The sequence below is a fragment of the Vicugna pacos genome, chromosome 7 (genome assembly GCF_048564905.1).
Source record: "Vicugna pacos chromosome 7, VicPac4, whole genome shotgun sequence".
NCBI lineage: Eukaryota > Metazoa > Chordata > Mammalia > Artiodactyla > Camelidae > Vicugna > Vicugna pacos.
In genome coordinates this window covers 21,319,390-21,378,359 of record NC_132993.1, presented here as the reverse complement: position 1 = coordinate 21,378,359, position 58,970 = coordinate 21,319,390, and the positions used below count along the sequence as shown (strand labels likewise).

Genomic DNA, 58,970 nt, shown 5'->3' with positions numbered 1-58,970 from the left:
CTGGCACCGTGTCTAGTTCACGGTAGATTTAAGTGAATCTCCTTCTCCTCACATCACAATTAGCAGCAGGCTTGAAATGTGAGTGATCCAGGACCAGGGAGCACATAAGTGCAAACTCCCCTCCAGTAGAAATGACAGTTGTCCATCCTTTCCTGCAAGCTAGCTTAGGTGGGAGAGGGGAGGGGGCAGCGAGCTCCTGAAGGAGGCGGGCCACAGAAGGGGGCCCTTCAGACGCGGCTGGAGCAGCCTAAGTGGGTCACTTGGCACCGCGGGGAAGCGTCTGGCCTCTGTACCAGTCAAGACTCCTTTAGCAAGTGACAGAAACCCCAGGCAAATCAACTTAAATGAAAAAGAGAAATTTTTGGCCCATGTTGCTGAGAAGTCCAGGCCACGGTCCATCTCTTACAACACTTTTCTCTCAGTCTTCCCCAGGGACCTGGAAGGTGCTGGTGCCATGACTCGCCCCAGTCCCTGCCCGCCTACACGCCTACCCGCCTACCCGCCTACCCGCCTGAGGTGGGGAATAGGAGCTGGGACTGGCTGAGCTTTCTTGTTTCTGAGCAGATGCAGCCTGAGAAGACCCCGTCCACCTCCACCCAGTGGCTCGGGAAGCCAGCCCACAGGAGGAGGGGTCTCGGGGCTGAGACCTGAAGACGACATTCCCTCCTCTGTGATGTGACCCCCAGGGTCAGAGTGCAAGGAAGGGCCTGTTCTTCAAGCTGTCTTTCCAGATCTCTTTCATCTGCGGGCATTCTGCCTCACTCCCCTGAGGCAGCCGCTCACAGCTGCTAGGCAGCTGGCAGAGTCTGGGGGCCGCATCTGGCCGCGTTCAACCTACAAAGGCAAGATGTTGGCTGAGTCTAGTGAGAAAAACCTCAGGTCAATCCAGGAAGACCTTTCAGAAGACCCTACCCCAGGAGCTTTCTGCATAACAGCGCACAGCCCAAAATACTACCCCTTGTTTTTTCCAAAAGGAACTTAGAGCAATTTAGTCCAGGCTTTTAGCTGCAGGATCTGACTCCAGTGATGCCTGACCACACACCTGGGTTAAGTTCATCCGTGGGGTGCTTAACCCATACGCAATTTACTTAACCTCTCTTGGCCTCAGTTAATTGTCCGTACAATGGGAGTATAATAGCACCGTCCTCATAGGTCTTTAGAAGATTAAAAGATAAAATGCTTGGGAAGCTATTAGCCCAATGACTGATATACAAAAAGCACTCAATAAGTCATGTTGTCATTATTAGTATTAATAAATCAGGGAAGCAAAAGGAAAGAGAATTGCTGTAGCAGACGTGTTTGATGCCTGTGGCCCACCTCTGAGATCAGTGCGGATGTGCTGTGCTGTGTAGCTGTGCCTTGTACTCCCCGCATCATTCCACTTTGACACCCTGGGGAGCCCTTTCAGCCCACACAGGTCAGCTTGAAAGTGAGGGAGAGTGAAGGCCCCAGAGAAGCAAGTCCCAACCAGTGGGGATTGGGGGCAGCCTCCCACCCTCCACAGGGGCGATTCTGAAGTGCATTCTACCAGGATTGAGCCCCGGGTGCCCACATCAGTCACTACATCAATAAGGCATTCTGGATGGCTGTTCCTCCTTCCCTGCCTCCCTCTCCCTGCTCCTCACTCTTTCCTCCTCAGGTCCTCCCAAATATACCTCCTGCATCAGCACCCTTGTCTCAGGTGCTGCCCTTAGAGGAACTGAAAGTAAGACAACCGCAGAGCAAGTGGAGATGAATTTGGACGCTGGGAGGACTGTGAAGCAAGGTTCCAGAACCTGCAGGAACCACACATCCGAACTCAGAGAATCCCAGGCTGTCCCCAGGAACGAGGCTAAGAGAGGGGTCCTCTTAGGAAGAAGGGAATCCCCTTCAGGAAAGCTTGACTCAAGAAAGACAGCAAGGACAGGAAGGGGAATCTATTAAAATGGAAGAATTACAGGATTAAGAATTACAGGATTAATTACAGAGTTAAGCATCACCTGTCAGTGCATTCAGGATGCTGTAACTGGGTGGCTTTTAAATAACAGAAATGTGTTTCTCACAGTTCTGGAGGCTGGAGGTCCAAGATCAAGGTGCCAGCGGATTTCGTGTCTAGTGAGATCCCACTTCCTGATTCATGGACCACACCTTTCACTGGATCCTCACAAGGTGGACGGACCTGGAGGGTCTCTGAAGTCTCTTTTATTTTACTTTATAAATTAAAAATTTTTTAATTAAATTAAATTGAATTAATTTATTTAAATTAATCGAATTAATTAAATAAATTTAATTAAAATTTTTTTCTGGGGTCTCTTATAAGGCACTAAGCTCATTGATGAGACCCCCCCCATGACCTAATCACCTGCAAAGACCCCTGCTGTTAACACCATCACATTGGACGTTAGGATTTAACATATGACTTTGGGTGGAACACAAACATTTGCTTTACTGCATTACTTTATGATAACTGATTAGAGGAACAATCAAGCCAAATCAAAGGAGTCTCAATGATTAAATATTTTCTGCATAAAATGTCTTTTTACAAAAATGGGACCTGATGTTGGTATTTCTTCCTTCCACAGAGCACCCACAGCCCCCGTATGTGCCTGTGCACTACCTCACAGGGAGTCATTTCTGGACGATTTTCACCACCACATCCCTTCCACCCTGGGCTGGGAGCCTCTGCTGGCAGGGTCACCTCGCCCGGTGCCTGACTGTAGTGTCTGGCACAAAGCAGGCCCTCTGTTCTTACTTGGTGACCAAAGGAACTGAGACTCCTGTGTAACAAGCCCTTTATTTCCATGTAAGCAGATTCTGCAAAAAGCCTGAAAACAGTCATGACTGTTAAAGGTTAAACTTTTTATTTGGATTCTGCTTACTCTTAATTTGCTCAGCAAACTTCTTTTTGCATTCAAAGATACAGATCCAAACCAACCGTAAAAGACAGCTTTGAGACAATGACAGAAATTTGACTATGGAGTCTGTTTCAGATCATGACAAGAAATTACTGTTCATTTTCTTAGCTGTGATGACGGCATGGTAATTATTTTTAAATACTTCTGTATCCATTAGATATTCAAACTGAAGTAGTTTATGGTGAAATACAATGATATCTGGGATTTATTTTAAAACACTTCAGGAAGAAATATGTTTTTATATAATATATATTATGTGTATATATAGACGAAGTTAGATAAACAGGATCAGCAAAATGTTGATAATTGTTAAAGCTGGGTGGTAGGTACACAAGCGTTCATCATACAAGGTTCTCTATTTTTGGGTAAAATTTCCAGAACAGATAATTTGAGGGTAAGGTTCACTCAGCCCAGCCCCTCCACTGCCTGGGCATTCTGCGTTCTTGGAAGGAAGGAGGTGGTGGAGGGGTGAGGGAGAGCGAGGATGCGATATGGAGCCAAGTTGCATTTAACCTCACATTTGATGTCACTGCCTGGCAGATGTCCCAGGGCCTGGGGAGGACGGCAGACTGTCAGTGTGGGTGTGAAACATTGAACTGAAACAGACATTTAGCAAATCAAACAAGGAGAAAGCAGTAAGAGTCAGCTGAAGATGCTGTGAAGGCAAGTCTTGATGCTCATAAGAAAAAGCCAAAAGAGGAGAGAAATCAGGGCCCCGAGCTCTGCCTCATCCCTGCAGGGCCCCGGGGTGCCCCACAGACGCCATGGACTCTCCTTTTCCCTCCCCAAGGGAAATCGTGCTGCTCCTCTGTGTATTTATCCCTCCTTATGAAATACTATACAGGAGAGAGGCCCTCAGCCCCTTTGTGAAGGAAAATACGATTTTTTTTTAGTCTTTGTTGTATGTGTGGTTTTTATTTGGGGAGGGGATTTTTTATTTTGGAGGGTATTTTTATTTAATTAATTAATTAATTTAATGGAGGTAGTGGGGATGGAACCCAGGACCTTGTGCGTGCTAAGTGCGCGCTCTGCCACTGAGCTATACCCACCTCCCAAAGACTGCACTTTTTCCCACTTTAAGTTATCGTTTACAAAGAGGGCTACTTCATCCCTACCTTCAAAATTTTGTCCTCAGGGCTCTGGATCTGGCCACAGCCAGGGGCAGCCTCATCCCTTTGCCTTCAGGCCCTTCCCAGCACAGGGGCACAATTCACCCCACACACCCCATCCTCTACGTGAGCTTGGAGGGTCAGAGAGGGCAGAATGGGACAGGCTGAGCGGCCTGTTGCTGCTGAAGCTCGGACAGGGCCTTTCTCTGGAAAATGAGCGTCTCATCTCAGGCAGATGTCTCCTAGAAAGACCACAGATCAGAAAACCGACCCTCAAGTTGTCTTGAATGATGACCCCTTTTTGGCTATAATTCTGGAGAAAACACCCACCCTCACAGCTTCACTTTTCTGTTTACAAGATGCGTATGTTTATCTGAGGGACAACTAGCAGGTGCAGCATGAGTTGTAGGAAGCAGAGCCTCCCCCATCCCAGTGGTGCGACAGTCACAGACTGGGAGGCCCCCGTCCCTTCCTCACATGGGCTCGGACCTTATGTCCAACTCAGAATCTGGAACTGGTCTTCACAACCCAGTAATTATTTGGAGATCATGGAAACAGTCCAAAAACCCCCCTCCATACTTCAAGAAAGTGGGACTAGAGACCTTCCTGCCCTCAGGGGAACATGGCAGGATGCTCACTATTTACCCCGAGTACTGAGTGATGCCACTGAGGCTTAGCGGTCTCACAAGACTTGCCTACAGGCTTCCCTCTGAGGATGGCAACCTGAACCCTCAGACGTACAATACCCAGGCTGGGGGTATAGAGAGTAGATCCCTTTTATCCTCCATTTTCCAAGTTTTCCGTTACTTTCAGTCAACTGCAGTCCAAAAATACGACATGGAAAATTCCAGAAATAAACAATTCATGAGTTTTAAGCTTTGCGCCATTCTGAGTAGTGGGATGAAATACCTTGCCATCCCACTCCATCCTGCCCGGAACGTGAATCATCTCTTTGTCCAGTATATCCCACCTGTTAGACAGTTAGTAGCTGCCTAAGTTATCAGACCACCTATCTCAGGATCTCAGTTCTTGTGCTCAAGTAACCCTTATTTTACTTACTAATGGCTCCAATTCGCAAGAGTAGGGATGCTGGCAACTGGGATATGCCAAAGAGGAGCAGTAAGGGGCTTCCTTTAGGTGAAAAGGTGAGAGTTCTTGACTTAATAAGAAAAGGGGAAAAAATTGTACACTGAGGTTGCCAAGATCTAAGAGCAAATCTTCTCCCTGTGAAATTGTGAAGAAGGAAAAAGAAATGTGTGCTAGTTTTGCTGTCATACCTCAAACTGTAAGAGTTATGGCCACAGAGAGTAGTAAGTGCTTAGATAAGATGGAAAAGGCATCAGATTTGTACAGTAAGACGTTTTGAGAGGGGGAGGAGAGACCACATTCACATAACTTTTATTGCAGGCTATTGTTAAAACTATTCTGTTTTATTATTAGTTATTGTTCTTAACCTCATACTATGTCTAATTTATAAACTAAACTTTGCCATAGATATGTACGTATAGGAAAAAACACAGGACATACAGGGTTCAGGACCTTTTGTGGTTTCAGGCATCCACTGTAGGCCTTGGAATGTATCCCCCGCAGATGAAAGGGGACTGTTATATTTGTCTCTACTCACTCCATCCCTGCCCCAAACACACACATACAGATTTCCAACTATCTTCTGTTTGCTGTCTCAGCCCGACCTTTCCCCATCGGAAGAACAGCTTTCAGGAAAGACACCGGCTGTCCATGTCACTGTCCTCATGTTGAGGAGCTTGTAGTCAGGATAGCATGCACACACGCGCACACACACACACACACACACACACACGGTGTAAGTAGATGCCTGCACAGATGTCTCCAGGTTCACCCGTGGGTCTGCTTACCCTCCCCATCAGCACTGCCTGAAGTGTATTCCATCAGCCACCTGTCCTGCTACTTTTCTTGGGTGAAAACTCTTTAAATCATAGTCATCTGTAATTAACTATGACTTCCCTCTCCTCACCCACTCACACTCCCTCACTCCCATATATTTTATTTATACATTTGTTTATTAATATTCTCCCTTACCCTCCCCAACACACACACACACACACACACACACACACACACACACAAATTTAAACTCTCAGCATACAGGGGTGGTCTTTTGGGTCAGTTTTGGTTAATACTATATCTCTAGCCTCTTGGCCAGATCCTGGCACAGAGAAGGGACAAAAAGAATATTTGTTGGCTAAATGGGTGTCTGACTTCAAAAGCTGAGCCCCCATATACACTTTGCATGTGTGACATTAAGTTTAGGAGCAAAAGAAGACCCATGAAGGGAAGTGGGATTCTGGGCAGTCTGGCCACTTAGATGACTCCGAGCCTGAGATGATTGCTAAAGCCTTATTATGGTGTGGGCAGCACTGGAGGAAGATTGGAGAACAACAGGTAGAATTTAGCAGAAGGCAAACTTCGGCTTAATCTCAGCTGGAGCTGCCCTATGGTAGGAGGGCTGTGGGTGGACCCTTGCAGGGATGGCTGCCATCAGTCATGCCTGCTGGCCTCCGCCCCCTTCGTAATCTCTTCCCCCTACTGACTCTGGGCTTAGCCATGTGGCCTGCTTGGCCCAACAGTGGCAAACAATACACAAGCAGAGGCTGGAAAGTTGTTTGCACTAAGGCTTATCCTTTCTCGCTGCTGTGAAAACTTCAACCATCATAGAGCCTCCAAGAGGATGAGTGATCATGTAGCGAGAGGTCCCAGTCATCCCATGCATTAAGCATGTTTTTAATTTTCTGTATTTTCTGATGCTCTGGCATCTTAGGACGTGATTGACACTGGAGGGACCTCTCTCCCAGGGTTAGGATGCAACGCTCTTAGAGAACATGCCTTTCAAATGCAAACCAATCAACCCAGAGCCCACACCACCAACCACCGCCTCTACTGGGCTCTCACATTCAGGGCCACTATCCGCCTTCCCTAATCACCCCAGGGCCAGGTAGCAGACAACTTGACAGCTCCTGTGGTCCAGAGCTGAAATTATTCTAACTAGACAAACCGACGCCTGCTTACCCTGTCTTGCCTTGCCTTTCCCATGCAGTTAACCAGTGCTTAAACCATGTCAACTGGAATCATTCTCTGTCTCTCGGCTCAGCTTCCTTCAACATTGGTGTCATTCTTAGGTGACAGCAAAGGTGACCACCAAAAACTGGGTTTCTATCTTCCAGCTTGGCAACTCCCCAGGAAAGAGAACTTCTCCTTCTTAATTGTCCTACAAACGTCTCAGGGCTGACACTCATTGGCCTGGCTTGGATCACATGCCTCTTGCTGAATTAATTATTATGGCCATGAGGATGTAGTATTCTGATAGGTCGGGTTTGAGTCAGCCCAGAAATTAGGGAATGGATCAATCCCACTTGGAATGAGAATGGGGAAGGGATAATTTCCCAAATGAAAAGAGGATTCTATTACCGAAAAGAGAGAGAAAGGACTCTGGGAAGGCAGAAACAACAGGTGACCCCGCCCAGGAATGCTCTGCACATCTCTTCCCTGGCCTCTCTGATTCCTGACAGCCTTCCAGAGCCTTACTCCAAGTAGAATTTCTTTCTGAGAAAAGTAAGAGAGGAGACTTCCTTTGAACTCTTACTTTTTTGTACAAAGATCTAAAACCAGCTCTGAATGGCTCTTAACTTCAACCACACGGCATCAAATAAAAAATAGCCTTTGACCCCAGGCTTAGGAGAGGGTGGAGCGATTATCCTTGGCTCTGAGAACTTCACCGAATGAGAATGGGGAACATTTTTGTTATTGGTTACTCCGGACTGGGCCTTGATAAGAAGTCATCCAAGTTGTCATTGCTCTTGTTGGGGCTATGTTATTGGTCTCTCTGCTTTGTCTGGGGTCACTCTTCTCCACTGGGAAAACTGGTTCCTTTTTTCCTCCCTTATAATGGAACTCCTGCTGCTGACACTCTATAGTGTAAGGCATAGCTGTTCTGGGCACATCTCAATAAGCATGATGACCTCAATGATCCCTTACGGTGGAATAACACCTTGACATTGAGAAAAGACTTTCACACACATTATTATATTTGATCCCCACAATAACCAGGGGGAAGGAGTACAGTATTATACTCACTTTCTTTAGATCCAGAAATAGATTCAGAGAGGTTAAGTGACTGGCTGAAGGTCACAGAGCCATGTTGACTTAGGTAGCATGTTGGCAAGGAATAAGCAGGCATTTATTCAAGGCTTCCTTTATTTAACAAGATTTGAGTTTATTGCTGCAGAATTCAGTGCTAACTCCGCAGTGGAGTTAGTTTGCAGTCTGCAAACTATAGCAGCTCAGAAGGACCAAAGCACAAACACAAGGCCACGGTGCCCCCAACAGCCATGATGGGAGTCCAGCCCAGCACATCAGCACTTGGGGGTCACTCAAAAGCGGGTCAGAGAGAGGCAGTCCCAGCTCGGCCCCCTGCAGAGCAGTTCTTGGCTCAGGACGAGCACCCTGGAGCCCAAGCCCGTGGTCGGCCCTGCTGTGAAACTCCTTGCTCCCTACCCAGCTCCTTCCTTCCTCCAAGGGGCTGGTAGCCGGGCCAAGGATGGGACTGGGGCTTTGGTCACAGAGAGGGAGGGGACAAGTCTAGCAGGGCCTGGAGTGCTGGAGACGTCTTAAGGCTTAGTGGAGTGACCCAGCCCCAACACGTGCTCTGTGCTGGCCCCAGACCCCCACACTGGGGTTGAGTTGGTCAGTTAACTTTCCCAGCGATGTCTGTGGTGAACGGGACGGGGCTTTTCAAAGCCCGCATGGGCCAGAAGAGAAAGGCCCCAGTCAGTTCACCCTGCCCTCCCCAGCTTCAGGTGAAGGCTTCCCTGGACCATCAGGCTGTGTGCTGCTGGGAGCCTTCTATTCTAGAAGGTTCCGCCAGGCGGCAGAGAAAAATAGCAGATGCCAGAAACTCATCCATCTGAAAGGATTCATTTTTCCCCCATAGGAGAAAAACCAATCACACCTTCTCCCAGTTGGAGTATCTGCAATTACCTCCCCTCCATAAGTGGAAAAAGAATGTCAGGACTAATCAGATGACATCACTCTGGGAACCCAGTGCATCCCAGCACCAATCTTTCTGAAAAGCCCCATATGGGAAGACAAATTCAATTTGTCTTGTCTAGGGGAAAAATGAGTTTTAAATACATTGAATCAAAAGTGATATCTTACGTACCAGACGTCAGTGATCCAGAACAAATGCCTGGGGAGAAAAATTACCCTGAAAATTGTAAGTAGTCAGGTTGCCAAAGAACTGGAAATTTATGCTGCAATCAAAGCACAGGAAGTCCAAAATACTGGACACCGCCATGCCCCAGGCTGGGCCCCAGAGGACTGGGTGCCCCAGACAGAGCCCTGGTTCCTGGTTCCTGAGGGTCAGGCTGGGCAGCTTCCCTCAGGGACACCTCCTGCCCGCCTCCTGGAGACCTGCAGCCTCCATGGCTTTCAGCTGGGCTGGGTTTACTCAGATCGGCCCTAGGGAGCCAGCCTGGCCAGAGCAAAGTTGGGGGAGGGCTGGGGAGGGAGAGACGAGGTCCAGGTCCCACTGTTTTCCCAAGCCTGGTGGACACTGATGCTATCAAAAAGCCAGTTTACAAACCCTGGAGGCCCCTGGTTGTTCTCTTCCGAGACAAGCTGGTGGAGTAGAAAATTCCAGGACCAGAAGTCAGGAGATCTGGATTCTAATCCTGGCTCTGCCAATAGCTGGTTAGTGCAAGTCTCTTTGCCTTCCTCATCCTTCACTGATAAAACAAAGAGCTTGATTTAAATGACATCCAGGATCTCTTTCAATTCTGTGACTAAGAGATTTTTCTTTCTTTCTGCTCTTTTTCTTTCAAGAGTGTCCAACAGGGTGAGTAAGGCCAGTCTTTCAAATCAGTCTGCGTGGCTCTGAATCCTCGCTCCGCTGCTTTCTGAGTGAGCTTGATCACGTAAATAGACTTCTCTGTGTTTCCATTTTCTCTTCTGTAAAATGAAGACAACAGTATCTATCTCATAACCTTGTGAAAGGATAAAATGAGATTACATGTGCAAAGGGCTCTGCTTAGCTCTTAGCACATAGCTGTCTTTTATTGAACAATGACTGAATGCCAGGCTCTGTACTAGGCACTGTAGATACAGAGATGAGCCAGAGAGCCATGGTCCCTGCCCTCCAGGATGTTACTGTCTCCTAGCAAAATGCTGCCCAGGAAGCCCCTCTCTCATGGTCACCAGTGTGTTCCTTGTGTCCCTAAGGGTGGGGTGACTCCAGGCATTCTGCCTTTGGCAGTGGGGTTGGGCATGGAGTAAGCCCCCCCGCTGGTCCCTGAAGTGCACACCAGCTGCCTGACATCTCAATTTTTCCCTTCCCTGCTTCTTTATTGCTTTTCCACTCCTGATTCCACTTGAAGTCTAACTTCAAAGACAACAGAAATAAATAAAATCTGCAAAAGAGACTTTCCTCCTCCCCTCCTCCCCTTATCTCTCTCAAATTTTCGTCCCAGTCTCCTCTCGTTCTCGTTGCATCACTTGGTCACACAGCTTTTCTCCGCTTGCCCCATTTGGGGAGCTTCAAGATCCCTTGGTGACTTTCTGCCCTCCCAAGAACACACTCTGGCCTTGCTCTTCCTAGAACTCGACACAGCCATGAGCTCCTTGGTTACTGAGGACATTGGCTGTGGGAACATCCAGCTTCGTTTTCCCAGGGGATGGGGGTGGGGGCCGGAGAAAATGCTCTGCTCCTGCACAGTCAGCAGGGACAGGAATGGGGATCAATCTGGGCACTGCCAAATGCAGATGTGTCCCCAGCCCAGGAGGAGGGACGAGCAGCTGCTGTCTCAGGGGCCAGCTGTGGCCTGCAGGTGGGCCCGGGGAGAAGAAGGAGGCGCTGGCCCAGAACAGGCAGCCCCAAGGGATGCCAGGCAGCATCCTGGAGGTCTAGAGCTGCCCTGCCCAGCCCTGCCTGGCCAGGAGGGCTGCTTGATGGATGACTTTAATAGATGTTTTAGGGAGCTGGCAGGCCAAGCGTTTATGCCCAAGTGCACACTGGCTGTTTAAGGAATTCCCAAATCCCTTGCTGGAGTCTAGCTTATGAAAAACATTTCTAGAGGAATCCTGTGGTCACTCTTGCCACTGTGCTCATCCTTGGGCTGCCGGGGGGTGGGAGGGTGGGGGAGAAGTGTGATGCTCTTTGGTCAATCCTGGCAGGTTCCGGGTCAGGCCAATTAAATGATGGCATGTAAAGAGCTGGGGTAAAGACAGTTGTTTCGCAAACATTTCTTGAGTGCTTACTATGTGCCTGGCATGGGGCCAGGCTCCGGAGAAACAAGAGCAAATAGTATCAAATAGAGGAGTTCATACTTTTGTTGGACAGAGAGATGCACATGGTGGGTTGGGGGGGTGGCTCCCGGAGCTGTGGGAAACCCACAAAGGTGACCTTGGGGTCCTTGTGTCTCCCTGCCATACCTCCTCCACTCCCTCACATCTGCAGGTGCCAGAATTCTTGTACAAGTAACAGGGTTGTAGGACCCTCCCCCTTCAGCAGTAAACGGTGCTGAGGGCCTATAATGGCAAAGTTTTAAAAATCCCAACAGATCTGGGGAGGGGGAGCTGAAGTGTGTGTGGAGGGTGATGTCTTTGTGACTGCCACATTTTGTAATCCTGTGTCAAGCATCTGAAAAGGCAGGTTCACAGCCATCTAACATTGACAAGAAGGGAATCAGGACCTGGGCAGGGGAGGCCGTGTGTCCCCGATGCCTGGTTGCCAGTCCTTTAAGCTGATTTAACTCTGATTTACACCCAGCGCCTGGTGGCTGCCCAGCAAACAAACGCTGGCCCACCCTCCTCTCCCAAACGTAGCCATGATGCTGTACCGGGGCGAGGCCTCGCTCCCTCACCAGCTCCCACCGCCAGGCGGCGCTCGTGCAAGAAGCCCCAGCCTCGTCCTCCACGCCCCGTGCTCTACACCTCTTCTGCTGCCCGCCTCTGCTCTTCCTAGAAACCGCGCCAACGAGGAGCCGGGGCTGTTGAGTTCCTGCGGTGCCCCTGGACTCCCAAGCCCGGCTGAAAGGGGCAGGCTGGAGGCCAGGTTTGGAGCTCAGGGTCACTGTATGGGCTCCCAGAGAGCAGCGCAGCCATGGGGGAAGGTTAACAATGCCTCTCTCCGCCCCCACTGGGATGCCAGATCCCAGATTCTAATCCAGATGCTAGGTGGCCCTGGGCAAGCATCTTCACTTCCCTGGGCCTGCTTATCTGAAAAATCCACACGATGGATTACATTTTTAGGTCTATTCTAGATTTACTATTCTAGGACTCCAAAAATAAATGTATTATGTGGAAGGACGCCCAGCTAAATCATCCAGCGGCCACAATAATTTGCGTCTGAGCGAACATACCAATATAACAACGCTTTGGAAAACAGTTTTATTTCTTGTGCCAACTCAGATCTGTGGGGAGTAACTATGAAGAGTGCTGTGTTGAGAAGGAATCTGAAGCCTTAACTAGGTCCAGCAGGAGACTGGACGGTTTAGGGTTAAAAGCTAAACTCAAAGGCAGACGCCTTTACCAGCTGTGTGATTTGGGCAAGTTACTCGCTAATCTCTCCCAGCTCAGGGAATGGTAACGTACCTGCCTCCTGAGGTTGGGTGTGATGATGAATGAGACAATGTAGGTAAAACTGCTCGTACCAGCTTAGGTGCGTAATCAATGCTCCGCTAGGAAGAGCCCCGGCTGCCTAAAGTGGGCGTGGGAGGGGGGGGGGTAGCATCGCAGCACAAGGGGGCTTTACTGGCCACATTATCTTGTCCCTCTCCTCCCAGGGATCCTTCTGGCTGTTCACCCTGTTTCTCTCAGAGGGAGATTAGGAATCTCACAGTAACGGAGTGGAGTCGGAGGAGACAGCCCACCCCCAAATCTTCGTGAAAACTCTGAGGTGCTCCTTTCCTTTTCCTTTTGTCCCGGACGGGATTTATTTCCAGAAATACCCTTGCGACTCCTTCTTCAGGGAGCCCACCCTGCACGCCTTTCTCGGGCGGAAGGGCAGGAGCCAGTCGCCGTCGCCCCTCCCGAGACCCAGTCCCAGGGGGGTGTCAGGCCGCTCTCCGGTAGGGGTCTACCTCCCGCATTCCTGACCCCGGCCTGGGGTGGGGGGCAGGGGGCAGGGAGGGCGGGGTTTATCACGCCCCGCGACCAGGGCGGAAAATGCGCAGTTGCCGGGCCCCGCTGGTGCAACTTGCACTCGGGAGGGAATTTCAACCGCTCAGTAAATTTACTTTTATTGTTGGTTTTGTCTGTTGGCTTTTTCCCACTTTCTTTTTTTCCTTCATGCCTTGAGTCAGCAAAGCCAAACTCAGAGATGCCGATGGAGCAAAGAAGAAGAGACCGGCCGGAGGCGCCCCCAGGTCCCTTTGCCTCATTCCCTCCACCAACTCTCCCCTGCCAGCCCCGCGCTGCGGAGACCCGCACTTCTGGCTCCTTTTCCAACCAGGCAACTGAATGTCTGCCCCACCCCACCCAGCCTTGGCCCAGGGCTGGTGGAAGGGCACTGGCCGGGAAGGGCAGGTGCCAGTCACCTGTGGTCTTGTGGGCACCACATCAGAAAAAAAAGCTGGGGGCCATGTTTTCAGAAGATTCAATTTTCTGGCCCATTTACACCTTGATCATTGTCCTTTAAGGCTCAGCGAGCCATCAAGAACCTCTACCTGGAGAGCCCCTGCTCAGCCCTCAGGTCTCGGCTCACCTCTTCTTTGGGGAGCCCTTTTCTGACTCAGATCCCTGACCCCTAGCTTTGGCTGGGACCCTTGGCTTTATGCTACAAAGTTTCACTTCTCTTAGCATAATGCTCATCACATTGTTATTACTTATTTAAATTAATGACTTTTTATTATTATCAAATTTGTTATTGGATTGCTATTATTTATCTAATTTGCTTTCCTTCTATAAGCACCATAGGACAGGAACGCATTGTTCTGTTCACTCCTGTATCCCGAGGACCTGGCACATAAAGGCCCTCAATAAATACATGCTATGTGTGAAAAATCAGTCCAGGTCTTTGGATCTTTGACAGAGTCTGCCTCACTGTGCAGCCATTTATTCTTTTCCTGTCTTTCTCCTCTCTGACATCTGGATGGAATTAGGGGTGTATAGGGATTGGCTTTGGACAAGACCCTGTATCCCAGAGAATCTGAAACAGTGGGAGGGGAAGCTGCCAGCCCAGAGCCTTGGCAGGGGTTTTGTGGAGAGATGTTCAGGAGAGAAAAAGCATGAGAGACCAGGCTCTCAGCTCCTGCGTTTGTCTTTGCTTCCCCATCCGCAGTGCTGGGGGAGAAGGAGGTGCCCAACATGTGTCCAGTGAATGAATGAATGAATGGAGACAGGCCTTGGCTTTGGGATTTATGGCTCAGAGCACCCTGATTCCCCCTGTGTTTCTGCAGTACCAAGACAAGGTTCCACCCAGAGCCTGGCACACTGCCCAGTTTCTGCTTTGGCACCACAGCACCGCCGTGTCTCATAGCTGTTCCTCAGGAGGGAGCTGTGCCCCAGGAGCTGTGCTGGGGCCCAAGGAGGAGAGGATGGAATCCTAGAGGCTGGGCTGAGGACTCTCCAGGTCCTCTGCCAAAAAGGCAGCTGCCACCTTGGGGAGGCTTGCAGGATGTAGTGCACCCCAAGAGCTCCCCTCCGAGTCAGGGTCTTGATGGGTCACTGGGGGACAGAGTAACAGTGCTTTTGAAGTTCCCAGGGCAGGAGAAAGGCTCTCTGGAGCCTTGGAAACATTATGCTTCTGTGATTCCATCATATAAAATGTTTAAAATTGATAAATACATAGAGAAAGAAGGTATATTAATAGTTGGCGGTGGTGGTGGTGGGTTAGTAGAGAGTGATTGCCAGCAGGTTCAGGTTTACTTTTAGGGCAATAAAAATGTTGCAGAATTAAATACTGAAGATGATTGCACAGCCTTGTGAATTCAGGTATCCCCCGCTACCCGAAAGTAGAGTGAAAATTTTGTTAGCCAAGATGGCGTAAGTTGAAGAAGCAATTACCTGAGGACATATCCTGCTAACAGATGCACAGAATAAATCAAGATAAAGCACAGATGCTTACAGACATAATGTGAAGCTATGGCGGCCTGATACTGAGATGCTGAGTTGCGGGGGTGGGGGGAGACTTGGCGGGGGCCAGTCTCACTGCTCAGGTTGTGCACTGCAAAACCAATGCTGAACCCTATTTTTGTTTTTCACCTCTTTTCATCTGCTTTGGATTTCTTTCCATTAGTGAAAACAGGTACAAATGTAGATCTTTCATAAAAGTAAAGTGACCTAAAGCAAACTTTAGAAAAGCAGGAGATACTTGTATATTAAAAGTCACTTCTTTCTCTATGGATTTACCAATCACTTCAAACTGGTGAATTGCATGGTAGGTAAATTATATCTCAATTTGTTAAAGGGTGGGATGTGCAGCTTCAGGCTCACTGAACAACTGAATGAAGCTCAGCTCACATGGGATGAAAGGAAGAGTTGGGTCAGACCAGATCCTGCAGGACCACCTTCAATTCAGATGCACTTGATCTGAGAGCTATGGAGATCAGTGGAAGGTTTGAAGCTGGAGAGCAACATGGTCAGATTGACACTTTAGGAAGATTGCTCTGGCTGCAGTGTGGAGGATGATTGAATGGGGGACGGGAAGACCAGTCAAGAGGCTGCTGCCATGGTCCAGATGAGGGATCGTGGGGACCTGAACCAGGGGCAGCAGGGAAGGAGAAAAGGATTGGAGGGAGAGATGGGAAGCAGAAATGACAGAGCTTGCAGACTGCAGGATGTAAAGGGAGGGGTGAGAAGAGTAAGGAGTTGGGTGTGTTGAGGCAAATGGCACTGAGGGTGAGGGTGCCAGGGCATATGGAACGGGGGTCCTTTATTGGGAGGGGGAAGCCTAGAGGGGGGAAGAGGAGCCACTTTCCATCCACTTGGGGCAGGTTGAGGTCAAGACACCTGCAAGATGTTCAGGGACATTTGTGGCGGAGGTGATCAGCTCTAGGGGACAGCGCTCAGGAGACAGCTTTGACAGGCAGAAAGACCCAGAAGGCAGCAGCGTGTGAGGTCATTGAGGCCTTGGGAGTGAGAGAGCTGCCCCAGGAGAGAGTGGGAGAGGCCAGGCAGAGCCCTTGGGAACTTTGATCCCTGAGCATCAGATGAGGAAGAGCCCCCTCAAGGAGTCCGAGAAGGAGAAACAAGGAACCAACTAGAAGTGAGGGGCATATGGGGGTCTAAGGGAGGGAGATGTCTTCACAGAATGGTGAGGTGAGCCGTGTGCACACCCAGCCAGAGGGGATGCACGTGTGTCCACCGGGTTCACAGAGAGGAAAGTCCTCAGTGACCCTGAGAAGGTCAGGGTTGGCACCACAACCTGGAGACTGGAGTAGATGGAGGAGGAGCGGAGGAGGAGGAAGCAGGAAGTGATCCTTGGAATAAGTGTGGGAAGGGGAGAAGTGATACAGGGGATACAGGGGGAGAGGGCAAGGGGGTGCTGAGGGTAGGAAGGAAGCAATTTTGTTTGAATTCTGAGAGCCTGGAGAGGCAAGAGATATAAGTTATGCAGAGTAGGTGGAGCCAGGCTTCAGAGTACCTGGTGCCTGGCCTCAGGTGGGAAGAGGGACAGACCTCCCCCTTTTAGCAGAAGAGAAGAAGAAGGGGCAGGGCTGAGGTGGGTCGTGCAAGGTTTTGTCCTCCTGGAGATGAGGGAATTCCCACAAAGTTTCTAGTTTGTCATGGAAGCGAAGGACAAGGTCAAGAACTGAGGCTGCTGGCAAAGCCTGAGGGCCTGGCCCAGCCCATGCTGAAAGTGGCTCAGAGTGTCAAATTTCCAAGCATTCTGTGAGCTGGTTGGTAATCAGAGCTATGATTAAAAATTAAATTATAATAGATCCACATAAAAATGCTCAACTTATCTTTTACAAAGGTGCAAAAGCAAAGCAATAGAGGAAGGATAGCCTTTTTGACAAATGGTGCCAGAGCAATTGAACCTCATCAAAATGAAAAACTTTTGCTTTGTGAAAGACCTCTTTGAGACAATGAGAAGGCGAGCTACAGACTAGGAGAAAATACTTGCAACCTACATATCTGACAGAAGACTAGTATCTAGACTACGTAAAGAGCTCTCCAAACTCAGCAATGAAAACAAACAATTCAATTAGAAACTATGCAAAGTGTGAACAGACATTTCACTGGAGAGAATTTACAGATGGCAAATAGCACATGAAAAGATGTTCAACATTATTAGATATTACAGAAATGCAAATTAAAACCACAATAAGATATCACTGCATCTACCAGAATGGCTAAAATAAAAAGTAATGATAAAACCAATGCTGGTGAGGATGTGGAGAAACTGGATCACGCACATATTGCTGTTGGGGATTCAAAATGGTACAGTCACTTTGGAAAAGAATATGGGCACTTTCTTACAAAACTAACGTGGGCTCACCATACAACCCATGAAGTACGCACTCTTGGGCATTTATCTCAGATAAATTAGACTTATCGTCACACAAAAACCTATACAGGAATATTCATAGCAGCTTTATTCTTAACAGTCAAAAACTGGAAACAACCCAGATGTCCTCCAGTGGGTGAATGGATAAACTCTGGTGCATCCATAGCATAGAATGCTACTCAGCAGGGACAAACTATTGATACATGCAGAGACTTGCATGAATCTCCAGGGTGTTATGCTGCATGACAAAAATTCAATCCCAAAAGATCACGTACTGGATGGTTCCATTCATGTAACATTGTCAAAATGACAAAATCACAGAAATGGAGAACAGATTAATCGTTGCCAGGTGCTGTGGATGGAAAGGGGGAAGGAAGTAGATGTGGTTTTGAAAGGGCAGCAGAAGTGATCCTTGTGATGGAAATTTTTTTTTCCTGTTACATTCATTTAGTAAATCTACACCTTGGGAAACTTGGAACATAAAATCCCATGCAAACAGTATGATTCAAGGTCAAGACAATTGAAAACCTTATTTAATCCATTGGGTGGCTTAATATAATATAAATAATGTCATTATAATTCCAACTAATTTTCAAGTATTTCTATAGAAAATCATCTAGAATGTTCATATAATAAGCCCCAAATCCAGCTTCTTGACAGCAACATCCTGAAATAGGAGGGCTGTAAGGGGTGCAGTAGACAGATAGTCCAAGCTAAAAAATGTTTGTTAATCATTTACATCTGCATAGGTCTTACATGGGCATTTTTAATTTAGTTTTTTTATTAAAGTATAGTTGATTTACAATGTTGTGTTAGTTTCTGGTGTACAGCACGATGATTCAGTTATACAAATAGATATTCTTTCTCATTATAGGTTATTACAAGATACTGAATATAGTTCCCTGTGCTATACAGAAGGACCTTGTTGTTTATTTGTTTTTTATGTAGTGGCTTGTGTGATGGAAATATTTTGTATCTTGACTGTATCAATGTCAATATCCTGGTTGTGAGACCAACTATAGCCGTGTAAGATGTTGCCACTGGGGGAAACTGGGTAGGGGGTACAGGAATCTCTCTGTGTCATATCTTACAACTACATATGAATCTACAATTATCTCAAAATGGGAAGTTTAATTAAAAATACATTTTAAAAAGGTGACATATATATGATTCCATTTATGTAGCATACCTGAAATGACAAAACTATAAAGATAAACAGATTGCTAGGTGCCAAGTGTTGGAGGGTGAATGGAGGGAGGGCTGTGGATTTAAAAATCTAGCAGAAAGGATTTTTATGATGGACCTGTTCCATATCTTGAGTATGGTGATCACACAAATCTACACATGTAATAAGACTATTTAGAAGAATCAAATACACACACACACACACACACACACACACGCACACGCACACACACACACGAGCATATGTAAAACTGGTGAAATCTGAGCAAGACCAATGGATTGTATGAATGACAATTTCGCTGTGATATGGCACCTTAGATGTTATTGGGTAAAGGGTGTAAGGGATCTCTGTGTGTTATTTCCTACATCTGTATGTGAAGTCCACAGCATTGGCTGGAATGGAGGTGGGGACCCTGAGGATGAGGAACCAAGTTGGTGTGAGGCTAGGGGTTAGACAGATCATTTCCATGGAGGCTGTTGTCTCCTGGGATTGTGGCAGGACTTGGAGCAGAGGAAACACTGGGAGAGGAAGAAGGAGAAATGGAGGAAGGAGGAATGGAGGAAGGGAAAAGAGGACCCAAGAGAAAAAAAAAGTATTCTTCACAGAGGCAAGAAAGGGAGACTAAAGTGTAAAGCTGGAGGCTGTTTAGGGGCATCGTTTAATGAATTAAATGTCTCTATTTTAATCAAAAAGGCTAAAAGGCTTGATTGAGAATCTAAATTACCCCAGGGATCAGGCTAAATTCCTGCCTTTGCAATTCTTAAATTGTCATGAGTCTGAAATTACCAGACACTTCACAGTGCATTCTAAAGTGCACGACAAAGGGTAACCAAGAAAAGGAAGGGTGGCCGGGACGGTCCTCTCAGTGCACTGGGACCAGCCCTGCCAGCAGCGGAGCACAGCTCCCAGGCATGAGTGGCTGCTTACTGGGCTACTCTGAGGGAGGAGGCTTCAAAGGGGGCATCAACCAGAAGGCAAGAGCTCGTACCACATCTCAATTAGACAAGCCAGATTCCTCCAAGGACACAAACGGGGACCCAAGAAAACCCCTGCTCAAGCCCAGGGAGTGAGAGGATGGTGGGAAGTTCTCTCAAGATTCGGAAACCTTCTCTTTCTGACTCAAACATTGGTGCCTGGTCCAGTGTCTTGCATATAGTAGGATAGCGGGTGCTCAGCAGGTGTTTGTAGAATTAAACAAAATGTATTTAAAAGAGGTGGAGGGTATAGCTCAGTGGTAGAGCATGTGCCTGACATGCATGAGGTCCCAGGTTCAATCCCCGGTGCCTCCATTAAGGGAAAAAAAAAAGAACTAAAATAAAAATAGACTTAATGTAGAAAATGGAGAGAGAGAGCTGGGTTGGGGGTGTGATGTGTTTTCCTTCCAGACAGATTTTAAATTAAGATGGAAAAGGGAAGATGTTAGCACATTAACACCTCACTAGCGGACCTCCAGGTCTCAGTGGAAAGGTTTTCTTGTTGGTGGAGAAAAAGTGGGAGAGCCTTCCTTTTGCTTACTGAATCACCCCAAGGGCATGGCTGCTCCACCAGTCAGTTCAGAGCCCTTGCAGGAAGTGCGGGGCCCTGAACAAGCACTTCCCGGAGGGGACCCCATTTCAGCCTCACCACAGCCCCTGGAAGGAAGGGAGCTGTTATAATCACTGCATCAATCAGGACCTTCGGCTTCAGAGAGGCCCCTGGGTGACACCACTGGCCTGGGCGTGGGCCTGGACCACGAACCCTCCTCCTGCCCTCAGGGCCTGAGCCCGCGACCCGACACCTGCCCCTCACAGACCCCGGGAATGAAATCACAGCAAGTGACCCTCTACTCACTGCCTCAGAGCTTGCCCCCTGGGATCCCCCAAGACACCAGCCCTGTCTTGTCCCAAATCTTGTGCCAGATCAGGTTCTTGATCTGTAGGTAGAGCCAAGGGATGGAAAAATCCAGATGCCACTGTGAAAAGAACTTCAGTTTGTGGGTAAGGGAGGGGTGGAAAGAGGAGAGAAGTATCGGAAATGATTCAAAAACAGCTGAACTTTGAAAAACGGCAGAAAAATCTCTCAGGTACTGCAGAGAAGTACATTTTTTAATGAAGTTGTGCCAAGGGACTGAAAAATTGCTTATGAGCGGAGGACCTCGGCCCAGGGAGCAGCTGAACTGACAGGGCAGACGAAGAACTGCTGGGAGGGCAGTTTGTTCAGAGGCAGCAATGGAAACTCAGAGCACATTCTTAACCACGGAATTCCAGGAGGTCACCAAATCCTTCAGCCACTCAATACTGTGGCCCCTGAATATGACAGACACCAAATACGACAGCCACTAAGTACTGTGGGCACTAAATGCTACAGGCAGTTATGCTGTCGTAACTGAGCCCCACACCTCAGACTGAAAAATTCTAGTATTATGACTACATAGACTGGGCCTAAGGAAGACCAGGAATGTTTGGTAAAAGAGTTACAGTCTCGGGGCCCCTGAATTCACCTGTGGACCCCATTGTCTGGGCAGCCAGGGTAGAATGACCACAGCCTTGATGGTAGGTGGGACCAGAGGGAGGGGAAAGGGGAAAGGGCATTAATTCTTTTGTATACAAGGCCAGAAGCTGCCTCTCCTTTCTTGGGGGAAGTGAAATTTCTTTCCCATTTGGCTGTTCTTGGGCACACACAACCACCTCTGCTCTTACTCACTGGGGTGAGACTGGGGACCAGAGAACTCTAAAGTTGCCCACAGAGTATTTCTGTCAAGTTGCATGTTTATGGCCAAGAGGTGATTGGCAGCAGCTCGATCCTCCCATTTGAGGGGCTGTTCCCCACGGAGGAGGGGGTGTGGACACTGGCTCAGCTGAGGGTCATCCAGGTGGTCATGGCTGGAGGCTTCCAGGCACCTGCTACACTGACTTTTCTGGGGAGCCAAGAGATTTCAGTACTGTTCTAGCCCTCAGATTTTGCTTTCTCAAGGCTTTGCCTTATCACAATGATACACACTCGTAGAAACTGCAGAAAAATATAAAGAAGTCAAAAATCAATTACCAAGGGTCTATTACCTGGAGGCAACCACTAGTGAAACTTCAACATATTGTCTTCCAATCTCCTCTGCTGGTCTTTCTCCCTTTATGTGGTTGAGCTCTTACTGCACTCTTTTTTTTTTTTTTCAATTGACTTACAGTTGATTTACAAGGTTGTGTTAATTTCACGTGTATAGCAAAGTGACTTAGTTGTACATATATATATTCTTTTCCAGATTTGTTTCATTATATGTTATTATAAGAAATTGGATATAGTTCCCTGTGCTGTACAGTAGGTCCTTGTTCTTTATCTATTTTATATATAGCAGTGTGTGTATGTTAATTCCAAACTCCTAATTTATCCCTCTCCTTCCTTTCCCCTGTGGTAACTATAGTTTTTTTCTATGTCTGTGAGTCTATTTCTGGTTTGTAAATAAAGTTTGTATAATTTTTTTTAGATTCCACATATAAGTGATATCATATGATATTTGTCTTTCTCTGACTTACTTCACTTAGTATGATCATCTCTGGGTTCATCCTTGTTGCTGCAAATGGCATTATTTTATTCTTTTTTATGGCTGAGTAGTATTCCATTGTATGTGTATAACACATCTTTATCCAGTCATCTGTTGATGGACATTTAGTTTGCTTCCACATCTTGGCTATTGTAAATAGTGCTGCTATGAACATTGGGGTGCATGTGTCTTTTCAAATTAGAGTTTTCTCTGGATATATGCCCAGGATTGGGATTGCTGGATCATATGGCAACTCTATTTTTAGTTTTTTTAAGGAACCTCCATACTGTTCTCCACAGTAGCTGCACCAATTTACATTCCCACCAACAGTGTAGAAGGGTTCCTTTTTCTCCACTTCCTCTCCAGCATTTATTATTTGTAGACTTTTTAATGATGGCCATTCTGACTGGTGTGAGGTGATTTCTCATTGTAGTTTTGATTTGCATTTCTCTGATAATTCGCGATATTGAGCATCTTTTCATGTGCCTGTTGGCCATCTGTCATACCGTACTCTTAATTTTGTGTCATGCTTGTTTCTGTTAACAACAGATGACAAATCATTCCCTATGATATTAAACATTTCATAGTGTTGTTTTAAAGACTGCATGTGATGGTTAATTTACTTTTATGTGTCAGCTTGACTGACCGTGTGTGTCCAGATTAAACATTACGTCTGGGTGGTCTGTGAGGGTGTTTCTGCATGAAATTAGCATCTGAATCCGTGGTCTCAGTAAAAAGCCTCAATAGAACAAAAAATGGAAGAGGAATTTGACCCTTTTTTCTGCATCACTACTTGAGCTGCAATATCTCATTTCATTTTCTCCTGCTTGAGGCTGAGATTTATGTCATTGGCTCCCCTGGTTCTCAGGCCTCTGGACTCAGACTGAATGACACTATCCGCTTTCCTGGGCCTCCAGCTCACAGACTACAGACTGCGGGACTTCTCAGCCTCTGAAATCTGTATTTGGCATGAGCCAATTCTCCGTGATAAACCTTGATGATAGACAGATGGATAGATAGATACATCCGTTTCTCCTCTGGGGAATCCTGACTAATAGGAAAGCTGTCACTGAGCCATCTCATATGTAAGGAAGGAGAAATACATTCCACCTCTCAGTGAGGGAGTGGCAAAGAATTTGCAGCCATCTCTAATTCCACCACAGCAGGTAGAGTGAACACTGTGGTGTGCCACCGTATTAGTCTGGGTTTACCAGAGAAATAGAACCAATTGGAGACATATATATAGTTAGAGATATAGATGCAAATACAGTCATTTATATTTACTATAAGGAAATGGCTCATGCAGTTATGAAGACTGAGAAGTCCAAAATCTGAAGTCAGCAAGCTGGAGATATAGTGCCAGTCTAAGTCCAAAGGCCTGAGAACCAGTAGAGCCAGTGGTGTAAGTTCCAGGCCTGGGCTGAGTCCAAAGGCAGGAGAAGACCGGTGCCCCAGCCCAAAGACAATCAGACAGAGAGAAAGAATTCTCTATTCCTCAGACTGTTACTGAATTCTTGCTTTCAACATTTTGGATGAGGCCCACACACACAGGGAGGGAAATCTGCTTGACTTGGTCTACGTGGATTCAGATGTTAATCTCATCCAGAAACCACCTTACAGACACACCCAGAATAATATTCAACCAAATATCTGGGCAACCTGGGACTAAGTCAAGTTGACACATAAAATGAGGCATCGCAGCCGTCCAGCTCCTGCCAGCAGCTTTGGCTGCTCAGAGCTGGGTATCTCTCCAGGAATTGTCCTCTGCCAGAGTTACACCCTCTTCAAAGTGCAGTCCCCTCCCAATGGCTGGTGGATGTAGGGAATTCCAGAGCCCAGCCCCTTTCCCTCTATTTGGGACAACTCTGAAGGGCCATCCCAGACTTAGATCTCCCTGGGAGATCAGCTGATGACTCTGTTGTAACTATATCACAGTTCAGCTCTCCTCCTGCCCAGTCCTCTTCCCTGACAGATGCTGCTCTCAACGTCCTCCCTGAGAACCAGACCCAAATCTCTCTCAGAGTGTTTGCCACCAGCCTGAACTAGTCAGACGCAGGGAAGGCTGAGCTCTGACTGGGGTGTGGAGAGGTGTAGACAGCTTCTGAAATGGAATCAGAGGCTTCTTCAGGCAGCGGGATTTGTGAGGCTGCAGTCTGAGGGAGAGGTGGAGGCCTGTGATGGAGTGAGAAGAACGACAGATCGGGACACAGGTGAAAACAAAGTAAACATTGACCCAACCAATTTGCTAATGTCAATAATTTCGGTTGTCTCCAGTGTTCACTGTTATAAATAAAAAACATTGCAACACATGTCTTGATTCCTAAATTCTTTTGCCCACAGTTCTGATCACTTTTTTAGGACAGATTTCGAGCAATGAAATTATGAATTAAGGAATATACATTTTCTGGAGGCTACCAGAACTTTCCAAGGCCCCGTTTCACACGGCATTTACACAGCATTCTCCTTCAGCCCAACTCCTAAATTTACAAGAGACCTGATTTAGGGAAGATCATTGATTCAGCTGGAGAGTTAATTATTCATTCCAATTGGTTTGTGCAAAAGGCTCCCCAGAGCCTACAAGAATAAATTGAAAAGCTATTAGAACTAACAGGCGAATTTAATAAAGAGGCTGCATGCAAAATTCAATAGCTTCCTCACCAACCAGCAATGACCAATTAGAAATGACAATGAGGGTGGGTGGATGGGGGAACAGAGAGCACAGCCATGATGACAACAACAGTAACGAAAATACCCAGGATTGACTTTACCAACAAGTGTGAGAAATAGGAAAAACTAGATCTTAAAAATTTATAAACTTTTCTAACACACATGAAATAATTAATTAGATGCTGAGGTCTGCCATGTTCCTAAGTGGGAGTTACCCTGTACATTAAACACAGTCCAATGAAAAGTCCAAAGAGGTTCGCCATTTTGCTGTTAAACATGCTGCAGTTATTCGAAAGTTCACTCAGGAAAAACGCATAGGCAAGAGGAGCTAAGAAAAAAAATTTGCAGATGAGTGAAGAGAAATTTTGCCCTACCAGGTATTAAATATACAGTGAAGCTAAAATAATGAAAGTAGTGTAGAGAGAAGGTATAGCTCAGTGGTAGAGCTCATGCTTAGCATGCACAAGGTCATGGGTTTGGTCCCCAGTACCTCCATTAAATAAATAAATAAACCTAATTATCTTCCCCCAAAAAAACAAAAGAAAAGTTTTTTTTTAAAGGTGGAGGGAGGCTATATATCAGTAGCAGAATATAGTGCTTCGCATGCATGAGGTCTTAGGTTTCAATCCCCAGAACCTCCATTAAAAATAATAATAAATAAACCTAATTAATGCACCCCCCAACAAAAAAGAAAGTAGTGTAGCCCCAATGCAAGACTTGGCAGACACTTTGTGGGTCGTGCTTACCGACAGAAGTTAGGGCACAGGAATCTCGTGGCCAGGGAAGGTGGCATCACAATCCTGTCAGAAGAGGCAGCATTATTTGATAAACGGTATAGAGACAATTGATTAGCTATTCAGGAAAAAAGTTACACCTTCTCTCACACCACATATCCAAATAAATACATTGTAGGTGATGAAAGAGTTCAATATTAGTATGGGTTGAATTGTAGCCCTTGCCAAAAAAAAAAAAAAAAGTTGAAGTCCTAACCCCTAGCCCCTCGGATTGTGACCTTATTTGGAAACAGGGTCATTGTGTATGTAATTAGTTAAGATACGGTCGTACTGGAGTAGGGTGTGTCCCTACTCCAGTATGACTGGTATCCTTGTAAGAAGACACCATGAGAAGGCAGAGCAGAGATGGGAGTTCATGCTGCCGCCACAAGCCAAGGAACATTTGGGGCTACCAGAAGCTGGAAGAGGCAAAAAGATCCTCCCCTGGAGATTTCAGAGGGACCATGGCCTGCCATCATGAGACTGCTAGTCTCCAGGACTGTGCGACAATACATTTCTGTTGTTCTAAACCACTCAGGTTGTGGTGCTTTGGGTTACAGCAGCCCAAGGAAACTAACACAATGTATAAATGAGAATCATTTTTAAAATTTAAAGAAAATATTGGTGAAAAATGTATATGCTTTCAAAAGCAATAAGGACTTTATAAGCATAAAAATGATAGAAAAAATCCAAGGAGAAAATCAATACTTTTTAGATATTAAAAAAAACTTAAACAAACATAAAAAATAGCTTTACCAAAACTAAAAGTTAAACAGCAAACTAGGAGATCTAATTGCTACAAAATGACAAGTAGCTATTATTCTTAATATATAAGAACTCTAAAAGCCCAGTAGAAAATTAGATGAAGAACACAAAGACAAATTCACAGAAGGCACATGACTGTGCACATAAACTATGTTTAAACTTACTAGTAATCAAATCCATATAAATTAAAAGATGACAATTTTTGCCTTTCATATTAACAATGCTTTATGTGATAGTACTTAATACAGATAAGGATACAGTAAAAATTGTACCTCCCAATTATATTGTTCAAAGTCTAAATTTCTACGTTTTTTAGAAGGCATTCTGGTGCTAGATATAAAGAGATTTTTAAAAATTCACACCCTTTGATGAAGTAATTCTTCTAAAAATGTATCTTAAGGAAACAATTAAAAGTTAGGTAAATATTTACCTACAGAGATCTTCATCATTGAATAATTTGTAATAATAATTTGTCCCTTTAATAGTCGTCAAAATGCCATGGCTCTCCCCAGACAAATTAGAAATAGCCTCAGTGTCCAACAATACAGGAACCTTGCACAATTATGTAATGCTAAATTATGCAGTCATTAAAGGTGATGATGTCACTTTCATGACATGGGAAATACTCACAATAAAAATGTAAGACAAAAAAGCTCACTATGATATGTATATTATAAATCAAATTTTACAAAACACACACCTGCAGGGGAAAATAAGAGTTAAAACAAGCCAGAATATTTATCTTTTCAGGATTTATGAATGGTTTTGACTTTTTTATTGTGATTAAAAAAAACATATAGCATACAATTTACCACTTAAGTATTTAAAAATTTGTTTAAATTTTGGTGGTGAGGTGATTAGGTTTATTTTTTTATTTTAATGGAGGTACTGGGGATTGAACCCAGGACCTTGTGCATGCTAAGCATGCACTCGTGCCACTGAGATATCCCCTTCCCCCTCCTGGAACTATTATATTTGAGTTTAATGCACCCATCCTCTTGCAGAGAGAAAGAGAGCAGAGACAAAGGGTTCTTCCCCTTTGCCAACTGTACCCTCTGCACAGCTGGCCATGGACAGGAGACTCTGGCTGGCAGCTGTCCCTGCAGACAGGAGCAAGGGTATGTGATTTCCTGAGCAGCCACTTTAGTCCTAATGTCCCTTTAATAGTCCTCGTCAAAATGCCGTTGCTCTCCCCAGAGGTTTTCATGACTATGGAAAATAAATAGCCATTATCTGACCTCCAGGGGAATGGAGATGTCTGCAGAATTCCGGGAAAGGTAGTTATAAAACCACGTACAGCCAAGCCACCCTTTCAGTATCGGCAACCCCAATGCAAAGCCAAGGTATGGAGCCCTAATTATCAAGGAAACCACAGAATAAGTGGAGCCACTGCTCAAAGTTTCTTTTCACCTATTTTGATGTGCGTGAGGACATCTGGCTTCTGTGGGGGGCAGAAGAGAGAGAAAGAGGAGGAAAGAGAGAAAGAGCTCCAGCAGCCATCCAGCGGGCGCCATGATCATAACTCTGCAAAACTGGACCAAGCACTTGTCACAGCCAGACCACCTTGTCAGGCAAGCTTCAGCCACTTCTTGAATGACCAGCCTGTCCCCATCCTGCCTGGGAAAGGTCAGGAAGGGAAATGAGGAGGAAGATGTTTTTCTTCATGCTATCTCTCCCATGCTGAGAAAAGCTTCAAGCCAGGAGGGGATGGAGGAGCCCTGACTTCCTGCCCCCACTCACCCCTGGGTCCTGGTGGCCCTCTCATATGGGATGGAGGGTCCCAGGAAGGCCTGGGGTCCTGGGCTGAAGTTGATTGGCAGCTGTCCAGCTCTGCCTTTGTCCATACTCCAGTATTTTGATCCAGTGGCTGTGGCTGTGGCCCTGCCCCTCTCGACAGAGCACTGACCCTAGTGTCAGAAAACTGAGCTGGGATCCCAGCCCCATTCCGTTCTGTTTTCCTGGTCTGGGCCTCAATTTTCTGTGTCCTGAAAATGGAGATCGTGATCTCATCTGCTTAACACATGAGGTGGGTATGGAGTCTGACCTGGCAGGGGAGGCTGCTTTCAGACTACCAGTGGACACTGCTGGCTTGGCAGGAGCCAAAGCTCTCTGCCTCTAAGCTGTTCTTCCTTTCATTTGCAGCGTTACCCACTTCAGAAGTGAATCAGGCCTACTTCGCTCCCTAGGACCCTGCTGCCGAGCTGATGGCGGTGTTATGAGGGCTGGACAAATTCACATACCCTGGCAGCTGATGGCCACTGTGCTACTGGAGGAGGGGTATTTGTTGTAGGTGATAGATAAAAGTATATCATCTCTAATTCTGACACTGATTACAATTTTGCACCCAATTCCAATGTGTGTATTTTATCACCACACGAAGCAATTCTCCAACACCAGCTGTGTCCTACCATTCAACTCAGTTCTGGCACTATCTACTTGGAGATAGTGTCAGCTTCCATAGGTTAAGGGCTCAGTCCCCCAAGACTACCCCCATCCCCCAAATTCAGATCACAAGTTCAGGTTGTTACCTATGCTTCTGACCAATTGGCTATCGATCAGAAGTTCCAGTGGTGACACTGTCCACTTGGGGAGGTAAGACCTAAAGAAATGATGAACAAGCCACAGCTGCATATGCCCCATCAAGTGAGTGGGTGCCAACCAAAAAGTGTCCGAGGGAGGACCAAGAGAGGGACCACAATGCTGGGGGTTGGATGAGGTTCCCACGGAGAAACGCTGGCAGGCATGTGAGTGGAGAGGGACAAATCAGGGTGGACAAGGCACAGCACAAAGAACACAGGCGGTGCGGTGCACTGAAGGGGCCGTGACCAGCAACTTATTATTCTCTTTCTATCACTTTGTATCTGGGGGCCCTTCCACATACATCAGCTCAGGAAACAACTCTGCTGTCCTTCACAAGCCCAGCTAAGCCCTGGAACACACAGCCTTTAGTGATTTCAACTCACTAGAATTAAATGAACTCCCAACTATGTGTAAATCATTGTTAAGTATAGCAGGGTATGTAGGAGAGTGTAAAATATAGTCCCTGCCCTCAAGGACAGAAAGGATTTTCCTTCTGTCAGACAGCCAACGAAGGTGATTCTGGGATGACTCTGCAGCAGTGAAGCCTTACTTTTGATAAAGGGGAGCAAGCTCCAGGCAGCGTGGACAAGCCTCAGGGGAACTGGATTTGCCATCTATCAAGATGCTCCATTTGGGGCAGGGGTGGGGTTGGGAGTGGGGGTCCAAAAGATATTCTGGTGACTCTGCAGTTTCCTTCTCAGAACTGGCTGCCAGGCTCAGTCAGTGCGTGTCTTCACAGTCTTCCCACTGTATTACTTCAAAAGCACAGAAGCTTGTCTCCAGCCAAACATCAGCTCAGAATCAAAAGCCAAAGGAACTGCAGATGTCCCTATAACTCATCCATGGCTGGGCCACTGAAGAACACCCCAATCAATGAGTGGTTTCAGACTCTGCAATTAATCCTGGAAAAGCAGCAGCATCAGGACAAGAATGAAAGAACCAAAATAAGACAATGCACGCGGGTAACTTCTAAATTGGTCAACCTTGGCCAAAGGGAGGTCTGGAAATTTTTGCTCTGCCTGAAACAAAGCAACCTCATCCTGTCTCTTTCAGTGCGGGTTAGGACTGTGGGAGAAAGCATAGTTGAGCACCATCTGAGACAAACTGAACTACAAACTTATCTTGGGCATCCTCTGTCTGATGATGTGGGGACTGCCATGATGGAGCAGTCCATGGAGAAGTTTCAGAACTTGCCAAGTTGTGTGGGCAGAGTTGCCACTTACATGACAGAATTGGCAGAGGCCTGTCAGTTACTTCTCAAAAAGTGAGTGGCAGGAATACTAAGCAAAGAACTAGCAACCTGGGTCAGTCAGAGGGCCTGTGACTGACGATTCTTGGTGGTGGTCAGCACTCACGGTGGCATATTTGACCTCCTAGTTCCTCAGATGGCTGAAGGTCAAATACATGGTGAGAAGAGGATCTCTGGAGCCTTGAGGTTCTGCGCTCTGAATTTTTATTTGAAAAATGTCTTTCAAAGGCAAAAACATACCAAAGGACATTTGGAAGTATTCTGAAGACTAAATTCACTTGCCCTAACTCTGTAACAGAAGCTTCAGCTCTTGCTTCAAGACAACTGAAGTGCGCTCCCCGCCACAGGCTATGCCTAGAGGAAGGGGCTCCTCCCGGGTCAAAGCAGAGTCTTCAGACTACCAAGCAGCAGCCTCCCCATACCCCTGCCAAAAAAACCTCAAAGTAACAGCTAGCACACAATCTTAAGACTCTTTATTTAAAGGAAGTATCTCTAAGCCAGGCTGCTGTGTAACGGAGCAGGAAAATCAACTGAAAATTGACTGATGGCCTTCAACCTTGGATGTTAACAAAATGTTTGCTACTGTTGTTTTTAAACTGAGCAGTCTATAACTCCACTTTCATGTTTACTTAAGAAAGCTCCATTTCATGAAAACTTAGGCTCTGAAGTGAAGAAGTGAGCACAAATCTCGTTGCATTAATACTCACGAGGCAAGAGTAAAAAGCTGCCCAGATAACCCAAGGTGAGGTGTCCCAAAGGAGGACACCATACAAGGAATCTGTCTGTTGAGAAAGTGGATGATTCGTCCTATTACTTTTTAAAAGAACTGTGCAATAACTTTTCGAGATGAATGATGTTTTAAACACACTGGGTTGCTAAAGCTGTCCGAAAAAATATCTGGGATCTAAGAAAATCTGGCAAAGCTATCTGAATGAACACCAATTTTTATCTATCCAAATGTTAAGATTATTTTTAAATGTTCATTTATAGATATTTGTACACTAGGGGAAAAAGTGTCTAGTGAGCAGACAGTTGGCCAAGGGAAAACAGATCAGTTGCCAGGCAGACTGTGGATGGTCTACATACACCCTTAACAAAGTATGTGACTGCTCCACAGAGTACAGGCCATCCTAGGATTGATGTGTTGCCAAGCTGCCACCAGAACGTTTCAAACTCCCCAGGTCACACTGTCTCAAGGTAACTCTGGAGATACAACCTCTGTCCTTCATTGTCTCAAAAAGGCTTCAATATTTTCATGGTCTCTCCTACCCATCTTTTCTTTTTTTTTCCTTTTACCAATCTTCATACCAATTAAGGGCATTCCTGAGCATTCACTGGTTTCCAAAGACACTGCAATAAAACAGCCATATCCCTAGATCAGCAGTGGTTCTGAAGAAAGCATTGTTTATTATAGCACCAGATTGAATTAGAGAATTAAGAACTCTGTGCTATATTTCCAACTCTTTTTCTGGCCTCATGCTCACTGCTCCCTCTACCACTCAGTACCTCCCGGTTCTCAGGAGGCAGTGCTGGAAGAGAGGAAATGCAGGTTAGCACCAGCCAGGCTAGTGTCTGTGGACCAATCAAACTGATTTCCAGTTACTATCAAAAATTACCCACTTATTTAGCAAACAATTAACAAGGGTTGCTCTTGGTCAGGCCCCATGTTCCCAATTACCTTCCAAGTCTCTCCCACCCTCAGAGATTAGGTTGGAAATCATTTTTTCCCGCTTTTTCTTAATCAATTTCTGCAGTATGCATGACTACATAACTGGATTAGAGTTAGGAATGTCAAAAACATAAATAATAAAGGATTCACGTACATTAGAAATGAGTCTGTTATTCAAAAAGCCACAAAATACCTCATTTAGAAAAGACATTTAACAAAATATACATCTTAAAAATCTAGCACTCAAGAATGCTTTTTTATAATTGTTTCCATTTGAGAAACAAAGAATTAAAATGAGTAAGAATTATAGACACAACTTCACACAAAATATGCAAGAAGCATCAAGATGTTTTTCTGATATTCCTCTTTGTGATTAACCACATACCAAGGAGAGACCAAAGTTTGGATGTGCACAGCCCAGAGGGACCCTCAACAAAGTGGCAGTGCACTCAGGGGGTTTCTTTCCCTCAATAAATGACATGGAGGGAAGGCTGCCGGAGGAGGGGGGCGGTGCTTTACCAAGAAGCACACGATCCAGCTTCTTATCCAGTCTGATGGCATCATCAACTGTCAAACCATTTGCTCCTCTTTGCAAGAGGAGCTCCTTTGGAAGGTCCCAATAATTTCTGCTTATATTGTTCGACCAGCTGGTTGAAGCGAATTTCTGTCTTATTTCCCTTAGCTTTTTTCTTAGGTACCTACAAATGAAAGGTAAGGAAACATAAGATAATTAGTTTTAAGCATTCAATATCACCTTACCCAGAGGCCAGCCAAAGGCGAAAATAAGTAGGTTCAGAGATCTTGCCCACCACGAGAGGGACTTCCAGAGAGTGACCCACACAGAGCCATCCACTGGTATGGAATGAGAACAGGAGTGCCTAAGAGTAGGGCCCCACTAAAACACTGTCCGGGTGTCTCAGAGGCCTCTCCCACTCCAGCTCCCAAACGCTCACAAGAATCTGCTCACAGATGAGTCAGCCCCGAGTCTGGGTGCTCTTGCTTGCCCTTTCCCTCACCGAGAACACTGCTCACAGGGTTTGAGAGAGAGTTCTCTGTAAGGCAGTATGATGGGTCAGAGACTTCCCAGAGACACAGATTTCTTGAGTAGGATGAGAAGCCAATGCTTCTTGTTCCCTTACAAGAAAGGGACAGGGACGAAGGAAGGGAAAAAGAAAGCTTGAACTCAAATGTCCAAGAATGCAGGACCACCATTTTCTACTAAAAGGAACTAGGGCTCCTTGGAAATTAATGCCAGTTCTGGGAAAGAAATAGATAAGATGAGCTGGGACCAGAAAGCAAGGACACTACCAAAGACAGGGTCATGTCAAGACTCAGGAGTCAACCTGAAGGGGCTTCTGCTGGCCTCAGATGGGACAAGAGTAATGACTGCATCTGACTGACACACATCAAGTATACAAAAACTCAGGAATTTACAATACTGAAAAAATCTTACTGGTCACCAGAGAAGGTTGGTAGGACACCAACTCATTACTCTGAAAACTGATTAAAAAAAAAAATCAAGCGTTTATCCTGCCTTTCCTATGCAAATGGTATTTCATAGTAACCAAATAGTTGACAAAGGAAGATTCTTTTTTTCTAGAATTCTACTTTAAAAAATGCAAAAGGATTGGTAAAATTAGAAAATTACCATTCTGCAACTCGTGTTGAAATACGGATCTAGACAGTAATCATCAAAGGGTGCTAAGACCAGTAGGTAGGTTGACACAAGGAAGAAAGCAGCTAAATTCAAAATGTAATGCACTCTCAAAGGCAAAGGACTTGGTTTCTCCAACAAATTAACAGCATGGAAAAAGTGAGGATGGTTAGGAAGATTGGATATTAGAGAGGAAAAAAGGGAGTTAAGAGATATAAAAACCAAATATAACATGTAGACTTTGTTTGGAACCTAAGTCATACTAACCAATTTAAGAAAAATATTTTTGATGCAACTGGGGACATTTTAATATGAGCTGCATATGAGATATTAAGGGCTTCTGAATTTCATGAGATGTGACGATGGCATAATATGTGTTTGTGTGTACATGTGTTTAAGGCCCAATAAGAGACACATTCTGAGATATTTTTCTGAGCAATGTACCTCATTTCCACATGAGGTACAATTACATGTGATGGAGAGTCTGTTTTATTGTACTTAGAGGGCAGAGGGAAGAGGTAAAACAAGATAACCGTTGAAGCAGAGTAACCAATACATGGGGTTCATTTTACTATTCTCCCCTCTTATAGAACTGTGTGCCCTCCACATTCTCTAAAAAGCTGCAGTCCTATACATAAATGCAGTCTAGAAGCCCTTTCCTTTTTGTTCACCTAATCAAGGCACAAAAGTGGGGGCCGACCCCAGCCCAGCTGTGCCATACCAAGCCTTGGCCCCTACAGAACTCACCTGCTTAGAAGATAATTTCTGCTTCTCTTGCTTCCAGTGGTTCATCTGGGGCTTTGGCTTCTTAGGAGGGAGAGACGTCATTTTGCCTTTGTCCCGCAACCTGAAACAAATATGGCTAAGTGTCACCCTGAGTTCTTCCTCTAATTGGCACCCTTGAGGTTTTCTCAGCCCAGAAGATAAAATCCTTTTCTTACACTGACTCTTTCTAAGCCCATGAGAAGTCATGCTAAAAAAAAGATACTGCAACAAAATGGCCTAAGATTCAACATTTGTACACTTGCTTTTTGTTGTTGTTGTTTTGGCTTGAAACCTCAGGGGAATCTCATATACCATCACTTACTTAACAAGTATTTTGTGAAGATCCACTTTTGTTGATAGCACTAATCTGTTATCCCAAACAGAAACTGGAAGGGAATCTCAAGGAGTGAGCCTCAGCTGACAGAGATGGCCATCTAGACAGGAGGAAGCCCCTCAGAAGAGGAGAAAAATGGCAAGAAAGCTCACCCTGGCACATCCTCTGAGACCCCCTGCCAGTCCTGTTCTGGCCTCCGTTTGGTCCAAGAGTGACACCTCTGCTGGGGTAGAGACACGTGTGCATCGCCCCTCATAGGGGACTGGCACAGCACAGCATCCCTTTCATCCAAACAAAAGCCACAAAGAGGAAAAAAGGCAAAGCAAAACCCAACCCTCTCAGAAGCCGTCCTGCATCTCACCTATTTTTGGGGCCTCGATGCGAGGGGAGCACCAGGACCTTCCTTCTCTTCTTTCCGTCGGACAGCTCCACATGCTCCACTTCGGCCTTGGTCTGGAATCCTGCCCACGAGACAGAGCCCGCCTTCCCCTTCTGCTCTGCGGGGCCCTTGCTCTGCTCTTGTGTGTGGTTCTGAGCTGCTTTTCTTGGCTGGTGTTTTCCAAGTTCTTGTTCCTGCTGGGGCTTACCAGTTGCAGGCTTGGATTTTGCTTTTTGCTGCATAAAATAAGAGACTGCCGTTTGGTTTCTGGATGAGGTTTATTTGCTAGAAATATTCAACAGAAGAGAAGTGAGCTTGGTGAGCCAAGGTGAATTCTTTCCACAAAGAGACTAAAGGAAAATGAATGCAAGTAGTTCACAGGCCCTGACAGAGTTAACAGGTGGTTACTCAGTGGGGGATGCAAAACAACCATTTCCCTTTCCACATGTAGAAATAGGGGGAAAGTACGTGGATGACCAAAAGCCAGCAGAAAACAAACAAACAAAGGCCAGTAGCATGGGATAATTACTAAAGATGTAACAAATGTGTAGTGTGAATCAGAAGAAAGAAAAGAAGAAACATTTGAAGTAATGAGAGCTGAGGATTTCCAAATGTGATGAGAGACACTAAACCATAGATCTAGGAAGTTCGGCCAAATACCAAACAGGATAAATAAATTAAAAAAAAAACAAAACATACCTAGTCACAGCACATCAAACTGCAGAAAATCAAAGAGAAAATCTTGAAAGAAGCCAGAGGTGGGAAAATACCTTATCTACAGAGGAACAAAGTTAAGATTACATTGGATTTCTCTTTAGAAGCCATGTAAGCAAGAAGAGAATAGAATGAAACATTTAAAGTTTAGGGGGGAAAAAAATCACCAACCTAGAATTCTGTACCCATGCGATCATTCTTCAAAAGTGAAGGAGAAATAAAGACTTTCTTAGGCAAACAAAAATTAAAGAAATTCATCACTGGCAGACCTACCTTGCAAGAAATACTAAATGAATTTATTGAGAGAGGGAAAATGACATAGGTCAGAAATTCAAATCCACATAAAAAAAGAAAGAGTATTAGAGAAGAAAATCATCAAATGAAGTCAAGGAAAAGATGATGTGAGAAAGAAGGCATAAAGTATGTTACAGATTTAAGTTGCACTGACATAGGAGAAGAAAATGAAAATTCAGGTGAAATTAATATTATAAGTGTTATGTTGTCCTTTCACCTTAAAAATCTAGATAGGTACATTGATACAACAAAGATCTATTACATGCCTATTATGTGCCAGTCTGTTTCTAACTAGTAAGGGTACAGATGGAAACAATGAAGTGTCTACCTTTTAGGACTCAGAGCCTAGTGGAGAAAAGAGATATACACAAATAAAGTAAAAAATTAAAGAAGAATTTAAGGAAGTTCAGGAAAGTACAAGTAATAAGGTCTTACCTCTTTTAAGAGAGGTGGGAAACGCTATTTGAGGAAGTATATTTGATCTAAACATGCAAAGTGAATAGAAGTATCCTTGAGTCAGGGGAGAGGGTCACTTTCACACAGAAAGATCAGTATGTACGTAAGCGTAGGCAACAAATAAAGCCACCTGAATATTTTTTTTAAGCCAGTAGCTATAGATTCACCTCTGAAGCCATGGCTTAGGCAGTAAATAATCCTTTACCTACAATAACAAAGTTGCCTTGAATAATAAGCAGAGCTCAGGTTTTTCTGACCCAGGGCCATTGTATTAACGACTGAAATGCTTCTTTAGGGGTCATGCTCATGGTATACACAACAAAGACACCAAAACACTGTAAATGTTTGGTATATATGCAAGGTAAGGTATAATATCAATGAGATCTGTCAAAGTTATGGTATCAAGAATAATCTGGCCCTTTATGTCCTGGGGCAAGATGGATAAGAGAATGAGTACCGTGTGCTGACATGCAGTATGCAAGACAACTTACACCTATTACCTCATTTAATCTTCATCAACCATGTAACACAGATGATGTTAATTCTATTTAACAAACTAGAAACTGAAGTTGAGAGAGTAATAACTTGCCAAGGAGCTCAGAACAAGGAAGAGCCTGAATTTGAACATAAGCATTCTTGTTCCTAAAGTCCCTGTTCATTCCTCTGTACTAACTAGATTAAAAGTAGTACTAAAACTATCAGGCATCACCCTTCTGGAGTCATCCAAGAAGAAAAAAGAATTACAGAAGAGACAGCTGAAATCTTCATCTTGGCTATGAATTTGACATGTACCATCACCAAACACTGCAGTACAAGAACCGCTGATTGGTAATTACATCAGTCTGATCGTCCTCTCTCCCTCCTCTCCCTTCCGTGGAGCTATCCTGAGACAGGCCAGCAGAGGAGAGATGGCCTGCAGAGTTCTAGGGAACTAAGAGTAAAGGGTAACAAAAGAAACTCATGAGGCAGAGATCTACTTCAAGGGAGCAGAACCACAATCTGAACAGAACAGGAGTTTAGCTATGGCCTAAAAAAGTCTTAACTGAACCGTACAATTAAAAATAGTAAAGTTTATGTGATGTGTATTTCACTACAGTTAAAAAAAAAATAACACCAACAAAGACAGAAAAAGCATTCAGTTCTGTACCAGGCTGCGCTGGATCCTCAGTTCCTTTGTTTTAAGTTTCCTTCGATCTTCCAAAGAGAACTCCACTATTGGTCTCTGCAGCAGGAGACAAAATGTCATTCATTAGATTTCTTAATCTCTGTGTGCAGTGAGCTGAGATGTCCCCCCGTCACTACTCTCTTTCCTGCAAGTCAGAGGATGCTGCTCACTTCACTCTTCTTAAAGGGAAGGGGCCAGTTCTGCAAGCAGTCTATCAATTTAGAGTTCCTTCTAATCACCTTATCACCTGACTCACTGCTCACTCCTTCCATCACCCTGCTTCGCTTACCGATCACACAAATGTCAGAGGATTCTCTTCAAATGGCCCTCAGAGGAACATGTCTCCCCACAGGAGGAGGCTCACCTTCTGAGGCCCAAAGATTTCTGGATTGTTGTTGATGTGTCGTAGGGCCGCCAGGGCATGCTCGTGCTCCTGGAACTCTGCAAAGGCGTAGCCCAAGGACTGACCCTTAACTTTCCCATAAATTCCTTTAAGGTCTCGCATCACCCGACACTACGAGTAGAATAAGAAAAAGAATCAGTAATTACAGGATGAAGCTCCTTAACAGCTTAAATAAAAAATCAGGTTATTGGAACAGAGTCTTCATCTATATCACCATCCCAAGCGTTGTACTGGAATAACACTTATGAATGCCTGTTTTATTAGGATATGTCTACTGAGAGCACAAGAGAAGTTAAATAGATATTTTCTTGCTTTCTAAGAATTTACAGACATCAACATAGGTTTACAAATAAGCATGTAAATAAAATGAAATTCCCGAGGAAAAATTACGATAGTCAACTGTGGACATGACAATACATACAAGTTGAGAAGTACGTGGTACTCCAGGTTGTGTAAGTTAGCACTGAGGCTTTAATGCCGTCTACAGATTTCATCATTGGAGAAACCGCTCAGAAAGAAAATTACTGAAGAAGGGATGGATGAAGTCCTGATGGCTTTAGATAAGAAAGACAATTCAGACATGGGGAAGATCCTGCCCAACACACAGCCTCAGAGCTACAGGAAGAAGCTTCAGCTGTCTTTGTTTAGAGCTCAGATCCTCTCTGGTATGATTCCAAATCCTTAAGGGTACCCTGGGGCACCGAGGAACAGTAGGACATTTTGGGAAAACTGATTGTTTACATGCTTTTACTCTTGGAGGCTGGAGCTGTCATGCAATGGAGAAGTCTAGGTATTAGGGACACTTAGATGCTGCATTTGGTATATGTCCAGTATCTACTCTGTGCCATGTATTGTAAGGAAATCAAAAAAGCATAAAAAGAGGTTCCTATCCTCAAGAGGCTTACTATCTTACTGAGACACAATACTCACACAAATGAAAGAATTAAAGAGAAAATTCATATAATGCAAACATTGTAAAACACACATACATATTGCTAAATGATTACAGGTTTTAAATGTGGAGTCACTTACTAAGTATTGTGGATATTGATGAGAAATTATATAATTGACCCCTATTCCAATAACACTTTGAACAGTTTTACTAAGTATAGTGTCAGCTATGTGCTGGTAATGTTCACATTCTCGTCTATGGTTCCCCGAACACCAGTACCATAACGTTCGAAGAGGCTTTCCAGGAGTAGGAAAATAGTTACAGCGATGAGTCAGAGCAAAGCAGACTCACAATACTGGCTATTACCTATTCAATAAACACTGATTGAGAGATGACTACATGCTATGCTAAGAACTGGGAACAATGAGAAGACATCTGTTCTCAAAGAGCTCAGTCTGGTCAGGAGAAGTGACTGACAGTGACAGGCCAGGGTAATCGCGCTATGACAGAGGGATGCACAGGGTGCTGTGGGGGCAGGGAAGTTTCGTACTCACGGTGCCTAACCAGGTCTTGGTGTGGATCCAGAGTTTGTCTAACACAACTGCTGAGGACCTGGGTAGCTCCCTGTGCTCACCAAGGGGCACTGAGGACTCTTACTGTGGGGTAAGAGCCTAAATGATAGTGAAATGCTATTCCAAAAAGCAAAGCACACAGAGTATTTTCTCTGCAAGAAAATTAACATTACAGCACCTGGTATAATGCTGAGAACACAGCAGGTATTCAATAAATGCCTGCTAAATTAATTTATGAGGGCAGAGGATTCATCACATTCTGCTGCAATTTGGTCAGATGTAAAAGGCAGTGCTTAGAAGAAAAAAAAGTTAAAATCAAAACAAAACATGAGAACTGCCAAACTCAGCCTTATCTGCCCACAATGTGTCCAAAAGAAAATCTGTCCATCTGCTAGTACCACAGCCTGAACTAAATACTCGATCTGACCCAGAATGAGTACCAAAGCTCTGAGTGGGCAGAGCCAACCCTCACCTCCTTGATGTGCACCCTCTTCTCCCCTCTAGTAGCATTCAGTAGCAGCTTTCTGAGCTGTTTGTCATCCACAGCCTTTGGGAGATTGTGCAGGCAGAGCCTGGTCCGGGAGACAAAGATATTTTGGTCCTTGAGTTTCTGGTGCTTCAGCAGCTCAAACTGAAACAATAAAAATTGTTAATAATACAATCCATTCTTTAAAAACACAGGCTCACAATAGGTACATGAAAAAATGCTCAATAGTGCTAATTATCAGAGAAACGCAAATCAAAACTACAATGAAGTATATCACCTCACACCAGTCAGAATGGACATCATTAAAAAGTTCATGAACGATAAATGCTGGAGAGGGTGTAGAGAAAAGGAAACCTTCCTACACTATTGGTAGGAATGTAGTTTGGTGCAGCCATCATGGAAAACAGTATGGAGATTCCTCAAAAAAACTAAAAACAGACTTACCATACAATCCAGCAATCCCACTCCAGAGCATATATCCAGAGGGAACTTTAATTCAAAAAGATACATGCACCCCAGTGTTCACAGCAGCACTATTTATAATAGCCAAGATATGGAAACAACCTAAATGTCCACCGACAGGTGACAGGATAAAGAAGTTGTGGTATATTTATACAATGAAATACTATTCAGCCAAAATAAAACAATGTCATTTGCAACAACACGGATGGACCTGGAGATTGTCATTCTAAGTGAAGTTAGCCAGAAAGAGAAAGACAAATACTATATGATATCACTTATATGTGCAATCTAAAAAAAAAGACAAATGAACTTATTTACAAAACAGAAACAGACTCACAGACATAGAAAACAAACTTAGAGTGACCTGGGGAAAGAGTGGGGGAAGGGATAAATTGGGAGTTCGAAATTTTTAGATACTAACTATATATATAAAATAGATAAACAACAAGTTTATACTGTATAGCATGGGGAACTATATTCAATATCTTGTAATAACCTATAATGAAAAAGAATACGAAAACAAATATATGTATGTATATGTATGACTGAACTATTATGCTGTACACCAGAAATTGATATAACACTGACTACCTTCAATAATAATAAAAAAAAAAATACAGGCTCATAATTCCCCAACAGGAAAGAACCATGACTCCTAGCCAATACCCACACATACAGAAAAAAGGAGGAAAATCACCCATCCTGCAGCCTTATGATGCCCAGCACAGGGAGAGAGGTTCAAAGAAGCAAGACGGTGGATAGGTGCCAAGATCATGGGCTCTGGAGTCAGACTGAATCAGAAATCCATCCCTAACTGAAGAAGTTACATGAAATGTTTTAAGCCTCAATAATTTCACCAACAGAGTAGGACTGTAGATCAAAATATACCAATCTCTCAGCACTGATGTGAGGCTGAAATGAGGTCATATGCATAAAATCCCAAGCTCAAACCTGGCCTACAGCAAATAGTAAATAACACTGTGGTCAACATCCATGCCAAGCCCTTACCTACCCACCAACTCAAACTAATTATTCAGCCCTTCCTAAAAGAAGTAGAATTTATTTAAAGAATACTTGATAGACTGTTGTCTCGTCTCAACTCTGCCACCTTGAGGCAAAGAAATGTCAATGGCCATAGAAAGGAATTCTGCTTCTGGAGTCTCAACTATGCTGCACAAAGCACCTGTCCCAGGGTAACTGACTCTAAAGTAAAAAGATGACATTCTTCTCCTGATTTGTTTGTTAAAATTGCCTCAGTAGAAGAGCTTTAAATTAATCTTTTTTCTCTTATCAAGTCTCATTCCTGCTGCTTCTTGTTTGGTAAAGGTACTAACAAATCATGAAATAAACAATACTCTGGAAATTAATACTAAAGGGCTATTTGAAGAGGCTATCATGCCTAAATTCAACAGTCTAATTTTTCTCCCTAAGAAAAGTGCCTGCTGTGAGTTATAATGCATATAATCTAGTGAGCTTTTTGCTGGAGAAATTCATTCTAAGGGAAAGCTCAATGTGCCACTACTGCATTGTGATCAGAAAAGGGCATACAATGCCCTCAAATACCACGATTTTTCTAGCTGCTCACTACTGAAAACAGTTGAGAACGCTCGTTTAGAAACTAACACGCAGAAGACACAATGCCTCTTGCTGCCACTATACTCCAATTTCTCTCCATCATCTTCTGCACTTTCATGCTCCGTAGCTAATTCTGTTCATGATTATACATCTTCCATTCTAGGCAGCCTTAGCTTTTTGAAAGTAAGCTCTATGGGCAAAAGTAGAAATTACTGGAACAAACATTACCGAGCAGCAAAGGAACTCAACAGTATCAGTTATCAGCGGAAACGCTCATAATATGGAATTTTCCTACAATGGTTTTATAATCTGGAGATACCACCCGCTCTCCCAAAACAGACATCTTAACTCTCCCTTCAAAGACCTACACCTACACCCTCTTTCCTACTAACTCCAGCCACTCTGATCTTCCTTATGTTGTTCTGCATTTATACTGACCTAACTGTATACAGCTCAAGTCACTAGGTGTCTACTCCATGATCGAGAAGCATACTATTTGGCTACTGCTAAGGATTAGGAAAATAAAGAAAAAGACCCAGTTCTTCATATCATACTGGGTTAGTTGCTGTCCCACCCATGTGTTGTCTTTCTAACTATAGTGTAAGTAGCACCGTGACCAACACTTGGCTCTTTGATGAGTACCTCTAGCATTCAACTATTATTACTTACTGATTCATATTAAATCATGCAGAAGCTCAAAGCTGGTGCCTAATTTACTCACTCGTTCCCTTTTGGCCATATCAGCAGCACTCACACCCTCTGCAGCCTTCGTCCCAGCACGAATCACTGCAGAAAGAGGGAAAAAGGCCAAGACATCAGCAAGGGAATTTTCACTGAGCAATAAGAGGAATGTGATTTGAATGATGCAAGCTCTTTGTACAGGGCCCAGAGGACTATGCTGGCCAGGACACAGTGGCATCTGGTAGGTCCAGAAATAGGCTACAGGGCTAAGTTCTTGTCTATGGGCTGCTCTCAAGGACTAAAACTCTGAACATTCTGTGATTTTGTTCTTCTTCTTTCTTCCCCTCAAAAAGTTTCAGGTACATGCCCAAAGCCAGATGGAAAGGCCTCCAAGAAGTCCTGGAAATAAGTACATTTTAGGCATCTGGAATGCAGTAATGCTCTCCCTATATAACCTGTCCTTGGAAGCTCACTGCTCATGTATTTATTTGGGAGCCATTACTAAGCAATGATAAGCCAACCTAGGAAACAGGCACATCACAATATAGAGGCCTGGTTATCAAGGGCTAATGGCCTCCCAATACCAGTCTAGGCTGTGCAGCTGTGCAACAGGTGGCACTGCTGTGTGACCGAGAGGAAGGGGTTCTTTTTTTGTCTTAATTAAAGCTAATTCTTGATTATCTTTCTGACATTAAGGGAAAAGTACTCAGTGCACATTTAAAACCCATGAATAATCCAAAAGAGTAATTTTAGTCATAATTTTCATCTTCTTCAGAAAACCTATCAGAAATGATGACAAGAGGCAAAGGTAATCTGAGTTTTTCCTCTTCTTTGCCCTGCTAATCCTCTGATGAAAACATCAGAAGGACGAAAAGGTGTAAAGGTTAGCAGGCTAGCAGGCAGAAAGGAGAACGGGACTGGTTAATCCACAAACTGGGTGAAGGCTTCCTAACAGAAAGCCATACCTGCTCAAGTGAAATAGTAACATAACTCGTTAGAGAGGGTTTTAAATTTGAAACATGCCCCAAACGTACTATTGTTGGGTCACTGTCGCAGCAAAGGGCCAGCTACTCAGAAGCCTGATTCCCGTCTCCCTACTACTACTCACAGCCTTCTCGGGCCAGATAGAGGTTCCGGGTTCCAGTAGGCTTCTTCACCTTCTTTGTCCGGAGCTTTGCAGCTTCATCACGGGTCACCGCCAAGTCAACCTTGAGCTGCCGGCCATCCAGTTTAAGCCCACCACCCTGTAACAGATTGCAACCTCTCTCTTAAAATTCATGATGAGTAGAAATGAAGCAACTGACAAGGAACACCAAGGAAAGGGAAAATAGCAAACCCCAATTATGCTGTGGAACCCAACCCCCAGGATGTTTTAGCCCAGCTGGCTGCAAGTGGGTCACTCAGCCCAGCAGTACTGGGTACAGCTGTGCAAAAGGCCACTTATTCATTCATTTTAAGGGAGTTGATCAGTCCCAAAGTAGGCCCCAATTGAGGAAAATGATCTGTAAACAGGCAAATTTTTAGTATTCTAAAGAAAGCTAATGAAATGGTAGTGTTAACTCTACAGAGGAGAATTTAAGAGACGATGGCAATACAGGATAACTTATCTCAAAACAAATTAACACTTGGTTATAGAATACACAGAAAAATCCTCCATCACCCACACTCTTTTGTCTCTCAAAATTTACTCCACCTCATAGATGGCCTTAATCCCTTCTTGTCCCAGTCTTTCACGTCATCAGCCTAGGATGGAGACTGACATACAGAGAGTGATCCATAAATAGATTATTATACCTCTTTCCTCACCTATAAGATAGAGATAATGATTGTACTTACCTTATATACACCTATATGGCTGATGTAAGGATTAACTAAAGTAATGCATGTAAAGCTCAGTGCCTAACACACACTATGTGCTCAATAAGTATTAGCTTTATTATTATATCGTTGACAATAATAATAATAAAGCTTTGTGTAAACATTAGATGTTGCTCCTGGGAGCCACTACTGCCTAAGTTTCAGGGTAAAGGAAATGTCTTCCTTACCTCAGTCTCTGGAGAAGCAGCTTCAAGGCACTTCTGAGCTGCTTCTTGGGTCATGAACTGGGCAAATGCACAACCTGTACAGAGAGACAAAAGTAAGTGAGGTCCCAAACTCCTGTGGTCCACCAGGAAGCCAAAGACAGCACTACAAATGGTGGCAGCCTGACACAAAGTGGAAGGGGTAGGAGCATCCTTTTGTTAAATACCATGAGACTTAACTAACAGGCACTGCGTCAGGCACTGGAGGTGAAAGACAGGTAAGTTACCATATATGCTCACCGTGAAATTTTATTATTACTTCCTTCAGCTTTTCCAATGCATCTCAGAACTTCAGTCTTACCACCTCACTTGTTAATAGGAAATGCCCACAAGAAATACTACATAAATTCCAGGCTAATGTTTAATTCAGCATCACTTATTGCATGCCTATTAGAGGACTAAAAAATAAGGCAACAACCACTTAACCCTGAAATTAATACAGATCTCACTGTTGTCATAGTCACTTGGGAGGCATCAGATAAGAGCAGATCTACCTCTTGGAGTAAAAGTCCCTGGCCTCTATCCCACGAATATAGCAGTGAATCAGAAAGCCATGAGCTCAACCCTTGACTCACGCTCTAGAATTTCCATAGGCACACCTTTCACTGGTTAGAGGCAGGGCCAATTAGCCCATCCTAATTTTCTGCTATTGATAAAAGCAGATTTTATAAGCAAAGAAAAAAAGTTCACCTTACAGTAAACTCCAAAAATAAATTGTCATAATATTCTGTTAGTATTCCTTTAAATTTTAAATATTCCCTCATATCTGAAAACAATGCCATATTTCCTAGAGCTACTGTGGCATTGATCTTTTGTCCCCGCTAAGAATATGGCAGCAGGCTAACTGAAAGGACACATGTGGCAGGCCAACCCAAGGGTCACCATCTAGTGAGGTCTCCCTTGCCTTCTTCAGGCAGAGCGAAGTGCCCCACACTGCCAGTCCTCCACTCACATCTCTATTACAGCACTGGTCAGGTGGCATCTTCCCCAAAAGACTTGAATCCCTCAGGAATAAAGGCTATGTTTCTTGCCTGTTTCTACGTCTGTAGCACCTACTATAACGTCCAGCATTAACAGACACTCAATAGAAAGAAACAATAAAGAAAGAAATATGGGGGGGAAATGTTCTAACAGGCAAATTAGCCTATTCATTCAACATGAAGAAAATGAGTACTTCTCTCCGAATGTGTAAGAATTTCATTATTGGAATTTCCAGGGTTAATACTGGCTTCAATCTTAACAAATCCCTAAAAGTCTTCAGATAATACTTAGCCCTTGCAGGCAGTGAAATAGCATGCTGACAGGGATAAAGTGGAGGAGGAGGCCAAGACTGTGTAAGTAGGAAGAAAAAGTGCCAGAAAAACTCAATAGGAGCTAAGAAAAGACAATGCATTATGAAAAAAATAATGAAAACTAAGCTTATTAAGATCATTAGCTCTCAGCTAACATTAATAGACCAAGAAAGAGATTGAGCAAGTCAACTGCAGACTCCATTCTGAAAATGTCAACCCAATACACTACTGCACCCAGAAAGGGACAAAAGATTTCAAAATAAAGCAATATCCTACAGTAGCTGGAACATTCTATGCAATTTTAGTTGCCCATTTTTAGAAAAGCATACTGGAAATAGAGAAGGTCCAAGGAGTATAACTGAATATCATAGCTGAAGGCACCTTAAGTGATTACTCTAGTTGAACCTACTCATTTTACAAATGAGAAGCTGAAGCCCACAGTGGTTAAATAAATTTTGCCAAAAATCACCCTGCTGGTCTATGGTTTAGCTGGGATTAGATCCCTAATCTCCAGAAAGCAATTCAGTTTTCTTTCCATTATACTGCCTCATTTACATCTTTTTCAGCCAAGTAAAAACCAAAGATGATCAGGTTTCATCAATCTGGAAAATAAGAAGGTTTAGAATGGAGGTAATTAATCCATGGATGGGCTCCAGGGAGTCCACAACCCTTATAAATGGCATTTTTCTGAGAGGATTCACAGCTTCCACTAGATCTCAAAAGAATCAAGAGCCAGAATGAATTAAGAATCCACTGCTTTAGGAGAATGACTGCAGTTGATAAAATCAGAGATTACAAATGGGTTGCAAAGATGCTTATCTAACAACAGTATACTATAATGAGGAGTGGTCAACCTTTAAGTTCAAAAGAAATACATTTAGGGAAGGGAAGAAAAAAAAAAACCTAAGACAGCACTCCTGCTACATAGCTTCCTTTTCCTTCTCGCTGTTGCCACTGCAACAAACTTAGTCAGCTTCCACCTCTAACAAAAGCAACTGAAAAATATCCCAGTAATTTCAAGCAATGTGGAATGATTAATACCCATGAGACGCTATCACATTTGAAATTCAAAGAACAATAAATGGAATTCATTACCGTAAAATAAATAAGCAAGAGCTTAAAAAGCTTAGACAAAATTACAGCTGGCAGCACCATTACAGATGCTGAGTTTGACATCATGGAAGACAACCTCAGAATGTCCTTGGTGCTTTTATGGACCACAGAAACCTGCGCTGGATGGACTGTGGACCCCTCAGAGTGGCACACATCATGCTCTCACGGAACCTAGTCAGTGCACATGGCAGTGATCTCAACCCTTTTAGGGACTGAGCAGCTGACAGTAAATACCTTTAGAATGCTCTGTGTCTGGATGCAAGACAATGCGGACATATTTAAGATCTCCAAACTGCTGGAGGAGCTCTCCAAGGTCTTCTTCCTCTGAGTCAAAGGACAGGTTTCTATGAAAGACAATCAAGTCACAAGAAAGGTCAATTACAAAAGTGAGATCCTGTGTTACGGCACAAGGGGAGGGAGTCAGTCAGAGTGGTTCCCCTGCTCATGACCACCCTTCCTTGTTCAGAGATGGCAACTGGGGTGGCCCCAGTGGCCAGGTCTCCAACGTATGACATCTGCCCCTTGGCCATAATTGACAGAATTTCCTCTATTAATCAGATTATTAATCAGATTATCTCTCCCAGGAATTTAAAACTTGAACAGACATACACAGTTACCAAAGTTGTAGATGCAGATTCACTTCAAAACAGCAGTGTCCCACCTGAGGGAAACTTATGAGGAGCTGAGAATGTTCGGTATCTTGATCTGGGTGATGATTATACACACACACACACACACACACACACATCCATATATAAAGTATATGTACAGAGATGGTTATATATATGAAAAGTTTCACTGAGTTGTACACTTCGGTTAATGCACTTTACAGACTATATGGTATACCTTAAGAAGGAAAAAAAAAAAAGGGATGTCTTCAAAGACCCACAGCCTTCTGAAACAAGGGTCCCAGAACCATCCAAATTTTCATCCCCTTCTTGACGTTTGCTCTTTGACAACTCTGATTCTGTGAGCCACCCTATTGTTCATCCAACAAACCTGCTTTTTCACTTAAATTGGCCAAAATTAGTTTCCCTTACTATAACCAAAAGACTCACAGATGGCTGAGAAAAACGTCTCTCTCTCTTGATCAGCCATTTTCTCCTCTGCGCTGCTATGAAATCCAGGTTCCAGTTAAAATTTTACAAAAGTCAGAAAATCCTTCAAAATAACAACCAAACATGGTAAAGTTTACTAAATGCAAAAAAAAAAAAAAAAAAAAAGATAGAGAGAAAAAACTACTATTTCTCTCCATGGGATTAAAAAATGTTGGAAGATTTTGTTCTACTAAATTTCAACACTGTGTAAAGATTCCTCATTTCCCAGCTATGCACAGCCTTCCAGGGGTAAGAAAAACAGTCCCAAGAAAATATCTACAATGTTACTTCTCTTATGCTCAGTTAACAAACCCATAAACAAGTCTATCCTATGGAGCAACCAAAATAAAAAAGATGTTCTACAGTAAGACATAACCTGCCTACACTGTTTCTTTTAATTTGCCTTATCATGTACATAGTTTTCTCTCTTCCATCCCTTTACTTTTCTAAGTTTCTTTTTGGAAGAGGGAAGTAATTAGGTTTATTTATTTATTTTTTAATGGAGGTACTGGGGATTGAACCCAGGACCTCGTCCATGTTGAGCACATGCTCTATCACTGAGCTATCCCCTCCCCCTCTAAGTTTCTTTTTAATTAAAAGATTTATAAAGAGTGGTATCCTTGGCATTGAGGTCACAGGCTTCTAAGTGTGACATTCCTGCTTTCCTGTTAGACAGAATCCTCTACAAATACAAAATTACTTACATGGAAATTCCAAATAACACAGTAAAAGTACAGAGAGACATGCTATAAAGAAAGAAAATGAGCTACAGCACAGCATGTAGAGGCTAAACTCATCTTTGTAAATATCTGATATAGGCATGTGTGAGTGTCCCCTGAGTAGTGATTAAGATTCGTGTGTGTGTGTGTCTTTATGCCCACTTCTTTCCTAAATTTCCCACAATAAACATAAATTTACTTATATAATGAAAACAATCTTAAAAGACTGTACATGAAGATAAAATACACATCTCTAAAATAAGATCCAAATGGCCAGGCACAAAGGTACATAAGAAAGGACAGAAGGCACGCTTGAGGCATACCAAAGATGTCCCCACATCCTGAAAACACCAACCTGTACTGCAGTCAGTAGGGCTAAAACAGCAATGGCAACATGGAACAAAACCTCCCTCCCTCCCTCTGTTTTCCAGGTAACAGATGGGATGCCTCACTTTACTCTGGACACTAGCTTGGAAGATAAGTTAGGCATGAAGACAAAAATCACTTGGGACAAGTGGTATCACCCCTCCCCAGCAATTAACCTGAAAGAAAGGGCAGAAGCAAGATGTTTCTAATAGTTGAAGAACTAACTTGTTCCAAATGATGAGATCCCAATTACAAAGAATGAAATCTAGATAAGGACAAGACATTAAGACTCCTGCTATTTATCTTCTGTATATAGTTCTGACTCTCCTACATTTCTCATTGTGTGATATGTTCCTAGGGCAGATGTGCTAACAATCTTAGACGCATCTAACTTTTTGGCCTTGCTAACAGAATTAGTTAGGGGAAAAAGAAGAAAAAGAAAGAAAGAAGAAAAAAGGAAGGAAAAAAGGAAGGAAGAAGAGAAGAAAAGAGAAACCTATGAAGACAATATAACAACAGTTCTCAAGGTAGAAAGTCATACCTTATAAAGACAGTTTTCCCTTCATTCACATCAGAGGGTAGTTTCCTTTTCTTCTTTGAGACTTGCCTGTCTGAAGTAAAAAGAAAAACAAGCTGAAAAACACCAGTGCAAGCCTTACGACAAAGGCCTAACTTTTTAAATATATAAAGATCTTACATAAATTAGTAAGAAAAAAAATCCAATTAAAAATGAACAAAGGATATGCAGCTAAATACATGAAAAGATGCTCAAACTCACACACATAATTAAAGGAAAACATATAAGAAATGGGATACCATTTTTCACCAACAGATTGGCAAAAACCAAAAAGGATAAATGAAATTCATTGTGGGAAGGGTGTGGGGAATAAAGAGATTCCCATATGGTGCTGGGACAGTATAAGCTTTCTGGAAATATAAAACATGCAGAACATTTGAGAAGGAAAAAAATACATATACATTCCATACACAAATATACATTATATTGTCTACGAGTGTGTGTGCGTGTGTGTGTGTGTGTGTGTGTGTGTGTGTGTGTGTGTATGTTTTTGCTCATGAAGGCATTAAATACCCTTAGAAACATTCATTGTCTCTGGGAATGGGACCCAAGTGGCTGAGGATCTGGGTTTAAAGGAGACTCACTGTTTTTAAGAATAGACACATATGCTTATATATACACACAAAATTTCTGAAAGGATACAAAAATAACAGAGGTTACTTTGGGGAACTATTAGGAGGATTGGTGAGAAACTTTTACTTTCTATATTACACTCTTCTGCACTGTATCTTCCATTAATTTTCTCTCATTATTATGTATCAGTCCTATAATTTTTTCAAGTGAAAGAACGGAAAGAGACAGCTGAATCTGGCTGTACAATGCAAGGTCTTACAGTTCCTTCAATACAAAAGCTTCTTTGCTTCTAAAATATCTACCATTCTTTCTTCACAGAAAAAAATTATTTCTTCTGATTTCTAATATGGTCAAATCAACGTGCCAGACTTACAGGAAAGGAAGAAGGGAGATCTGATCAGTGAATAAAAACCTCCACCCAGACAAGTAAAGGATCACTTACTGATCACTACTCATTCTGTAATGACCTGTCTCCCTCAATAAACGAGTTGACTTTACACCCAGCATTCTTGATAAAGGTTGCAATATGGTTTGGTTACAGTTTTACAAAATACCCCAGGAGGTCCTTTATCCAAAACTGTTTATATTCCACCATGGGCATGGAATAGTAACAATGATATTAGTAATATAAATCATTAGTTGTACAAGTCACTTAATCTTCACAACAATCCTATGTGGTTATTAGCCCCATTTTACAAATGAAGAAACTGATAATAATAAAGAGGCTAAAGTAATTTGCCCAAAGTCATACTTCAAGAAAGGAACAGAGACAGGATTTGAACACCTATGCCAAATAAGCTAAGCATGTGATCTCTAAGAAATGTGGGGTTTTATTTTCTCTTATTCACTCCTGTTCACCCAGTATCTAGCACTGCAGGTACTTGGAATATTTGTTGTCTGAATAAATAAAGGTGTAGTAATAGTAAAAGTACATTTTCTCTCATGACAAGTTCACAAATCACTGTCACACGAAGCATCTACTCCAATCTTTCCAAAGGGCAAACACACAACGGGTGTTTACACACAGCATGAGAAGAGTGTGCACAGAAAAGTGTCCATTAATCTGGTCCAAATTAGTTCATCTACATTAAAAAAAAAAAAAAAAAACCTCTGAAATGTGTTTTTCCTGTTCTTTGCTTTCTCGCCAATTCTTTGTGAGTGAAAGTCATGGGGCCAGATCAAAAGCTCCTGGAGGATAAGGATTTTTTTTCACTTCAGCCCAGAGCTTAACATTAGTAGGTATTCAATAAATGTTGCTTTTAAATGAATGAGAAGAGGGGGCTTGTTTTGCTGAACTGAATGGAGCAATGGAATACCAAGATTACATTCTAGTCAGCAGAACTCAAGAGTGCCTCCACCTCCACTGCAGTGATCACTAAAAGAGTTTTATCAGCAACCATCTTGCATCTAACTTGATGAGACTCACACATTTTTTAGAAGACTACTGGAGGAGGGTGGCACAAAAATAAGAATAGTAGCAACAAAGGCAACTAATAATGTTGAGGGCTTACTGTTTGCAAGATACTCTCCTAAATGTCAGGAGATGAGGACCTCTAACATCTGATCACAGATGAAGTAATGTGGATACCAGAGGTAAGGACTTGATCAGCACCACAAAGCTAGAATTGAAAAGCCAGGACTTGAACCCAGAGTATTTGACTCCTAAGCCCATGCAATAAAAGGCAGAGAAGACTGCTCAAGAGAACTGAGCTTTTCAAGATGAGAAATTCTAAGTTCAGTGTTTGTTGTTAAAATAATGGATTACTTTATTGCTGTTGCCAGTCTCCATCCTGGAAGGTGCCAGTGATTTATGTACCTCTGATTTTGAGTAGATTACACTAAGCTGATGTTCTGGGGTTTGTTAACACTTACAGACACACTTAAAATAATACTTCTAATCATTGAGGGGAAAAAACACCATCTTTGGGCTTTCAAATCTACTCCATGTAATCTGTTATTTATAGACAATAGCATGGATGGAAAAATACAGTTGTTTTCTTAACTGTCCCTCTTGAGTTTGCTACATTTAATAAAATGTAATTTTAGTACAGAAATGAATAAATTAAATTAATTAAATTAAACAGAATCCACTTTGGTGTCAGGATGCAATATCCTGTTTATCCAGTCATTCAATCTGGATAATTTCAGAGAGAGCAGCAGTACCTCAGAATCAAACTAGGTTTTAAGCTCCCTAAGAATCTTAAACCTCAAACATTCCTCCAAACTCATTTAAAAAACAAAAACTAACCTTTAGAAGAAAGGAATATAAAGGTTTCATTTTCAGCATTTAAAAGCATAAATATGACAAAACACCTTAGAGTCCTATTTAAAAAAGAAGCTTGAGCTGAACTGATGCACATTTCTCAGTAACTCATTTTAAATGTAAAGGTGTCTACGAAGATCCTGGGCAAACCTTCATCCTCTTGCTCTTCAGTGCTGGTATCACTCTGAGCCAGCTCCTCTCCACTGTCAACACTATCTCCTTCCTCCAGATCGCTGTCGTCATCGGAATGCTCCTCTTCACTGCTTTCCGCAGGTGCTGCCCTCTTGACTGCCCTGCAATGGCACAGATCAGAACTAAGGATCCTGAGTTGAGAAGGGGGCCTATCCAACTTCACCGCACATGTCAATTCCACAATGATGGAGGCAGGGAAAGACATTATTTTTCCTCTCAGGGACACACTGAGCCACTTACCTCTTCTGAATTTGCACAGGCTTGGTCACCTTTGATTCTTTATTCTCCTCCTCCTCCTCTTCTTCATCTCCATCTTCATCTTCATCTTCATCCTCCTCCTCTTCCTCCTCCTCTTCCCTCCTATTCTCTTGACCTAATTCCTGACATTTAGGTTCAGGCCTCTTCTCCTCACCTAGACAGGAGATAAAGAAAGTTAGGAATTCATTTAGTATCCAAAGCTAGGTTATTTAAATAAGAGTAATACCTCAAGTTTCTAGTTCCTTTGGTTTGACGAAATCTCACGTTTTTTAAAAATTTTATTTTATTGAGTTAAAATCTCATATATTTTTCTTACTGTACATAATAGGAGAAAGCATGGGGGGAAAAGGCAAAAAACAAACAGAAACCCTTCATCACTGAGATTCCCTTATAGGCTGTCCCATTTGTCAGAAGCCTGAAGGTTAACCAGGCTCAGAACGAGATTAAGTAGCAAGTGATCCTCCACAAACAGTATATCATCATGCACCACAGCCAGCACAATGTTCGCTCTAGAGCCCAGCCATGAACTTCAACCTCTGTGAATTCTGTTCTCTGAGCTCCTGGTGGCTTAAAGCTAATCATTCTCTAAATAAAACTCAAAATTTAAGTTTCCCTATTTTTAATGTTTCATCACTCCTTATTATGAAATTTGGAAAGGACAGCAAGTAGAGGGGATAATGAACTCAGGCCCTACTCCTCACCCATATCCACACCCAGGAGCGGGCTTAGATTCAAAAGATCCTATGCTTTGGGACCAGATCACCAGATGGTACAATACAAACTGCCAAGCAGTTCTGCACTTATATCTGACCCAACAGGAATTCAGAGTTTTCTTACTCCTCAGTCTCAATCTTTTGGTTAATCTTGTGCTTTTAGTATCTCCAGCCCAATATCCTCACAAACAAGCAAGTTCTCCTATACTTTTATTGTAGGCAGGATTGTTTCCACACTCACTCACCCCAGGACATACAACCCCTCCTACCCAACATCACCACATCTTACCTGGGGCAGAGGCAGACTGTGTATTTTTATATTTATCCTTTGCCACAGCCCAATCCACAGCCACCGTCCGCCCTGTCATACAGAAAAGCAGCATGAGAAGGGCCTTCTTCTCTTTAACATTCTTAACTCCTGTAAATGACTTCCTATTCATCAAAAACAGTAATGGAGACAAAGAAACTGAAGATAAAGAGAATGCTGGTCCTAAAATAAAACTAGTAGGTGCCTATTCCTTTAACCCTTAACTTTTTTTTTTATCAATGAACAGAAGTTTTGCCTTTCTACACAGTCACCACACTTGGGATAAGATTAGTAAAAAGAATAAAGACTTAGAACAGTGCTTTCAGTTAGATCAAGTTTCCAGTTATACTAGCAAGAAGCAAAACAGACATTCTGGAATAATCTGTACACTACTCAGAAGTTAGGAAATCTCGAAGCCAATTCCTTGTTTAGGCACAGTACCTGGTAAATCAGGACCCAAAGTAACCTCTCAGTCAGTTTAGTAGCCCACAGGAGCTGAATAGTGACCATAACCAAGAAGGAGGAAACTCCAAATCCCATATTCCCTCGACAGCAACCTGCATGTTTTTTATATCAGGAACGGTTTTTCATTAGGGATTTAAAAGGACACTCACCACCAAAAAAAAAAGAAAAGAAAAGAAAAGAAGAGGATGGCATGTGTCCTTTCAAGTTTAACCCTAAGATTAAATGCTAGGTTCACCAAAACATCTTCTATTTATAGCAGTGAGACTCTCAACAAGGCAAACACTTTTTGAAAATGCAGGAAGTGGGTTATTGTGCTACTCTGCCTAAACACCAGACATGGTATGGGTATAGAAAAGTTACCTTTTATCTCTTTCATGTTCATGCTTTTGAGAGCTTTTCCTGCTTCTAGAAGGTTTTTGAACTGAACAAAAGCAAAACCACGCATTTTTCCATCTGTGTGCAAAAGTACAAAGAAGTTAGAGGTAGCAGGTTGGGAGCCAACAGACACTAAGAAGGACATTACAGCAACCTGAGCTGGCAAGGTAGCCCAAATCCTGCCAACCAGCCAGCCCCTTGCCCAAAGCAATAGCCTATATCCCGCTGAGGTTACCCTGACTCAAGCTTGGGCAGGGCAATGCGTTTTCTCAAACTGTAACTCATTTTCTAAAAGTAGTTCTGATCTAACTAAAAATACCATCAAGGGACTAAACACTATTATTTGAGTTTTTATTACTTGTCAAGCACTGTGCCTGATGCTTTACATATATCACATCATCTGGGACTCACAGAGTATGACGTGAACCTTGTATTTCTATTTCAAATGGTGCTTAGTTCAAATATGTTAGGGGGAAAAAAGATCCTTATGCAAAACAATCTAATCCACATAAAATAAAGGTTTGCAGTACCTGGTTTCCTAGGAATGTTTACTTCCAGGACAGCTCCAAATTGAGCAAATATTGTCCTCAAGTCATCTTCTGAACACTGAATTCAAAAGTGAAGAAAAAACAAAAAGAGATATTATCACAGCAAACAAACACGAAACATCAAGTACTAAATTAGTTCATTAGGAAGAGCTTAAATATTTTTATTCCTTTTTAAATTTTGAGACTAGGACATCAAACATTTTAGAATAGAAGACATCTTGCTTTGTATCTAAAAGGCAAATAGGACAGACATCAGAGAGCTTTTCCTCCCCTCCCTTCCTCAGCAGTAGTTTCTCCAATAGGAAAGCGTCTTCACACTTTCTCTCCTTAATAAGTTCTTGTTTATACAGGCCCATTTTCTGAATTCAACAAGGCTAAGATTCATTCCCAAAAGGAATTAAGCCCAATTATACCATCCTGGTGAGGAATTCCACAAATGAGCATGCCTTCGCTCCAATAGCCTTCAGAACATGTATGACCTGTTGGTTTTCTCTGTAACTTACCTTAAAGCTTAGATTCCGAATAATTAATCTGGCTTTCTTATCTGCAACTTTGGCTTTCTTTGGTTTCAGCTCTTTCTTTGGGGACTCTGATTTTTCTAAAAAAAAAAAAAAGAGGCAATGAAATAAGTCTATACCCCTCTAGGCCCAGAACATCACAGGAAAGAAGCTACTAGCAACAGATGGCATTTGTCATAGGTTAAGTATGACAATAACAAGGAACACCAGATTTTTCAGACTTAGAAGTAAACAGAAGTCTAAAGCGAGTAACAAAATACACTGGATGATTTTGGACATCAAAAGGAAATTTGGCTGAAACACTATGCTGTACACCAGAAACTGACACATTGTAAATTGACTATACTTCAATTGAAAAAAATACTAAATCAATTTTTTTAAAAAAAGGAAATTCGGGAAGCTTTAAGTCTAGAAGTTACCCCCAGTGCCACTCACCCTCCCGCTCAATTGTGGGGGAAAACCCTTTCAGTTACTAGAAACTCACCATTTTTCCCCTTTTCTTTGGACTTGTTCCTTAGTTTTTTTTTGGCAACAGTCACATTGATCTTGCAGCCTTCAAAGGTGGTAATCTCCTTTAGAGCCCTCTGAACGTCTTCCAGCATAGAAAAAGTGACATAGCCAAAGCCTCGACATGCCTTACTCCCTGGAACAGTATGAGGATGGGGTGGGGGGATAACAGTAAGCCAAGATCCCTAAACAAGTAAATTCTCACAGCCCTAAACTAGCAGATATACAGTCAATTACCATTTGCCAAAATTCTCAAGACAGAAAGAAACATGGTTGGCATGAGTGACCCCTTCCCCACTTTGCTCAGAAATTGTGAGGCTTCCTCTTTATGTGGTGTCTTTGCTGTTAACTCCCTTTCTTCCTCCTTCCTTGATAATCTCAAGAATATGGAGGACCCATGATATGCATTACACCCCCAAAGAAGGACTCAACATCAAAGAGAACAGAACATCATCAGAGAAGGTAGGAAAGGTAAGTATGGTAGCTTCAAAAATTACAATGAAATAATTAAGCCACATCAGAAGCCTGCAGATACTATTATCACTATTAACAAGCCTTAGAAATCAATATCAAATTAACCTTTCCAAAGGGGTTGTAAATCTCTTCTCTCATTTTATTAGAACACACCAAGGAGGGAGAAGGGAATATCATCATCCCTTTTTTCCAAATGTATCATTTGAGATGAACAGTTGCAAATATCAACTGTAACCCACCTTTGCTCTTTTTGGTAGGCTTTTAAAAAAATACTTCAGTGTAGTAAAGTTTTAAGTAATTTACTGCATCAAAAAAGAAAAGGATAGACCAAATAGCCTGCCTACAACCCAAAGAAAAAACAGAACTCACATGCTCTCCTTGTACAACTACACTCTAACCTGGTTTAGGGTACAAGCCCTCTAACACAGGACGCTGATTCACATAAACTGGTTAAAGCTGACACTCGGCACTACGAAAGCATACTGTGATACGGAGATCTGTTTCTTTTCTTGTGGAACTCCTTCTCATAAAAGCCTGCCCACTCACCTCTCAGAAAATAAGAACACTCCTCATCCCTCTACAGCTTCCCCACCACCGCCACACACAGAAACTTCCTACCCTTCTTCCCTGATTTATTTCTCTCCTCAGCATTTATCACCATTATCACTATACATTTTGGTTATTTATTTATTGGCTGTCTTCCCCATCTTAAAGACAAAAGCAAGGTTTTTGGGTTTGATTCTGTGCACTGCTATACCCACCAGACCTACATTAGTGCCTGACAAGTAGTAGGCATTCAATAAGTAACTGGGTGTGTGAATAACATACTGGTTAAGAGTTCCAGGTCTGGTGATCAAATTCTGAATCTGCTACTTACTAGCTGCACGAACTTGAGCTAAAGTTACTAAGTTTCCCAAAGACCTAGATTCCTCACCTGTAAAATGGGGTTAACTCTCCACCCAACAAAACTGATGGGAAAATTAAATGAGATAAGATGTGGAACTCAGCACCGCATCTGGCAATCAGTTGACTTTCAATAAGCCTTACTGACGTCTTATTAAAAGTTAGTTATTTACTGCCAAATAAGATCTTATATGTGAGCGTACAGAGTAAACGGAAAGCGCTATACAACTTAAGGGGCTGATTCGACTTTCAGAAACGGACTCTTACGGATTCATCTCAGTCAATCTGGAAAATAAACTCAGCTCCAAAGTCCTTTCACTTACGGGCAGGTAAAGAATTATATGGCTCGCTGAAGTTTCGTAGAGTGTTCTCGCCCCCCACCCGGCTCCCAGGAACCCCAACCCTAGCCTCAACCGCCCCGCCCCCTACCTTTCTCAGTCACCACGAAGCACTGCTTCACCGGCCCCACCTGACTGAACAGCTCCTCCAGTTGCTCACTGCGGGCCGAGGGCGGCAGGCGGCCCACAAACAGGGTCAGCCCAGCCATGAGGCCGAGAAATGGGGGCGCGCGGGGCCAAGGCTACTGCACGTGAGTCCAAGTACCGACTTTACCTAGCGGACCACGCCAATCTGCCGGGAGCTTCCGGAAGTGCTCGTCACTCAAAAGAGTCCGGAGGGAAACGTGGTGGAAACGGAAAAACTATTCCGGAATGAAAAAGTCGCAACGCCCGGAGGCGGAGCTTCTCTAGCGGGCCTCCACCCCTCATCCAAGTACCACCCCCTTGCCTCTTCAGGGAAATTTGACGTAGCGAGTTCCTATCCTGCTTAAAATCTCACCTCCCGGAGGTAGATCCCAAATTCACTAGGGAAGGCAGGAGAAGTTGTTCTTGTTCTGGACCTAACCCAGGAT

General features: G+C 43.5%; 1 protein-coding gene and 1 non-coding gene across 4 annotated transcripts; one reads left to right on the top strand and one right to left on the bottom strand.

Moving 5' to 3' along the window:
• Positions 1–19,885: 19,885 nt before the first annotated feature.
• Positions 19,886–19,958, top strand: TRNAV-GAC (transfer RNA valine (anticodon GAC)). Its single transcript has one exon. It is a non-coding gene; the product is annotated as a tRNA-Val (tRNA).
• A 4,823-nt stretch (positions 19,959–24,781) lies between these two features.
• On the bottom strand, positions 24,782–58,710 carry RBM28 (RNA binding motif protein 28). Of its 3 annotated transcripts, XR_012074292.1 has the most exons (21): positions 58,490–58,710; positions 56,661–56,819; positions 56,162–56,256; positions 55,641–55,716; positions 55,096–55,188; positions 54,253–54,324; positions 53,233–53,404; positions 52,951–53,093; positions 49,929–49,998; positions 47,440–47,549; positions 44,765–44,838; positions 43,828–43,963; positions 42,760–42,824; positions 39,987–40,145; positions 38,012–38,161; positions 37,630–37,704; positions 35,001–35,254; positions 34,288–34,387; positions 32,406–32,584; positions 25,597–25,650; positions 24,782–25,178 (listed from the first exon to the last, which is right to left on the bottom strand). XR_012074292.1 is itself a non-coding variant. In XM_072964546.1 (20 exons), the coding sequence occupies exons 1-19, from the start codon at positions 58,605–58,607 to the stop codon at positions 32,450–32,452; spliced, it is 2,256 nt and encodes a 751-aa protein (XP_072820647.1). In that variant the 5' UTR covers positions 58,608–58,710; the 3' UTR covers positions 30,674–31,567; positions 32,406–32,449. The 3 variants fall into 3 exon arrangements, 2 of the variants coding, with proteins under 2 accessions (XP_072820647.1, XP_072820646.1); XM_072964546.1 differs by lacking the exons at positions 24,782–25,178; positions 25,597–25,650 and adding an exon at positions 30,674–31,567; XM_072964545.1 differs by lacking the exons at positions 24,782–25,178; positions 25,597–25,650 and having other exon boundaries at positions 30,674–32,584.
• Between the last annotated feature and the right edge of the window lie 260 nt (positions 58,711–58,970).

What these genes read in the sequence shown, in the direction of transcription:
- RBM28 (XM_072964545.1), bottom strand. Translation starts at nt 58,607, where the DNA reads ATGGCTGGGCTGACCCTGTTTGTGGGCCGCCTGCCGCCCTCGGCCCGC. An exon ending in CTGCTTCTCCAGAGACTGAG is followed by an intron (nt 43,964 to 44,764) that starts GTAAGGAAGACA and finishes AATCTGTTACAG; the next exon opens with GGTGGTGGGCTTAAACTGGA. An exon ending in ATATGGCCAAAAGGGAACGA is followed by an intron (nt 40,146 to 42,759) that starts GTGAGTAAATTA and finishes TTATTGTTTCAG; the next exon opens with TTTGAGCTGCTGAAGCACCA.